Below are 72,089 nucleotides of genomic sequence, written 5' to 3' on the forward strand. Positions count from 1 at the left end.
GGACATTTGACTTTCAAAATCTAATTCAGGTATTGGGGTAAAAATCCACGGTCTCAGTTTAGACTGTATATAACACAATCCAATCTCTGGATGATTTCTTGTTTTGCAATTTCCCATTCAAGTTCATTTTTAAAGTTTTGTTTTCTAAGAACAAGCAAAATGAGGTCAGTGATAAAATGTCAAAGGAGGTTAAAATGTTCTGCCACAGGCTTGTATGTTTTTCCAGTATTTATGTCAGATCAGTGTTCATGTGTAGGAATCACCCTTTCTGTCTAATACAGACATCAGGGGGCACTGTTAGCAGGTAGTGACATAGGATGTTGGTAGAGGTGCAGCTAAATGAATGTTGGATATTATAATCCATGTGATTTGGTCCAGTAATGATGTGCTCTTCATTGATGAGAGGCACAGCTGGTGTCTGAGTCCAGAGAAAGGTCACATGCCTTGGTGAGAATAGGAACTAAGTAGTCTGTTGTTGGATGATAGTTGGTGACAACTACATTTATCCCCACCAACAGTCCTGCCTCTCTTTAATTTAGCTTCTAAATCTACATATATACTAAAGTTCCAATTTTCCATTGCATAACGTTACTTACTTAGCCCTATTGATCTTGAAGCCTACAGGACTACTTGCATAGGATAACAATGGGGAAGCAAGGAACCCGGTGTCTCCTATATGCCAAAAATGGCAACCAAAAAAGTTAGATTACTGAACGCTGCGTGATCATAAAGACTATATATATTTGTGTGTAAGCTTGGTTCTGTGGAGAAGATATCTTGATGGCCCTATCATTTCTCTACACCAACCCCACTGTGCAGAAAAGAACATATAGCAGTTCTTTAAGGAGGTAAAAGTGAGGGAGAGGACTGATAATGTATTTAATTTGCAATAATAACTCCAATAATGGAATCTGTAAGTGTTCCCACATTATCAGCTAATTTGGATAAATCAGAACTTGATTTTCCAGAGTCTCCACCTCGTGGAACATTAATAATTGATTAAGGTGTTTACAGATAACCTTTCTTTACACATAAAAACAGGACAGGAACATTCTTACTTTTCTCTGAATAAATAAATAAATAGCATTACAAATTAAATCGATAATACTTTCCTGCATTTATGCTAAGGCATACATGGAGATGTCTGTGTATGTTATGTGCATATATATATATATATATATATATATATATATACACAATGCCTCTAAGTATGTCTTAATGTACAGTTTTACTTCCTTTGGTATTCTTTACCTAATTACCACTTTTTCCTGAGGTAATAAGTGGACCATGATGACCTCACACTATAGCTTTTCTCCTCTGTAAAAATGAAGTTGTTGATGGAAAGGGGAAGACTCATAACCATAGGAGACAGAATGTTCACAGAAGCTGGACTAAAACTATAGATCTTGTGCCAGATGAAATAAGAATGAACATCACCCTTGTCACATTCAGAACTCACTGTAAAACCTGTTTACCCAATTTAGTTTTGTTATAATAATCCTCTGGAAACCTTCAGCATCTTCACACTTTATTTATTCATGTGTGAATTTAAAATGATCCAATAACGTTATGCTTGTTCATGTCCTTAGGATGGAAAAGAGAGAGAGTCTGTGTGTAATTTCTCTAGAAGGCAGTTGAGTAGCATAATGCTGGGTGCTTCATACAAAAACAGAAAAAATACCATGTTTGCTCGAATATAAAACAACCCTACAATAATTAGATTCTATATATGGTAAATGTATAAATTTGATATAGATTTCCAGGTATAGAATCTAATTATTGGAGGTTTGTCTTGATTTTGTCAACCTCCCATTGCTATAGCAGGGAAAATAAATCTGGGGTGTCAGGTTACCCCTTTGCCATCTGCCCACTCCACACAACTTTTTCCCATGAGAGGCCTTTCCCCCTCTCCTTGCTGTTCTCCTCGAGCATATGGAAGTGAGGAAGAAATCTGAAAAAACTGACTTGAAAGCGTCATAGCCGTAGTAGTCTACATATAGTACCCAAAGAAATAGTTCATCCAGGATTGATGCATTTTACCTTTTTTATAGTAACTGCAAGTTTTCGCACAGATACTCCAGAAATCCACAGAAGTAGCATTTTATCACCTATTTAGAGGGCATGTCTATGTGGGCATCAATGCTGTGTAATTATGGCATATTAAGTTTAGTGCCTGTAATAACAGGTACTATTTTAATGTACTGTAATTGGTGCAACTGTGCAATAGCACCAGTGCACATCCTTTATATGATGCTAATGCACAGTAGACTAATTCTACCGCACATAAGTACATTAGCACAGATTTCACCATGACGTCCTAATGCACAGTAGAATTCATCTACACTTTACTGAGCTTTTAGCATTTCATGTAGATGCATCCAGAGAGAATACAAACTATACATGATATTAGTCCAAAGCCAAAAAGCTCATGATTGACAATATAGTTCATTGATCTGGGCCCCAGCAGAGACAATAGCATTTCAAGTCATGGTGACCCCACAGCTCAGCACTGGTCAGTATTTTCATGTACTCTGGAGCCCCCACAAAGGATTCATGTGCTAATTAGCCCTCACTAATGATTGGAACTAGGTGTGGGAATGTCCCACACATGACACTCTTGTCATGACACTCTTGACATGAGTCCCGGGATCCTTCAAAAATGTATGTGTAGATGAGGCACAGGGCAACCTACACCAGCTTCACCTCATGGAGGGTGTGGCCACACTAATCATATGCAACAGGCTGAGATGGGGGCCAACAGAGGGATTCTGCATAAACTGTTTGGGGCCCCATTTGGCGATGTTTGTCAGACATTTATTGCTGGTAAAGAAAAAGGAATGATTGGAAATGGGAAATAAAGGTGCAGCTCAGCTATGGGAGTGAAGAGGAAGTTGCAATGTATGCAATATATGGCTCATCATGACTTGAAAAGAGTTGGTGCTGAGGGGAACTGTGCTGAATGGGTTTATGTCTTATTCAGATGGGTGGCCCTTACTTTTCCCTGTGTTATCTTCTCTGCTCACTTGATAGAATTCAGAACTGATTTAGCTAATTTTGCCTGAAACACAAATTAAAAAAAAAAATCCTGTGGTGGCTTCTTATCAGCCTGAGGGGAAAAAATCCAGCTGAAGAGAAAGCCTTGGGAAACCCAAACAAGGGGCACTTGCCGCAGCTACAGAGAGAAGTCTGGCTAGAGCAGGGAGTGCAAGCTGCATTTCTGCAGTTTGTGCAGATCAGGGAAGGGAGCACGTATTTCCAGGCCTGGAGAGGGGCAACCAGAGAAAGACCATGGCCAGCAGGCCAAAGAGATGCTGGCTACCTTCCAAGCTGACAGTGTCCCACAGTCAACCATGGATGAAGAAAGAGGACCACTGACAGACCCCTAGACACTCCATGCTAGGGAACCAGTCCAGGACAGACAGGCAGAGACTAAAGTGGTGGAGACAGAGGCCAGACGCCAGTAGAAAGAGGGAAACTGAGAAAGCTGCCACTGTGAGTGGTTCTATGAGTTTTCCAGGGGCACTGCCACTTTGCTTTTCACTCTCTTCTTTGTTGTTGTTGGTTTTGGGGGCGGGGATTGTGCTCCCCACTCACTGTATCAGGGAAAGTGGCAGGAAGGAGAGCTCCCCCCCCTTGAGAACATCCATTGGTCCTGACTCTGAGGATGCAAGGCAGGGTAGGAAACCCAGTGGGATTGATTTAAGTTGATTGACCCTGGAACCTGGGATGAATTGTTTTCATGTGATTACCTGATGGATCCTTAATGGACTGATCCAGACTGATTAACCCAGAAATCTTGGATTAATTGATTTAAGTTCATTGTCCTATAGACTTTAGACAGACTTATCCTAATTGATGGACCTATGAACTATTTAAGGATGGCCTTAGGGAACTCAAATGAATAGGGTTAAACTCCTATACATTTATTTGGTAAGCCAGTGATTAAACTGCTAATGGCATGGTTGGTTGATACAAAATCCAGGCCCAGACTTGTGTCATCCAAGAAGTGGTAAGGGTAGAGTATGAGAGGAAGTGGAGACCCACAAAGAGAACCCTCTGAGAGGACTAGCCAGGACCTCCGCTAGCCTACATATCCAGCTCCCAATATTTTAAAATAATCAAGGCATGGCAGGAAAGAATAGATTACTGGAGATTGGTGGTGGCAGTACTGTGCTGTACCCTGACAACTTATTCCAGTAAGATGTTGGGTAGGTGCTGGCCATGCCCAATTGCACCTACCTCTAGCAATCAGCAACTTAGTCTTTCTGGCTAAGATCATACGTAGCATTTTTGGTACCATGGGGAGGGTGTCAGGACTGGCTCTTGCCCTCTGGTACTGGCCTGGTATTGCAGTACCTTCAGGCCTGGAGCCAGTTCCCTGCAGAGAGAACACCTGCCCTTTTGTTTAAGGGACACACAGACACAGACACAGACACAGTTCCTATAAGCGTTTTGGCACCAGGGGTGGGTGTCAGAGCTTCTTCCAGCCTCTCCCAGTGCCAGCCTGGAACTGCAGTGCCTTCAGACCCGGTATTCATTCTGTCCTGAAGAGCAACTGCCCCATTTTTTTAAGGATCACACCTGCACAAAGAAGGGGATCCCATCAGCATATTTGCCCTATCTGGGCCACACATTTTATAAATATGCTCAGGGTTGGCTGCATTTAATCAACTTCATAGTTGGTTTCCATTACTGAGCATATGGCTCTTTTAGCAGAAGTTCAAAGATAGGCAATTAATTTAATGCAGGTTCCTTGTATGCAAATGTAAGACAAGGGTTTTTAGCCACACATGCTAATTGAGGGAAAACCTCATCTTGTATTTGAGTAAATACAGCATATACATTTGTTTTAAAATGTTGCTACTTCTCTCTGACCTGCATATTTTTTTCCATTTTTTCCTATTCAATATTTTTTCAGTATAATTTCTTAGTATATATCATTAATTATAATTACCTGTCATTAACTTTCAAGAAAATTAGTATCCCGCTCAGTCTATTAGGCAAGGGATTAATTTAAATGATTTATTGCTTCATTAAAAATGCTATCTAACTTCACATACATTTAAAATAAATGATAAATACCTTTATTCAGTTGGACTCTTCACTAGGTACAGATGTTACACGTATCACGCATTAAGCAGGCAGAAAGTGCTCTAAAGCCTTCACTGAACAGATGTTTAAACTCTTAGAGCTCTTAGTGCAGTCTAAGGACATTTATACACATACCTTTTCACTCTGTAATGCACTGGAGATCCAACACGTAGGAGCAGACTAATTAATTGAGTCTGCTCCACAAGCAAGCTGATGCATACTGCGCCATGTTGCATGCAGTTGTATAAGCAGCGAAATGTGCATCAGCATGCAGAAAATGGTGGCAGCACACTTTTGAACTAAAACACCTTTGATGCGTTTTAATTCAAAAGTGCACCACTGCCATTATCTCTGCACTGACACACATTTCATCGTTTAAAAGCACCCAGCACTGAAGCACAAGCAGGTGTACAAATGCCGGAAGTTAACTCTCGATGAATGTGTGCTAACTTAAAGCACTTTTGTTATAGTGCTTTATCAAATATCTATGCCAAATCTCATCAAGTTAGAGGGCAATTGCTGCCATCCCAGGCAGCATTGTGCAGGGCTGCACTCTAGCCTTGGGTAGAGCTTGTTAGCTCTGCCTGAGCCTGGGCCAGCCGCTTGGCTGTTATGCACCCTAGTCAGTAACAGCCTCTGATTCCAGCCTGGTATGAGCCTTGCTGGGAGGCAGAAGGGGTAGGGAGAGGGAAGGGCTCTAGGGTCTCTCCCCTAGTATATCCTGGGTCAGGCAGCCATGTGCCACTGTTTGGTGGGAGCACAGGCCTGTGGAGGAAGTTCTCCAGGGTCTCTTCCCACAGCTGTCCCTACTGGGCCGCACTTTTGAGAAGCCCAGGTGTGGGGGAGAGGGGGAGGAGGAGGATGCAGGGTCTCCCACCCTCAGCTGCTGCTGACAGTAGTTAGTGGGGTGGGGAGGAACGGGGAGAAGGCCCTATTGGAGAGACTCCTGGGAGGCATGCAGGAGCACCCCCAGCAGCCAGTATGGGCTGGCTCTGAACCCTCTCCACCAAACAGCGAACATCTGTTCAGTTCACTCACCGTCTAACATGCAGCACTTTAAATAAAGTATGATAGTTAAAGTGCTTCCACCAGGGTCTTTTTGAATGTCTATACTTAGTCTACATGTTTATCTCCCATATTCTGGTATCTTTATATTCAGAAGTCTTGGGTAACTTTACCCTATTAATTACAGAAGTGTAAATATATTAATTAATTGATCACTTAAAAGCTTTTTACAAGTGGACCCCATTATACTGTAGTCCCTTAAGTTTGCAGGCCATATTAGTCTTTCAGTAAAAGTAAGTAAAACAAGAAATTTATAATGAAGAAGTTTTTTATTGAAAAATATATTATTTAGAAGGCATTTTTCAATATTCAGACCACTTCTTATCAAAATAATTGCCCAAGTTTAACATGAAAGAATGTCAACAGAATCTCTATGTTGCTTGCAACTTTTGAGCTGGAACTGTAGTGATCAGCTTTGCTGAGACCAAATGAAGCGAACAGGAAATGTGTTCACCTGTCCCCACTTTGTTCACCATTATACAAACTCCAGAGACTGGAAATACTTAAAAAGGAACAGTTCATAAAATTTCTTGTAACAAATATATAGAAAGCAAGATAAAAGAAAGCAGCACAAAAATCCCGACAGAAAACAATATAAAGGCATAACCAGAACCAAAAAAAGAAGCAAACAATACCAATACAAAGTGTGGAAAAAATAAATCAAGCATAAAGCTTACCTTATCTTCATTCTCAGTCTGTGAGGATAAAGAGAAGTGATTAGCCAAGTTACTCTGAAGTTGGACAGGAAGCAGGGCAAGGTGGCACCTTAGAGATTAACTGTTTCAGAGAGGTATAAACTTTCATAGGTGACAACCTACTGCATCAGCTGCTTCTTTAAGGATAAAGTAATTACTAAATGATAGCAAAAACAGGAAATTTCCATCTGTTGGCTGAAATTAAAATATATAGTCTTGAAATGTGATGATAATGTCTACAGCATAAAGCCTAGACAGAAAATGGCAAGTTAAGTGACATTTCCAATGTGCTGGCAAACAAAATGCCTGAAAGAGAGAGACCTGAGGAAAAGCCCTTATTGTTGTCACTGCCCACTACTCTCCAAAAAAAAAAAGTTGTATATGAAATAGTGTCTTCAGACAAGCAAGATAAGAACTAGATGAGGCTTGGACCAATTGATCTCATCTGCTTCTTGTCTTGTCTCATTTTTTTATGACATATTACACCAATTACAACTACTCATGAGTTTGCTGATTCAGCCAGCAGGACAGAGGCCTAAAACTGATATATTTTTGGGCATTGGGCAAGTTATGGAAGTGCCAAAAGTACAAACAGTGAGCACGGAAAATAAAATATAACTTGTGCTTCATAAATGAACAATTCTTAGCAGACCAAATATGAGATAAGATTAGATTCTATACCTGACAAAGCTTTACTGGGTTATACATAACCCTGGGAATACTCGGTTTCCTAAAATTTGGAAAGGAGATGTCATAAATGTGGAAAGAAAAAAAAAAAAGCTTGTCATTGTATAGTGCTATCACAGCAGTTGGCATTTGGACAAAAGAAATACATTGACTGAGTATAAGAACTCAACCTTATTCAGGCAATGGTTACAGAATAAATTATGGCATCAGAGTAAGTTAAACACACCTACATGATTGGAGGTGAGCTAGGAGCCTGTTAGAGGTGCACTGGATGGAATGCAGAAATATGAGAGAGATGCTAGTGCAAAAGAAGAGTATGGGAAAAATGTGCCATAAAGAAGAAATTTAAGTTGTAGTGAAAAAACTGGAGCACACTAATTCAAAGAGAATGACGAGGATACGTTTGAAATGCGTATCTTCTTAACAAGATAAAGTGCTTGAAAAAGATTTAAAGAACAAAATGAGTTTGTCTAATAAAAGAGATCAGATTCACCCAAAAAACCTGGTCTGCCTAAGAACAAAATGATGCATTTATAAAGGCATTAAAACACACACCAGGAGTCAGAGTCCAAATGGAGATTCAGGGGAAATCATAAATTAAAAGGAGAAAAAAAACCCTGCTTTTGGAGAAACACTGTGTGAGCGTGTGCCTTCTCAGTACCTGCCATTCTTGCTACTGTCTTCCTCGCTCACCCACCATGCTTTGTTAGGAGAAAGATAACATAGAAAGGAAGATGACAGCTACTAGTGTGGTGATGGAAGGTTTGTGCTCAGGCCACTGCTGCAGGGCTCTGCCTCCCTTACCCCCTTCCCAGTCCCAACTAGTATCCAATTAGAGTTGCCCCTTTTAATCAATCCTCTCTTCCTCACGTGCAGGAGTCATTAGCCCTGCTTGTTCTCTCAGTGGACATACCTCTCTTTGCACTCTCCAACAAACCTCAGTTCATCTAGGCTGGGCTTCTCTTCCTCTCACCTTCACAGGTAAAAGGGAACACCCTTACCAGGGCCTCCCATTTCTATAATTGTCCAAGTTTGAGGGCCTGTATCCCCCCCCAGGTCCCCATTCTAATAGTTCGACTGGGAAAGACCAGGTCCTAGTCAATCCAGGATCTTAGGGAAGTCTATTGGCCCTCTAGCCTCTTCCATCTGATCCACCAGGTGTCCCATAGTCCCTTTTTTTACAGTGACTCTTGATCACCAGCTGATTAGCTTACCCCATCACCACTCCCAGGGTTCTCTGTCCCTGGATGACTCACCTCAGCCACAAGTCGGTCAGGGTTCATCTGGACCTCACTCACTCAGCTGACATCTCCCTTAGCCACTATTAATCCTCCATGCCTCTACACAGACTCTCAACTGCCTACTTATACTACTTCACTCTCCCCTCACCAGGCAAGACTCACTGTCAGCTGTCCTTCTGGATTGGTAGCCAATCAGCTCTGATGGCATGCTTCTGCATTGTTGGGATTTCCCTTGGCATCTGACATTACCAGGCACAAGAGAAGTGGAACAGGTTCACCCCAGGTGAGTACTCCTCCATTCTCTTCTAACCGTTGGAACGGGGGTCACAAGCATTCCCCTGTTACACACTGACTACACTGACAATAACACTAGAAAAAACAAATGCTAAATATGTCCTTTCATCCATTCTGAGTCATTAAAAACCACCGGAGAAGAAAACAAATATTTTCAGATGTGTGACTACTAGGTTTTGCACTCTGAGCAAGACCCCGTGGAGGGAGCAGTACTGAGTCCTGGAGAGCAGGAGGCTGGGTTGGAGGGCAGTGAGACCTGCCGCAGGGATTCAGAGTTCCTGGCTGCTGCTTGGCATGAAGTTGGCTTTCTGCCATTCCAATTGTTGCTGCTGTTGCTGCTGCTATAGTCTTGGCACTGGGCTGCTACAGGACTGCCTCAGAAGATGGCATTCTGGTGTCCAGGGCTGTCATCTTGCTAGCTCATCCCAAGTTATGCTACTGAGTATTATATGGTAAAGAAAGTTAATGAAAACCACAGAACTTCTAAAAGGCCAGAGCAGTTGTTTAGAGGGCTTTGAAAGGCAGACCAACTGTCTTGTTGTCATTGCAGGTAAAAGAAAACTAGTAAGACGAAGGTGAAAAAGAAGTCTCTATAGTTGTTAAACAAACTTTATTTTTACAATAAGAGACCAAAGACTTCCCCAGGAGGTGGTCTTTTCTGAAAAGTCGTTCTCCTAGGTCCTGGTGTTCTCCCTTGATATATTTGTAAGGTGCTATCAAGTCACCTCTCAGCCTTCTTTTGCTTAGGCTGAACAAACCCAGATCCTGAAGTCTCTCTTCATAGGGCATGTCCCCCAGACTCTTGATCAGGTGGGTGGCCCTTCTCTGCACCCTTTTGAGTTTGTCCACATCCTTCTTGAAGTGCGGTGCCCAGCATTGGACACAGTACTCCAGCTGTGGCCTCACCAATGCTGAATACAGGGGGAAGAGCACCTCTCTGGATCTGTTGGTGACACACCTGCTGATGAACGCCAGAGTTCTTTTTGCTCTGGTGGTGACTTCATTACACTTGTGGCTCATATTCATCCTCTGGTCAATTGACACCCCCAGGTCCCTTTCAGATGCAGTGCCAGCCAGTAGATCACCACCCATTGTATAGATAGGGTGAGGGTTCTTCCTACCCAGATGAAGGACCTGGCATTTGTCCCTGTTGACATTGAGATGATGTTTTCAGAGAACTATCTACAGTGACTAAAGTCTTTTTCCTCAATCATAATGGCTAAAAATGTAAATGCAAATAATATAGAGATCCAGCTGGTAGGAAGAACTTCAGCAAAAGCGGATGTAAGGACTGTGGCATTGGTGATACAAGAAGGAAAATGGAACCCAGCTGTGGCCATTCACTACCCCACCTCTTGCACCCCACAACTGTCTGGGAACCATTTTTACCTTGGGAGAACAAGCACACAGTTTGTTTTCTCTCTCCTTTTACCATGATTATAAGACCTTGGTGGGGAATATACAGAGGAACTAGCCAGAGACTCCAGCTGGTAGAAGCAGCTGGATTAGCAGGCAATGCAGGGAACTTTCTGCAGGTTTTTTTGCCCTGTCCTGTCACACTGGCTGCTTGCTTCAACCCTCTTCCTCCCCACTTTTTTTTTTCAATTCAGCTTCACTCCACACTTGTGCGTCTTACCTTCTTTGCCCCTTCCCTTGGCCCCCTCACCCACCTTCTTTTTTTTTCCCATTTAACTTATCCCTCCCCAACAAAACCCATTTCTACCACTCAAAAACTGTGGGGCTAGCATGATGTTTACTAGTGTCTTACAGTTGATTTTGTTTATGAATTGTTCTTTGTTCTCACCACCCTGCATCTGGGTTACTTAGTTAGACTGTAAGCTCTTGAAAGTAGGGACTGCCAAATACTCTGTGTTGATCTATTGCCTAACCTATTCTTGGTTGGTCATTGGCCAGTCGCACTAAATATGAGTCATAACACTTCCGATGGTGGCAGGCTGCAAATATATCCTTTTTGATACATATTAACTCACTCTTTTAATTCTCACAGTTCTGAAAGCTGACTGACAAGTAAAGTTTATAGGTAAAATTACCCTCTGTAATGTACACTGCAACATTGCATATACTGTAATAAACTGTTTTGTTAATTAGGCTTGAGCAGTACCATTAAGTTGAATTATTCCATGGTTGTAACTAAGAGCATAATTTGGTCCCTTGGGTACAGAATATACAATTAAAACTACACATTGTAGATTAGGCAGAAGAATTTTGCCCTTCAGGTTGAGTTGTCAAATAAATTGTAGGTCATTCCATTTATTCTCTCAAGCCTTAGAAAATCCTATTAGTGAAGATGTGTTATTTCCAATTCTGTGGAGCTTGGCAGTGCAGATATTGTTTATGCCTCATCTTCTGCTTCTGTCCATGAAAGTGATGAGGGTAATTAAAACCCCTGGACTCTAACTTTTGCACAGGAAGTAATAGAGTGAAAGCTGAATAAACAAGATGGGTGAATTTGCAACAGCTGGACATGTACGCTATATAAATTGACGTTGTGGTTCAGAACTAGGCCCAGACAGAGAATGCAAGAGGCTTGGAATCAAGCAGTTAGGGAATTTTTGTTGCTTGCTTAACATAATGCCATAGCAACAATCTGTTCTGTTACAGAAAATAATTAAAACAAAGAACTGTAGGCGGATTACAATGATAAGAGTGAATTAGTTTTTCATCCCAAATGGTGTAAGAGAAAGCAAACTGTTGGCAGTGAGTGTTATTAAGCTTTATGGACTGTATGAAAACTACTTAAAAAATTTGACAGGCCCTAATCTGCTATTTGAGAAAAAATATATATTTAGATCACAATAATGTTAAAGGACTACTTCTATCTTGTACCTCTTATTTCCATGGCAAGCTGATGAAGGACATGGACCCAGTCTGAAATGTTCATGCCCAAAGGTGGACTCAATCAAATTTGCATATTTTCTAGGCCTCTGTGAAACAGCACCGTTTCATTTCAACTTCCATTTTGCCATTTCAATGAGACAGTGTTTCATTTTGAGTTTTGTTTAGTTTCGAAAGTACTGTTCTATTTCACTTTGTTGAAACTGTTTTGACGTTTTGCCCATAGGCTATAATGGGGAAACATGAAACTGCCTATAACTTTGTCATTTTTTAGCAGATTTGGATGAAAACAATAGGGATGGTATCCCCTTCTGAGGGCATGAAGCCTGCCAAGTTTCAAGGAGATAGGTTTAGGAGTTTCTGGGAAACTGCACCTCAGGCTGCTGACAAGCAAAACTTGTGATATGTGACTGTTAAGGCATGCCCTCACTGGTGCTGGGGCCTCTACATGACATGGTCGTATGCCCCAATGAGGTCTCCTCCTCCCCTACACCCTCATCCCAATCCACCACTTTAAACGACAACAGGTAATAATAACTCGGTGAGCAGCACAGTAGCACCAGCAGCATCTCAGGCAGCCACACTGTGACAGAGCCTTTCTTTCCTCTCCTGCAGGAGCTTCTTCTCCAGCAGCTGCCAGAGAAGTCTCCTTGCCAGCCCCAGCCCTGCGGCTTAGATGTGCCCAGGGCCCTGTGCTTTTCCGGTCGTGTGGTAGGTGTGTTAATCTAAGGACATGGCACTGGCAGAAAAGATTCTTTGGGTCAATCTAATCTGGTATCTTTTAGCAGACCAACTGAATAGTTACAGAAATATATCTTAGCAAGGTTTTGGGTTGAAAAACCCTTTGTCAGGCTGAGGAAACATCTGCAGTTGGTCTGCATGTGTGCTGTTCCTGGATGGAAGAAATAGTAAAGAAGCCAGAGGCTTGCATGCAATGTAGGCAAGAAAGCTAGTCAGTGAAAATGGAAACTGAGGTGTCAGGGGGTGAGGGACAGGCTGGCGGGGTGAGGGGGGGAGGAGGATGTAGCAGCACAGGTGAAAGTGGAGAGGTACCTGGGGAGTCAGATGTCCAGTAGGTTGTAGTGTGCCAGAATTCCATTGTCTAAAATGAGTTCATCAGTTTCTGTCCAAATCACTGAATCTCTCTGGATCTCTCCAAATCTATTCAAAGGGTTCCGATTTGATCTGGAGAGATTAAAGAGTCCTCTGATTTGATTTGGATTCAGAGATTCAGCCACTGAATCTAGCTGCATCTCTGAAAAATCGAATCAGGGACCAAAGCTTTGCACAGACTCATAAGCTTCACACAGAACTTGACACAAGCATTTTCACTAGCTGTTTGAGTTCTCATAGCTTAAGCCAGTATTCTTGTTCTGCACAGGGAAGCCAGTTATATTAGCTAGGTAGACATCATTGACAAGAGACACTTAGGAGTAGACTAATTACTAAGGCTGTGCAAAACAGCACCATTTCGTTTCTACTTCCACTTCACCATTTCGACAGGACAGTGTTTTGTTTTGAGTTCTGCTTTGTTTTGAAACTGCTGTTCCATTTCATTTAGTCAAAACTGTTTTTTGACTGCCTTCATTTTGTTTCAAGGCTGTTTTGAAGCCCTTCATTTCATCTCAATGTCACTGTTTCGAACTCAAAATGAGTCAAAACAGTGTTGAAACGAAACAGCCAGTGAAATTTCAAAGAGACCTACTGATTAGCTATACAGTAAATGTATCACATCTAACTGTGCAGCCCTATTAGCCTGCGGGAAACTAATAAACACCACTGTAAATTAGTATTTGTAAACACAAGTACTATCCTATGGTGAAGTTTTTTTACTCTGCAGCAGCACACGCATAGACACTGATGGACCTGGCTGAAGCATGAGGGTACTTCAGTGGTGGGGCTTCCTGTCTTCAATCAGGGCAGTCCCGGCCTGGCAGGCTGACTCCTTGGCCCTTTGACAGCTCCAGCCCAGCTCAACATGCTGCAGTCCTAGGTGCATGTTCAAATCATGTGCCTGGGAGCATGTGCCTCCAGCAAAAGTATGTGCTGGCATTTATTGCTGCATGGTAATAGCATGTGTAGATCTGCTTGCAGAGTGCATTCTAGTAGAAGTACATTGCTTCTAATACTCAATCTAACCCCTTCAGAAATAAATATCTCTTATGGCATTCTATCATCCTGTGCAGACATAGCCTATACTTCTGGGTTTCAGAAAATGAAAAGAAAACAGTATTGCTCTACAGTCTTGGTTTTGGGCATCAATGCTCTCAAAATTACATAAATGGCTCCAGTATTTGAGGAATCAGCTTCCTACTCCCTTATCATCCTTCTCCATGTGGAGGTACTAAAGTAATCTTTTACCTTCATTTTCTTACCTTGGTCTCTTTCCTCAGAAGGTCAACTCTTTTTCCGCTGCTTCCATAATTTGCATTAAAATACAGCATTCTTGGTAATCAGAGTCTCACATGTTGCTTGCATGCAGGTACTGCTCCAACAGATGGCTTTGTTTATTAATCATACCTTTGTCCTTGCTATGGCTCTCTCTCTAAACAGACTACCAACAGAGGGGTTATACTATACTTTGAGTAATAATATGAAAGGATTCCTTGTTTGTAATGCTAAATGTGCTCTTTATCTTTTTAAGAGAACTATGTACACAAATAGTTAGGAAATAATAGGAAACATCAGATAGTATTATAGCCATATGCAAGGACTGACTTCCTTGAATTTCCTCTAAATTCTTCCATTCTGTGCTCTTCCCTCCAAGCTCTATGCAGTTACTCTTAGTTTCCTAAACACACAAGAAATGTGACCTGTTTCTTTTGAACCACTCTTTTCATGGCAGCTTGAAGTGCCAGCCAAGGACCCCATCACAGTCTAGCTACTTTGTCTCTTGAAGGAGGACCATTTTTTCAAGGGTTATATAATAGAACTAGACTTCTTCCATGGCAATGATTTTTCGTCTATAGTGGAAACTATGAATAAAGATTAAGGACAGACTGCAGAAGTATGTTTTTAAAGAATATTGGGATGCCACCAGCAAAATTTAAATAATATACGCCTACATCCATAATGTGATGGATTAACGCCTGAAAGCACGCAACAGACTTCTGGGGGAAGATAATTACTTGTTTAGAAAGAAAGAACTAATTTACAAGGTACTGAAAGAAAAAAAGAGGCATTATTGCACAAAATTATCTCAGGAAGTAGACAGAGCTTTTATTGAAAAGATTCCACTTATGAGCAGGAAAGAAGGGCACAAGCAGATGAGGAGGTCTTTACAGAAGGCAAAAAAAAAGGAGGGGGGGAGATGGGGGAGAAGGGGGGGGGGAGGGAAAAGGGCAAAAACCAAGAATGTAAATGTCCTGGGTTTTTAATGGGCGTAGAGGAAAATACCAACTGCAAAATCAGAAACAGATCTAGAGGAAAAGAAAAGCCCTATAATACTATCTGATTTTTAAAACCTAGAACAGCAGACTCTTCAAGATCCCATCCTTTTCTAAGGTAAAATATGACTGATACTTAACATATGATTCATTCAGGGAACATCCAAAGACCCAAATGAGACTGGGGAAATCTTTCCTTTGTTTTCATGTAAAAAATATTTCTGTGGGATGAGGTTAATTTCATACCCAGTGCCCAGACTTTCAGGTCTGGAAAACTAGATTTTGCCTGGCCTCTAAAATGTTGTGTGACCAGCAAGGAAGTATTTGTTAATAGCTGAACTCCTACTGGCATAGCTCACATTTAAGTCCCACAGGCACTCACCCCCATAGTAAGGGATCTCATATGCATTTTCTTATATTATTTTTTTTCCTATCTGAAAATGGCTAAGTTTCAGATAGGAAAAATGCTAGAGGTGAAGACTTTTAGGGCAGTATCTTTTATTGAATCAACTACATGGGTGGGATAAAGTTAGGCAAGTTTTATTAAACCCTAAATAATTATGCAAATAATTTAATTGACTAATAGGTGGACACAGTTTACTTTATAAAATTATTTTCAGTGGGTACATCTACATGTGCATTTACACGTGACTAAATTTAATGCACATTAAGCTAATATGCATTAAGCAAAATTTGGCAGGTATCTATATGTGCAGAGACTTGGCACTAAATTTGGTGCCAAGTCCCTGCAGCCCTGCCATGTGCCCCTAGTGGCTGGGCGGACCCAGCACTACAGCTAGTGCTGGGTTGCATCTACACATGCCTTAATGTGCTTTAATTAATCATGCCTACATTTGAAGGTATCAAATGTAGGCACAATTAGCCTAATTTTGCCATTTCAATGCACATTAAGGGTGTGCACGTGTAAATGTGCACCCATAATGCACATTAAATGAAGCTAATGGTCATTAACACATCACATGTAGACGCACCCAGTATAAATAAAAAATAAGAGAAATGATTGTTTAGAGCATTCATAAGACTTTTAGCTATGTTTAAACTAATTGTGGAAAATTTCTACAGTGAATTTCAAGAAATAAATGATTCTATTCACTCTTTTATTGTGGCACAGATTTCCTAAGGCATTTGATACAAGACTAGACGAACTAAGATCTGAGAACAAATTATCATTGATGAGATTTGGCATTTATTTGACCCTTAGAAAATAAATTATTGAGAACAGTTTTGCATGGCAGAATGAATTAAGAAGCTCCAACTTATTATGACTAGGGACTTACTGAATTTGGGGCAGCTGCCCCTGATTTCATGACAGAATTCGGGACCCAGCAGCCATTTCATGGGCAGAGCATGGCAGGCTCCCCCATGCCTTGGTGGCCCTGCCTGTCACCAACAATTGGTGGTACATGGGCAGAGCCACATGGCAGGCAGCCCTGGCAGCCAATTAGCAATGAGAGGCGGGGCCAGCAGCTATCTTGTGAGCAATCCTTCAAGTGGGCAGATCCTCTTCCCTGCCCTGGAAACTGCTAGCTCTTTCTAGGGAGCCAGCATTTTCTTTTCAATAAGTTCTTTTTTTCCCATGAATTTCACAGGCATTGCCCAATTTTGCAGCCAATGCCAGATTTCACAAATCTTTTCTAAAATCTAGTGTTGTTATCCTGTGCCAAGTCTTCAGTGTTTATTGTAATGCTGGCCATTTTTGTTTTGATTCATGATATATACATAATTGTTGTAGATTATATGTCCTCTTGCCAAGAGAAATGCCACACACTTCTCATCTTCTTTTCCCAAGGACCAATATTTAGTACTAAAATTCAGGGTTTTACCTTTTATAAGTTTTAGCTAGGCACAATATTTTCTGAAGGTTTTCAGCTGTTAGAGTGTATTTCAAACTCTAAACATTACAAAACAAAGAAACTACTTTCTACATCTTGAGAAACCCTTAAACAATTTTAAAATAAGTGTTGCACCTCATATTTTCAAGTTACTGGCAGAAACAGTAATCTTCTACAGCTCAGTACACTCTATTAAATATGAGTAATAAACATATTGATCATAATGGTTCTCTTAGCTGATGAAGCATCTCTTGTGGATGAAACCGCAGTGCCATATGGCTTTAATGTACTCAATATAGTCTTCTTAATAATCACTATAAAATGCATCTTAAAATTATGCAGGACAGCAATAGAAAGTTTCAACCTACTTTTCCAAATTGCCAATAATATACTGTGACTGTAGATAAGAAATTGACTAAACAAAGGACAAAATATTTAAATGATTAACAGTTAACATATCTGTTTAATAACTGTGGTTTACGACATTGTGAATTACACTAATTTTAACTTTAATGCCCCATGATGAAATGTGTGAGTAATGCATCTAGCTAATTGAAATTGATACAGAAAACAAAATGCACCATTCTTCTAGCAGTGTAACTAATGTAACGCAATAGAGTTTCCACAGAGAGAATGAGATCCAGCATCTTATTAGAATTTTAAATGTACATTTTAAATGGAAACATTCTTTTAAATATGAAATAAGTTTACTGCCTAAATCTGGCAGAGAATGATGTAATAAATAGCTGAGTTTAAATTTAGAGCAAAGTTAAAGTTATGTTAAATTATGCCAAGATTATATTATGTTCCTTTTTTTTCTTCAAATGTTTATTTGTCAACAAATTACATTATTACATCAAATCAATCCGAATCCTAATCTGGAGAAAAGCAATGAAATAAAGCATTTTACCTGCTAAAAATTAATAGGAGTAGAGTTGGTTCTGACACAACCAAATTGGCAAAAACAATCAAGGTCTTTTTTAAATATAAGCCTGAAGGGAATAGTGTAGAGGACTAAGTTTTAGGTTTAACACAGACTTAATTCCTGGAAGCATTGATTTTGGCCCTTTATTTTTTTTAAATTAAGATAACTGAATGCTATCCAGAATTTGAAAATGGAAGTTGTCTTTGCTTTGCCTGGAGATTAAATGTTCCAGGGCACTTTTCTGTAGGTAGGTGGTTGTCATTCTATTCTTGCCAAATTTCTCTTCCATTTGCAGTACGCTTTGTGTTGGTTGACAGCCTAGCTACACCCTGTTTCTTATACACTACTGTATTTCAGGCCTCGCCTGAAAGCAAGAAACCTGTTTGGGGAAAGAAACTGAGATTTTGGCATTTGCTTTCATTATGCAATGGAATGATTAAAAAAAAAATGTGAGTGAAATAGAGACCACCTCGGAATAGCTAATAAGCTAATGGTTTGCCCAGTTTGGAGCAGGCATTTAAACCTCAGCCCCTCATTTCAGATGGGTGCTATAAAAACCACTAAGCTATACAGTCAGCCTCTCTCAACTTCTTCTGTTAGAGTTGTTTCATTTTTAAAACATAAATATTCATGTAACTGCAAGAACCCCCGCCCCGTACTTATGAATAATATTTAAAAGTATTCTAATTTCTTCTTGAACTGTATTCTGAACACACCCCGCCAATTAACCTCTGCTGAAATCACATTAGGAGTCAACATTAAAGGAACCCTCTTCTTTTATGTCAGTTTGTCAATGTATGCCTCCCTGGTACTAACAGTTCCAGGAGCATTATGAGAATGTAGAGCTCGAGAAGCAGACAGTACTATGTCTTTTCTCTTAATGCTTTAGCAACAGATGATTATTCATCCTTCTTCCTCAGTGGTATTAGTGGTGCTTCAAGTTAGAGGACTTTAATGGCAAACTTCTCAAAAATGGCAATATTTTGTACTTGTGAAATTTTGCTCGGGCAAATACTTGCATAAGAAATTTGAATACTTGCATACCTGTCATAAATATAATATGTGAACAGTATAAAATATACTCCTATGAACTTTCAGGTACTTGCAGGCTGAGGTATCATTGAAAACTTGCCTTTTTGTCTTTATTCATTCAACAATATTTTGCGGGTATTTTAATTCATTTTTCAGTATAGTAGGACCAGAGTGTCAACTCTCTTGCCCCTTGTTAACGGCCACATCATTGACTTCACTGCTTCTTTCCTAGAGTTGCCATGTTATAGAGGATTGTCATTAAGAACCTGACTGCATATTGCATTTTGTATTTGCATAGTTTAATGGAAAATTGAATCTGGTTCATTGATTTGAGGGGATATAAAAGATTCCTCTCTCCTATACACATATTGTCCCTAACATGACATAACCCTAACACATTTCTTTTACTTTTCTGGCTTTTTCTCACGATTATTATTTAAAACATTAGATAATGTTTTGGACATGCATATGTTTTGGACATTCATGCATATATGTTTTTCATGGCGGAATTACACTGGAATATAGAAATACTATGCTAAAAATAAATTATCCTTATTCTACATATGGTCACAATCAGTATCCACAAACTTTGCCCTCTCTAATGTTACAGTACTTGTTGTAGCATGGAATTTAAAGTAAGTTTATAGTATATAAATGTTATGCATTTGATACTAGTTTTCTGTGATTTGGACTAGTTACCCTGGTGTATAGTTTACTGTAACTCCCTCTTGATATATCAAAGAGATTGTGAAAGTTTTGAAATGCTTAGGACTTGTTTGGCAGACCTCTGGAAATTGTATGTTTTACTAGTTTAATGGTGTACAGACCTCTGTCTCCTCAACAAAAAGGACAATATTTTACAGTATCCAGAATTCATGAGATCACACATGTTTTCCCAATTGATGATGAATTACAGGTTACCTCCTTAAGTTGGAGACTAAAAGTGAGGAGGAAAATTAAATCAAACATCCTAAAAGGTAACAAGCTAGAAATGTTGATAGTTATTACATGTAGATAGGTCTAACAGTTGAGTGGGCCTCGTGTAAGTGGGGTGGGTTAGGAGGAATTGCAGAAAAACTCAGACATCATTATCATAATATTTGAGGGGGTTAATAAACAGATGTGAGGAGCTAAAAGTACATTTCTAGAGAAACAGAGAAGGAAATATATAAAATACTGATCTGGGACATTTTGGTTGGAAGTTCCCCACTGCTATTTGCCCACTATGAAAAATGTATGTCACACTTGATCAGCAATGTCATCATTAGAGCCCACTTACATTTCTTTTCAATGACATCCCCATGCCTTTTTCTATTCTGCTCCCCCTCCTTGCAATTATATTAGAATCCCTTTTGTGTATGCATGGGGTTCTTGTCCTGCAGAGATCAGGTAGGGAAGAACCGGAGAACCATCTTTATTAACAAATGTCTCCTTTACACTCATGCAGATCAGCAAACAGCAATACAAGATCACACAGTTCAGTCAGCACCCTCCACTGATGGAGTATAGAACATACACGCAGACATACTCAATACAGAACACCCCTCCTCCCTAGCTAATGTAGTCCTATAAGTATTTGGCCCAGATAATGATCTGTCTTGTGAGGCCCACTTCAGAGGTAATGGACTTTTCATGGAAACAGCTGTCGCAGGGCACCTCGGTGCTCTGCTCCTAGAGAGGGGAAACTGCGGGGGGAAAAGAGCCCTAGCAGGGAATAAGAGCCCACCTGCGGGTTGCCAGGGCAACTGGAGGCAGCGAATGACCCACACCTGAGAGTGGTCAGCAGGCTGTAAGGGGCAAGGCCTGGCCCTTATAAAGCCCAGGGCTGAGGCCAGGCTGGCAGTTCCCTGCCAGCAGCCAGAGAGGCAGGAGCTCCTGGAGTAGGGATGCGAGAAGCAGTGAGAACCGCAGGTACTGCCTAAGCCAGATAACAGAAGGCAGCTCTAAGATGTCAGAGCCATGTGGTTATAGCCAGGTGGCTTACAGTTATGTTGCAGCCCAGGGGCTTGTGTTTTGTTTTGTTTATCACGCTGGTGGTTTGGGCGAGGCTATTAGGGGTTGGAGAAGGCCTTGTAGGGACCCACAAGGGTGTGGGGCCCTAGTGCCGGTGAGGGTGCAGTATCCTTAAAGGGGCCTCACAGCGGAGTGTGAGGACCCCGGCGCCCAGGAGGGCGCAGCATATGGGGTGTATAGACCCCAGCCCTAGAGATGGGCACTTTTTGAGAAGCCCTAGCGTGAGTGTAGCAAGCCCCAGAGAAGGGGGCACTATTGGGAAGCCCTAGTGTGGGCGTGGCAAGCCCCAGAAGGGGGGTTGCCCTACTGAGAAGCCCAAGTTGGGCACGGCGAGCCCTAGAAGGGGGGGATCGCACTTCTGAGCAGCCCCAGCGCGGGCATGGTGAGCCCCAGAAAGGGGGCGACATTATTAGAAAAGCCCAAGTGTGGCACGGTGAGTCCCGGAGAGGGGAGCGCCTTATTGAGAAGCCCAGTGCGGGCGTGACGAGCCTCAGGAAGGGGGGCAACTTTGAGAAGCCCAGGTGTGGATGCAGAGAGCCCCAGGAAGGGGGCAATATTTGAGAAGCCCAAGTGTGGGCATGACGAGCCCCAGAGAGGGGGCACTATTGAGAAGGGCCCAAGAGAGGGTGACAGCGCAGAGAAGGCCTGGAGTGGGCGAGGAGAGCCCCAGGAGGGGGCGGCAGTGTACATAGAAAGAGAGACAGACAGACAGACCAACGTCGATTCCGTCTGCGAGGCTTGGGGCGTGGTATCAGGGGGTGGTTGGAGCCACGCATAGCCCATAAGGCTAGGGTGCCCCAAAGCACCTATTTGCAGGAGAAAACCCACGAGGAGTCTGGGAAAACCACGGGGTCTGTGTCAACATAGAGACGTGTCCAAGAGGGCGTAAGGCAGCCTCCCAACCTTATCTAACAGCAAAGACGTGGCGGACGAGAAACAGAGGGTGCCCTTGGGCCAACTAGGCACGGAGAGGGGGCCTTAAGGAGATCACGGCCCTCCTGCAGGACCCCTCCGTGCCACAGCAATAGGCTCTTTTGGTTCTTCTAGAGTATTCAGCTACTGCAGAAGTGTTGATGGAGCTCAAACTGCAGCTGATGGACTCATTGGAGCCTGGTGTTTTAGAGGTCACATTGTCTGAGATTTGGCCTCACATCTGATCAATATGCCTGTAAAATGTTTTTTTTTCTATCTGGAGTTTGGATCTTACATGATACTGGCCCTGTAGCTTGAAGGACAGACACAGGGACCCACTGTAGCCCAGTTGCATCGTTTCAAATGTACACAAGCTCATCTGATTCAAAGGTTCTTACAGATGAAACATCTGGATTGCTTGCCTGTCTGGTATTTGGCTATCATTTCTGGATGCAGCTGATCCAACCCATTAGTTTTCAGCTAGTGGTTCATTAGTAGTTCTGCAGGACCGTGACCTGTAGTAGTGCATGGAGTTACCTGCTGTTGTAAAAAAAATAGCTAATTATTTCCATTCACCATTAATGCATCAGTTCAATGTATCTTTAGTAGTTTAGACCATCCGCTCAGCTTGGTCATTTGATGATGGATGGAATGGTGCAGATGTGATGTGACAGATACAATTCTTCCCTATAAACTTTTTAAATTTTTGAAATGGAATTGTGCAGCATTGTCAGGTACAATGATATCTGGAAGACCATGTATTGTGAACAGCTGCTGTAAAACTCAGATTACAGTGTGTGAAGTCATTGATGCAGTGGAAAAAAACTTCCATCCACTTTGAAAAAGGTTCAATGACGATAAAGAGCATTTAGCCTTGGAAAGGGCCAGCAAAACCTTTGTGTTCCTGAATCCATGGTGTCCTGGTCACTTCCCACAAATGGATTGGAGACTTAGCTGGTATAAGGCATGTATGTTGGTATTGTTCCCACCACTTTGCTGTTTGCTTGATGCCAGCATCTATCTTTGGCTACTAGATGTAATATCTGGCAAGCACTTTCATGCAACCAATCCCCAGATGCCCCACATAGGGAACATCAGGAACTTGTGTTCAACTTGCATTGGGAAGGTTATCCAATAGAAGGCATCCCCTAAGGGCATAAAGTCCATATTGATATATAATGAAAATGGCTTAAATTCATCTGTGACCCTTGCTGAAGGCCACCCTCTCCTCAGTTTAGTACTTGAGCTAACACTGGATCCTTAAAAAGCAAAAAAAGCAGTCAGATGCCTGGAGAGGAGGATTGAAAGAGGATTCTAGCATCAGAACTTTGGAGAGAAGAGGAACAGTGAATTTAGGACAGGATAGCAGCAAATGACTCAGTGGATCTGAATTTGCTATCATTTTCCCAGGGCAGTGTTGAAATTCATACTCATATGCATTTAAAAGTAAGAACCAACAAAACATATATGGTAAAATGATTGGAGGCATTGGTCCATTCTTAGTAAATAATCCAAGCAATGGTTTATGATTGGTCACAATTGTGAATTTGTGGCCATATACATAGTCATGACATTTCTTAACTCCGGTGAGAACTGCAAGAATTTCCTTATCAATTTGGGCATAATTATTGCAGTCTTAATCATAGTTAATGAGCAGTAGGCAATAGGAACTTCATGTCCATCATTCTGCTGGTGACTGATGGTAGACTCCACTCCACACAGTGAAGCATCACAAGTAAGCAGAAGTTGCTTCTCCTTGTCATAATGGACTAGCACAGTCAGATGATGACAATCACTTCACATCACTGAAAGCCTTGTCATTCAGTTTAGTTACTTTACAGGTCATATCCTTATCCAGTATACTATTCAGAGGCTCAGCAACTCTAGGCTTGTCTGTTAAGAAAGAATGGTAGAAAATAAGTAGACCTGGGCATGCTTTCAATGCCAGTTTATTCTTAAGTGTTTGGGGCCTTATGAATAACCCCTACCTTTTCATTCATTGGATGAATTCCAGTGGCATCAACTTGGAACCCCAGGAATTCCACACAGTTCTCTTTCATGAGTTTCAGGCCAGCATTGCAGATGCAGCATAACACTTCTCACAGTCAGACATCTAATTCTGGCATGGACCCTGCTCTGATGAGGATATCATTAAAATTGGGTATGACTCCCCAAAAACCTGCAAGTCATGTATAACCTTTTAGAAAACACCTGGTTCAATGCTCACGCTAAATATTAGGTGCTGGCTCAGAAGTCTCCCTTATGGGTGATGATTATCTGTGCATCAGCCATTTGATCATCCACAGAGAGTTGCAGATATCTTTGGGCCAAGTCTAATTTTTAGCAAAAAATATCTCTCCAGCAGGAGTGGCAAGGATCTGGTTTACTGTTTGAATCTGATATGGGTGCCTTAATAATGGTATACTTGTAGTCAGCACATAATCAAATATCACTGTTTGGCTTTATGATGGATAAAAGTGGTCCATGTTGGATTCAAATTTGCTTCAAGAACACCTTGTTCCATGAACCAATCAATCTCTGCGTCAATTTTTGGATGAAGGGTAAAGGCAATATGATAAGGCTTCACTGAAATTGGAGCCACAGTCAGTTCCAATGCAAATGACATAGGCTGGCCCTTATAGGCACCAAGCTGTTGGTTGAAGACTTTACTGAAATTTTTGTAAGGTGTCCATCATAAGGCTGTGCACTTCTGTTAATTTGATACCCAATGGCTCAAACTATTCTCCTCCCAGTAAACTTGCTTTCTGACTCTTGGCAATTATTAGGCGGAGGACACCTCAGTTCTGCTTATAGTGGATGTTGTCATTACATGCACCCTTCAAATATATTATTTGATTGTTATAATCTACAAGGTTTGATTCACATGGCACAATAGGTGGACAATTTCTAGGCTATGGTGAGTTGTACATCTCTTCCGAAATTAAGGTAAATTCAGATCCTGAGTCTACCTCCATAGCTCAAGAAGCACCTTAGATAATCACTGTTGTATGGGTCTTTTTCTGTGGGGTTGGTTTTTTCACATTGGTAGCAAATACAGTAATGTAGACATCAGGAGACAACTTGTGCTTGAATTTTATTGGGATGAATAACAGTATTAATGGTAACTGCAGGTGCACTCCTCTTGGTTACCTTCTTCCTGAAAAAAGTCTTGGACTTCTGATGCCACACATGGTATCACTTTTCTGTGATGGCAGTTGGCATCAGAAAAATAGCATGCATCATATCTGTGATTTCCCCTACAGCTATAGCAGTTTCTCTGGGAAGATGGATTTGTGCATGGGTGGTGGCTTTCTTCAAGATTTTTCCTTGAATGCACTTGGCATGTTTTGGCCAATGTCAGTTTTATTGATGATGCTTGTGATTTCTCTTGAATGGAGTGAGGCAGCTTCATATGCAAGAGCTGCTTCTTGAGCCATGGAAAATATTATGTTATGCTATGCAAGACATTTGTGTTGTAGGGTTTCATCTCAATGCCCCCCCCCCCCACACACACACAGACAGACAGACAGACAGACAGACAATCCCTAAGAGAATCAAGACTGGTGCTGAAATTACAGTTCTTAGACAATCAACAAAAGCTGATTATGTCTGCACTGGCAACTGACTTTGTTGGTTGATATGGAACCAGCAAATGGTTGGCACAAAGTGATTTTTTTTTTTTTAGCAATTTGAGGATCTCATGGTATGACTTATTATGGACTTTGGCTGGAAATACAAGTGATCTCAAATAATCTCAAAAGTTTTTGACCTATTACACTCAATAGCACTGCACATTTCTGGTTATCATCAGCAACCTTATTAGCTTCCAGATAGAAGTCTAGCCAGTTAGTGTAGAAGTTCCAGGTGGATGGACTAGCCACATAAAATTCCTTAATGTGGGCCAAAGTAGCCATATTAGATAGAGAGCAACTGCACAGGCTAACACATGGGAGGAACAGGGCCTCAGTCTCTTCTCACTTGCATCATGGATCACTGTAAGTTTTTTCATTTGTACTTTTTTGACTGAAGCACTAGTAATATTGCTACTCATTGGGATCCCACATTTGTCACCGTCTTTGTGTATCTGTGGGGTTCTTGTCCAGAGAGATACCACAAGGAAGAACAGGGGAACCATCTATATTAATAACAACTAGCTACTCCTTAAACAATAAAGCAGAACAACAAACAACAAGCAATAACACATGATAATGCAGTTTGGGTACTGCCCTCTGATGCAGTAAAGAACATGCAGACAGAAACACAATACACAAAGATCCCATTTCTCAGATACCACCCTCATTCAACTACTCCTAAAAAATTCACTTTTTTCTCAGTGCCAACAGCTGTTGGCACTGGTAAGCATTATTAAACATTCAACATGCAATAAAATCTTTTTCTGGGTCTCCAAGCTTCTAAATCTGTCCTGCCTCTTCTATAACTGTCTTATAGATGTATGTTTTTTGCAGAAAACTGTCTTTAGTCTTGTGTGCTATATGGTGCTGAGAGCCTTGATAAGGCTAAGTGGAGATTAAAATAAATATTAATGGTGTAAAAATAAATAAGACTAATGATGAATCGAACTGTATTATTTGTATAGCGTTCATATAAAATATTCAAAAGGATCTTCTACCTTTTTCTCTAGACAGGCTGTTCTTGTACTTCCTTTCCCACCTTATATACCATTCCTTGCCTCTGGTCTACATAAACAGAGTTCACTAATCTAATCTGCTCAAAATGCTTTCGCACTTTGCACTAAAAATATGGAGTGTCCTTCTTTCTCAGCTCCCATGCCATGGGAATCAATTACTTGAAGTTTTCAGAACAATGGGTACAGCTTATCTGCTTTTCTTGGCATTAACACCATGCTGTAAGGTTTTAACTATTTTTTATGTTTGACTTTTTTTTTGTATTTGTACAAGTTTCACAGGCTTATACCAGGAGGTAGTCTGATTTCTATTATGACATAAACAATAAAAAGTCATACTGAGTAATGCTAGGAACATACTAATTTTAACTATCAATTGATATTAACTGCATAAAGGTAGAGCAAGCTTTAAAAGACCCAGTGGGTGCATCTACACAAGATGTTTAACTGTGCAATAGAATAGTTCACTGTGCAGTAAACGTGTGTGTCTACATGTATGCACACTTACAGCTCAGTATAAACCCCTAATTGCAAATAAATTTGATACCTGCAAATGCAGTTATCAAATGTACTTGCAATTAGTTACTTTGCAGTAATGCACATGTAGACATGACGTCAGGCTAGCCCCATGGCTCTGGGCTGGAAGCGTCTCCTGCCCCAGGGCTGGGCTGCCTCTATGGCAGACTCTGCCTCAGGTCATTAAAAGTCTGTGGGCAGTTTGAGCTCTGGGGCACACCAGCAGGCAGCCTGAGGCAACTTCAGGCCCTGTGTCTTCCTGGGCAGGCTGCAGATTAGCCTCATCAGCCTGCCTGTACCTCAGCACTACTGCCTGGTGCCATAGTGCTACGTGCCTTCCAGGACCATGTCATCCAGGCTTGCAGGCTGCAACAGGCTTGATCCAGGCCTGCCAGCCCCCAAGCCCTGCTGCAGGCAGCTTCTGGTTACTGGGACCAGCTCCACATGCCTACAGCCCTCCTCCAGCAGCCTCCCCTAATCATGCAGATGCTTCCAGGAACTGCCTCAGCCATGTACCTCTCAGACCTACACCAGACCCCAGTGTTGGGCACTGCAGGCAGCTCTCCAGGCTCAGCAGCACAGGGACAGCTGTAAAGAGACTCAGAGAGCTGGCATGGGACCCACAACGGCCTCATCATTGCCAACCTTCCCTGCACCAGTTCTACACTGGGGGGAGGGCCCTCCCTGCCCTGGCCCCTATCCCTAACCCCTGCTCCTGCTCCCTCTCCCCACCCAGCCCACCTGCACTCCTCTGGCCCTGGGCTCCACCCCGCCCCCCCCACAGCACTCAAGGAGGGGGGAGACAGTGCAAAACTTTATTGAGCTCCCCATGCCACTGCAACTAAGTAGGCATAGTTCTCTTGCATTCTGAGGAATATGCCAATGCCAGCGGTGTTATCCTCCTCACTAGGAGAGGGCAGGGATATGTAGCACAGCCACAGGTAGCCCAACAGATGGCAGCAGAGGTTTTGGGGCAGCCTGGGCTTGATTTGCCCACTATCATAGCTCAGAGTACCATACCAAGTGCAAAGGTTCACATGTACAGCAGCAGGGTGTAGGGGATCAGGCACCCCTCAGTCCATGCAAACAGCTCCTCATGCACCACCTGGAGCAGATACAACAGGAGCACACTCAAGGCACAGTGGCAGCATGTGGGGGGTGCAGCCCTAGGGCACTTTCCTGGAGAAGACCCCTGCAGGTAGGGCAGGGGAGCAGGCAGCTCTTCATCTCAGTTATCCAGAAGCCCCATGACCTCCAAGCCCAGGTGCCTTGGGATAGTTATCAGCACAGAAGAGTAGTTGGCCTTCAGGGGCAGGTGGGGAGCAGCTGCCAATAACCTGGCCTGTCCTACCCTGGGAATGGGGCGGGGCAACCAGTCTGCCTGTGGCCAGTACCCAGCAGCCTACTGGCCCCAGGGGAGCTAGCAGGGATGTGGGACTTGGCCATAGGCCACTTGGGCCCAGGCCTGGCTACCCAACTTAACATGGTCCCTGGGAACCCATGCATGCCCGAGCCCTGACCTGAGGCAACATATTGCCCCTGGTACAGAGTATATTATCTCTGAAATGTTGCAAAGTCACATAAATAACTTCTTTTTCATGACTTTGCAGGGCCTGCAGCTGCACATGGGGGAGAGGCCACATTTGGCAGCCAGGTCACTGGTGCACACATCTGGGGCCCTGCAGATGTACCAGCTCTGCCAGAGGAGGACCCTGGACATGACCCTCCTCCTGGACCACCTGGTCATGGCATCAGAGGACCAGCTGACAGAAACTCAGGTATCGGTTGGAGGATGTAGCCCTCCAGGACAGATGGTACATGGAAGATGTGGGATACCAGGACATGTGGCAGGCAGAGGATGTGGCCTGGGAGGATGTGTGGGACTTGTGTGAGGAGGCATGGGACCAGGTAGATCAGGAGTTCCAGGCACGGTTCCTATCCCTGGAGTGCAAGCGGATGGAGGCAATGTGAAAGCAGACCATGGTCCTCTGCAGGCCACAGTCCAGTGCAGGCCCTGGACAATGAATTCCAGGTGCTAGAAACTGTTCTGATCCCAGCAGCCCCTTCATGCCACCCACTTCCCTCTTCCTGAACCTAGTCTTGACTGTCCCCTGGCAGCCACCTGCTGCCCAGCAGCAGGCCCCTGCCTGAGCTTGGGAGAAGGTCCTGCACCACCTCCAGCATCCAGGAATCTCTATAAGTGCTGCCTGAGCATTGGTATGATGGTGTAACAGGGAACCCCTTCCCCTCTTACTAGGAAGTGGTGGGAGTGTAGCCAGAGGCAGGTTACAGGGAACCTGGGAGCAAAGTGGCAGCAGGTGGGAGTTGCCCAGGTGAACTCAGCCAGAGGCTAGAGAAGGGCAGGATGCTAATAGAAGAATTGACAGCACCTGGACCCTGGGTTCAGGAAACAGGGTCACGTGACTAGAAGGGGACTGGGCGTGGGGTGTATAGGCTAGGGACATACATTCAAAAAACCTGAATTGATTAAACCTTTGCAGGTTAGTCTAAGCTGGCTAGGCTGAACTGGTTTCCAACCATACAGACAGTCCCTCTGGACTGAGGAAATTCAGGCACATGCCTGCAGTGGCTTAGGCTGGAAATCACAGTGCACTAGAGCAGCCCTCCCTGGCCATGCAGAGCTGAGCCGAGGGGGACGTAGTCAGGTTCCAGCAGGGCTCAGGGCTCTGATTATGGAGGGGTGTAAACCCCCACCATGCCTACAGTCCCAGGCTTTTTCCCGCTTGCTGTGCAAAGGGTGGGAGTATTGTCAGCCCCCAGCCAGCACTGAGACAAAGGTGGGATGTGCAGTGCATGCATCTGTTGATGATACAGAGCTTTTCACTCTCCCTCCCTGCTTCTGTATACTGCCTGCAGCAAACTGACAGGCAAGTAAGCCGGGGTTGAGGGGGCTGATAACCATGTTTAATACCTTTCTCTCAGTGTTTATCACCCCATTAATACTGTTGATTCTACCTGTTGATTCAGCAGGGACCGTAGCCAGCATGTGGTCTGTTAGCTGATACACAAACACCTCCTCAGCAAGGCAGAGGGGAAGGTGGAATTCCTGCTTAGCAGGGAGTGGGGAGGAGGGGGAAGGGGGGAGGAAACAGGTCTTAAACAGTGTTTCCAAGGAAAGACATTAAGCTACCTGTTAATTAGCTCCAAAAAGTCTTTCTGACTCTGTCCTCTCCCACAGCATGGACTATAGCCAGCAGGTGGTCTGCTAGCTAATGCTAAGATGTCTGTGCGGGATGGGGGAATGCCTGCTTAGCACAGAGTGGGGAGGAGAGGTGGGGAGCAGAAGCCAGGCAGATGCTGCAGAGACTGTGGAACTGTAGCCAGGGGGCATAGGGGAGGGGCAAGACCTGCTGTGGCGCAGAAAGCCCCTCCCGGCCAGAGAGCATGCCGGGATACTGAGGGTGTCTGGTTTATCTCAAACCAGCAAAGAGTCTGGGACAGACATTGTATAAACTGGTTTGACCCAAATCACTTAAGTCTGATACTATATTCAAACAGATTTATCTCAAACCGGTTTCAGCCATTTCCAAACTGGTTTATGTACACTAAACATCTGTTCTGTTACAGGTTTAAAACAGTTTCTGATCATTTAAACCAGTTTATGTGTAATGTCTGTCCCTAGCCATAAACCCAGCCTTTAGCTATAGAGGTTTGTCTTCAGCTGCTGTAGGATACTGAGCTCCTAGTAGAGCTCGCTGCAGTTTGGAGCCAAGCCAAACCAGGAGAAGTGCCTGGAGACATGGAGTGTTTTGTATTTGGGTTAGATTGTGATTTTTATTTGAGTTTGACTAGAGGACCAAACTGTGGCTATTGGGAAGGAGGAGACCATGGGTCGGGTGCCTAGGAGTCCATTGTTCATGGGTGCCTCCTGTCCATTATCAGGGATAGGAGCTAGGCCAAAGGAGAGGAGCCTGAGCCTGGCAAGTGAAACTGGAACCCTACAAGGAGCTTTAGCCATGGCAGGGCTTGGCCGAGGAGCTGAGATGTCAGACAGTGGACAAAGGCTAAGGGCTTGGCCAAAGGAAAAGGAGCTAAGGCTGGGATGGCAGAAGCCTGACAGGTGCTTTGAAGCCTGAGGGGGTGCTCCCTTATGGGGGAGGTGCCCCAAGGTGAGTACAGACCCCCAGGTGTGAGTTGGACCTAGCAGCAAAGATGGAGCTGGCCAGCAAAACAACCAGAGGAGTTACTCCTGACCTCAAGAACAAAATAACTAATGGGAATTGAAATCACGTTTATCGTAGAGAGTTCTATTTGATTTTTTCTTATTCTGAGGTCCCATTTAACTTCTCCATATTATTCAGTGCTATTTGTAGGAACCCGCCCCCCCAACAAAACAAAAAACCAACCCCACCAAAACCCAACGCCCCTTCTCCCCCTCCAAAAAAAAAAAAAACCCAAACAAACCCCAAATGATAGTGATTTTGTCTTTGTATATTTTTATTTTTATGTATATTTTTTAGGTTTTTTAAATGATTTGGGATGGGCTAAGGTGGTGTTTCTGTTTTCTAAGGAAGCTTAAGCTCTTTCAGGAAATATTAGAAAAGGTTAACTATTTTAGCTTAAAGAAAGCTGTTCAAACACATATTTCTTGAGCCTCTGAAGAAGGTGGAAAGAAGGTGGGCTGTCAGTGATTTTTGTGTTTCAGAAAGAGGGTCTGTGGCACAAGAACATGCTCACATGTGTAATTCTATTTTTTCTCATGAAGTCCTGTACACAACTATTTTATATTGGAAAATTCTCTTGCTCCTTAAAATCCACTATGATGTTAATGGTGAATAGTAAAGCTCATTGCACTGCACTTTGTATGCCAATCAGTTTCTGTATTCACTTATTTCATGCCCTGTGTGTACATTGTGACTTGGCTGGGATGAGAAATTGTAGCTGGCAACACTTACTCTGATTTTTCCTATACTGCTCAAATAGCTGCACAGGTTTGACAGAAGTTTTATAAACCATAATGTAATAAAACCATCATAGGCTGAACTGAGTGAAGAAGGTGTGCTCTGAAAATAATAATAATAAACATTTGATCAAAAGCATACAAAAATGCCCATCTATGTAGTGAACTGCCCATGTGCAGTTCAGTACATCAAATCTTTGTCAAGTCAGTTCGTGGATACTAAAAGATGCTGATCTGAAGGTTAAGAACAGAAATATATTAACCATTGTGGAATCCATACTGAGAATTGAACACTAATAGAGAAAAATTTGTTAGGTATTATTGATTTTACCATTTTCCACCGAATAGCTAGAAGACTGCTACTTAACTGTTCATTGGCTTTGCTTGTTTGCTTTACATTTAAAATGCTATATGTAGACCTGTATGAGTAACAATACTAAATGGAAAGTTTATGAGCTAAGGGATCAGATGGTGAAATAAGTGCTAAATTATCATATTAACCTGAAGGGACTTCAAATATGGATTAATTCTGGAGGGAAAATTAATTTAAGCATTTTCCAGTCTTATCTTCAATAAGTTTTCATCTACATTACAAACCAAACACAAATCATTAGAACCAGACATACATATGGAGTTAAAAAGCAGACATCGACAAACTGGGTACCTACCGGGTAGGTAAGGTTCAAGTGGATGGAATCCTAAGGAGAAAGGGAGTTCAGGAGAGAGAGCACTTTCTAAAAGAGGCAATAGTAAAAACACGAAAGCAAGCTACCCTACAGCAGAGAAGATTGAAAGAATAGTAAAGGGATCAATTTGGTTGAAACAGGAGCTATTTAGTAACCTAAAAATCAAAAGCAATGATGCAAACAGTGGAAACAAAGACACATTGCTAAGCATGAGTAAAAGAGTAGCATAGTACATAGCAACAAAAGGTGCAGGTACAACATGAACTGTAACCATCAAGGGACATAAAACACAATAAGAAAAGGTTCTATAAGTATGTTAGAATTAAGAGAAAGATGAAGAAAAGTATAGGTCCATTAGTTAACAGGAAAAGTAAGCAAATAATAGATGATACAAAGAAGGCTGAAATATTTATTGCCTTTTTACTTTAGTCTTTAAAAAAAAAAAAGCTTAAACATTAACAAGTGATTGTAATGCGATTAATATCAACCACAAGGGATAGGAACACAAGACACAGTAGAGAAATAATAAGTAAAAGAATATTTATATAAGTTAGATGTATTCAAATTAACAGAATGTGGGGAAATCCACTGTAGAGTACCTCAGCTAGTAACTGAAACAGTCTCTAAACCATTGGGCTAAGGGTCAGAAATTACACGTAAAGTGGTATAAGTGATCAGAAACCAGTTCAAATGTGTAACACAACAGAAGTTCAGTGCACATAAACCACTATCAAAATGAACAAAACCAGTTTAAGATAAACCTGAATGGATGTAGTACCAAACTTCAGTGGTTTAGGTTAAATCAGCTTATTGAATTTCTGTCCTAGATCCCCTCCAGATTCAAGTTAAGTGACAGGCTAAGTATAGACGGTCAAAAAGCCTGAGGCTGAATTGATTCAATCTTTGCAGGTTAGTCTAAGCTGCAAAGATTGAATCAATAAGCAAATGAACAGATTTAATAGATTTTTAGGGTTGGAAGGGACCTTGGTAGGTCATCTAGTCTGACCCCCTGCCCTGGGCAGGAAAGAGTTCTGGGGTCAGATGACTCCAGCCAGGTGCTTGTCCAGTCTTCTCTTAAAGACCTCCAGGGTAGGGGAGAACACCACCTCCCTTGAAGCCCATTCCAGATTCTGGTAACCTTTACCGTAAAGAAGTTCTTTCTGATGTCCAAACTAAATCTGCTCTCTGTCAGTTTGTGGCCGTTATTTCTAGTTATCCCAAGGAGCGCCCTGGTAAACAGAGTATCTTGTGGTTGTCTACTCCATGTGTGCCCCCCCCGATGAACTTGTAGACAGCCACAAGATCACTTCTCAGTCTTCTCTTGCGAAGGCTGAAGAGATTCAGATCACTCAGTCTCCCTTGTAGAGACTTACCTGCAGGCCCCTAACCATATAAGTAGCTCTCCTCTGGACCCTCCCAAGGTTATCCACATCCTTCTTGAAGTGCAGCACCCAAAACTGGATGCAGTACTCCAGCTGTGGCCTGACCAATGCTGCATAGAGGGGAAGTAGCACCTCCTTAGACCTGTTTGTGTTGCACCTGCTAATGCATGATAGAGTGTGGTTAGCTTTGCTTATCACTTCATTATATTGACAACTAATGTTCATTTTGGAGTCCACCATGACTCCATAATCCCTTTCGACTGCTGTGCTACTTAGAAGGTAATCTCCCAATCTGTATCTGCGTTAGTAATTCTTTTTCCCCAGGTGCAGCACCTTGCACTTATCTTTGTTAAACTGCATCCAGTTCTGTACTGCCCACTTTTCCAACCTGTCCAAATCTGCCTGAATCTGTTCCCTGCCTACCCACATGTTTACTTTGCCCCATAATTTGGTGTCATCCACAAATTTGGACAAAGTGCTCTCCACACCCGTATCCAAGTCAGTGATGAAGATATTTAACAGCACTAGTCCAAGGACCGAACCTTAGGGGGACCCACTGCCTACATCTTTCCAGGTCAATATCAACCTGTCCACCACTCTCTGAGTGTGTCCCATAAGCCAATTTGCCACCCACCTGACTGTGTAATCATCTACGTTACAGCTACTTAGTTTACTTATAAGAATGAGATGAGACACCGTGTTGAAGGCCTTTTTAAAATCCAAGTAAATGACATCTACCTCAGCTCCAGCATCTCAGCATTTTGTGACGTGGTCACAAAAAGAAACAAGATTAGTCATGCAGGATCTACCTACTATGAATCCATGCTGGTTGCCCTTCAGCATTATTTTTGCTGCTGGACTCCCACAAATATCATTCTTAATAATTTTTTCTAAGGGTTTCCCAAGGATGGAAGTAGGTCTAACTGGCCTATAGTTACCTAGATCCCTCCTCTCTTTCTTGAAAATAGGAAACACAATTGGTCCTTTTCGAGTCATCTGGGACCTGTTCTGAATGCCACAAGTGCTCAAACAGTTTTGCCAATGATTCTGCTATGACACTGGCTAATTCCCTCAGCATCCCTGGATGAAGATTGTCTGGGCCTGCTGACTTAAGCACCTCCAGCCCCTTCAAGTGTCCTTTCACTAGGTCAGTGCTAACTGTTGGTGGGCCAGTGTCCCTCTTGTGCCTGTCTGTAATCCAACTGGGAGATATGTCTTTATGTGTGTTCAGGAATATGGATGCGAAAAACTCATTGAAGAGCTCAGCTTTGTCACTCCTTTCTGTCACCAATTGCCCTAGTCTGTCCTGTAGGGGTATTATGTTGCTATGCGCCTTGTTTTTGCTCCCTATATACCTGAAGAAGGACTTTTTACCGTCTTTAATTTTTTATGCCAGCTTGAATTCCATTGCTGCTTTGGCTTTTCTAACTGACTCCCCGCAAGTATAAGCCAAGTAGGTATACTCCTCCTTGGTGGTCTTGATAGTCACGTTTGATGTTCACTTGATATTCACTTTTGATTCAGGAAATGCAGCCACATGTTTATAGTGGCTCAAACCAGAAGCCAGGAGACACTAGAACATAGCTCTCTGGCAAGTAGCCAGAATGGGCTGTGTGTTTGCTTCCTTTTCCTGCTGCCCCTGATGTCTCTGGGATTTACAGTCCATAATCACAAAAGTAGGACTCTGCAAGTTTGTTCATCACTTCCTCTTCCTACTTCCAGTTGCCTCTGGGATTTGTAGTCCACAGTCACGGCCAGCACTAAGCAAGCCAGCAGAGCAAGGTAACTCTGTACTCAGGCGAAGGTGAGTTTAATCCCCCTCCCTGGCTTCAGACCTCAGCTGGGGTTTGTCTGGGGTGGGGCAGTCAGCCAGCCCTCACTGCTCCAGCTAGGGAGCAGAAGGGTGAGGCCAGCCCTACTCTCTGAAGCAGACAGCATGGCCCAGGACTCTGATTTAACTTGAATTAGGAAAGGGTCTGGGACAGAAGTTTCATAAACCAGTTTGGCCTAAATCAGTTAAGTCTGACACTACATTCAACCAGGTTTATTTTAAACCAGTTTCAGCCATTTTGAAACTGGTTTATGTGCACTGAACTTCTGTTCTGCTACAGTTTTAAACCAGTTTCTGATCCCTTAAACCAGTTTATGTGTAACTTCTGTCCCTAGCCCCTGTCCCTTGGCAGCCCTCCCACTCTTGTAGGGTGGGCAGGCTAGACGTGGCCCAAGCTATCTGCTCTAACCAACTAGGGAGGCATTCTCTAGTGTCCCCTGGTTTCTGGCCTGGGCTTGGGCCTGGGCAGGCATGTGGGTACATTTCTGGAATAAAAAATGAATGTCTGTTCACTAGCTTATCAGTTCAATCTATGCATTTTAGACTAACCTGTGAAGACTGAATTGATTGAACTTGGGCTTTCTGACTGTCTCTATTTAGCCCTAGTGCTTATCTTCAAGAACTCATAGAGCATAGGAGAGGGCACAGAAAACTAACAATGGGAAAACCTAGTGTTTATTTATCATTTAAGAGGAAAAGGGAATCAAGCAATTATAGACTAATCAAGCTGCCTTCAGTATCCAGAACAAATTATTCAACTATCAGGTTTGTGGATTCACAACTAATTGGAAAAATACTCATTGAACAACTAGTTTACTATCAAATTAGTAGGATATTGTAACTGAAGTCCAGTTAGGGTCCATTCCAGACCTGGTTCTATTCACTATTTTCATTAACAACATGGGCAGTGGAATACAAAGTATAGGTCAGATTTGATTCCACTTATTAGGAATGTAAGTGGATTTAGGAACCTAAGTGTGTTTATATTCCACTGCTCAAATCCATGTGAAACAGTTAATACAACAACTGTATGTATCCTCCTCCTCACTGCTTTTTTTGTGATTCAGTCTTCATGGTGAGATGATGGTGTGTTACAAAAGTAGATGTATTAATGGATTTTCAGGACTTGAATAAGGTGAAATAGGATTAAAGTTAGGTGCCTAAGTCCACTTAGACACCTAATAGATGGAATCTGGCCCTATGCTCATAAAATATGTGGATGACACAAAGCTGGGATGGATTATACATACATTGGAGGTTAGGATTAGAATTCAAAATGATCTTGAGCTGTTACCCATCTGACTTTGCCTGCTTAGACACACAGGTGTTTGGACCTGTCGTCAAAATCCACAACGTTGTGGGTAACCACCATATGGAATATCTTTAAAAGACTGTGAGTAATAACAGCCAAACCAAATTGTTAATCATAATGTTATAAATTATAATGCCATGAAATTCAAATAAATTGCAGGAGTTTTGCTTTGAAAACTGAACTCATATTGGAGTTACACTATAAAATGAACAGAAAATTCATTCTTCAATATATTCATTGTGAATTGCTTGGTCTTGATCCAGTGCCAGACTTCTTCCTTAAAGTTAAAGTTGATGACTACAAACTTATCATCATCTGAAGAAAATAATTCAAAGATTCTGACACTCAGATTTACATAATGAGGCCCAATATCCACACACTTTTTGCAGGAACATTTGTGTGCTTACTTTGGCATACTGTTATCACTGTTACACACATTTCTACTTTGTGGTTTGAAGTTATATTTGTTAAAAACATTATTATTATGGGTCCACTTCTCCTCATACATTGTTTTTATATCTGCATATCTCCTCTTATTTTGGAGAGTTAGCCCTTATTTGCAGGGGTGGATCCCTTTTGGATTGGACTGCACCCCAGGAGCTTCCAGGGACTTTAAAATCCCTTTAAAAGAAGGTAAAATTACTTCATGTCTTCTGTTTTCCCACCTCTCCTGCCTGATACATTTAGTTTTTCCACTGTCCCAGGGTTGGGACATGAGAGCTGTTCCTGCCCACCCCAGCCAGACTCTATATGGGTTGGACTCAGCTGAAGATGGGGAAAACAGCAGTGGGGATGGGTGGAGGTATTCCTTTTTCCTGTACCTGCTTCTAGGTCTCCTACCCTGCTGTTGCTGCTATCTCTGTCCCCAGATGCGCCCATTCCCAGTGCAATGTAGCTGGAGTGAGAAGGAGAAGCTCCAGTGCTTCCCATGTCCCTGGAACAGCAGGAAAAGCAACAGGTTGGGTAATAGGGAGAAGGGAAGGGTTTTCACCTGCTTTAGAAAAACGTCCCATGGGTGGTCGGGGCAGAAGAGGCTGAGCTAGGGTTGCAGCCACCCCTGCAGTGCCAGTTGCTGTTCCAGTAACGACTTTTTGGGAAATCCTGGATCTGCCCCTGCTTATTTCAGCTCACGTGTGGAAAAAAAAGCCATTAACATCTGTATTTGTTCTGCAATTATTCTCTTCTCACTCCTCTCAAAATATTTGATGCCTACAGCTTTAGCGATTTTAAACCTTTTCTTAGTGCTTGTTTGTTATATCTCATTCTATACTAATATTCACTATAGATGAAATCCATTGACCAGCTCAATAAGTTTATAGTACTGTAAGTAAATGTAATATGTGTAACAGCAGGAGGAACCAGGGGGCAGTCTGCAGAACTGTGCTGACTGTTCATATGGATTGCAGTTCCCAGATACCCCCCCATAGGTTGGGTGGGGGGCAAGCGAAAAAGGAAGAAGCTTGAGTCTGGAGTAAAGGGAAGAAAGAGCAGGGTGCACGTGGAAACTGGTCATCCCTACACAGAGGAGTGCACAGGGGAGCTGGAGCTCTCACTGGGTCTGGCAGCCAGGACTGTGGACTGAAGGAGCTGGCCTCAGACTTGGGACTGTGGACTGAAGGAGCTGGACAGACTTTAAGCTGTCTAGGAACTAAAGGCTTGTTTGGGGATACCTCTGGAGGTATGTGGAGTAAATTAAGGTGCTGAATGTCTGTTACTGCAGTGTTGATGTTTCTTTACCTGTTACCTTCCTTTGGGCCATTAACCGCTATGATTTTCTACATAAAAGTGGGAACTTCCCCTTGCTTCTTGAGCAAGCTGTTGCTGCAGGGTCGGCACAGTATATTGTGTTGTATGCAGAAGACCTGGAGTTATACGCAACCTGAAGACTATAGGTGAATAGACCAAGGTGAATATTCATCTGAGTTCTGAAATATCTGGAGCTTTCTCTTTTAATCTTTGGTTTATCTTACTTAACTATATGCCTATATTAAAAAAAACCAAAAAAAACTTCCTATTACCTATATCAACTGCTCCTATATTCACATCCAAGTTCATTTTCCATCTTATTTCTTAATTGCTACTACTCAAGGGCTCAACTGATCTATCTGTGGTTTGCCACTATCTGCAGAGCTTGAGAACTAGTGACTCTCTCTTTCACAAAGCCTTTATTATGTCCACAAATTGGTATGGCATGTAGGTCAAAATAAGAGCCTAAAAGTGAAGTGTTACTACATGGGGACACAAGAAACACTTCCACCTGTACCAGTCAGTGTCAGTACCTGAAGGAATGGCTTTGAAGATGATAAAGGGAGATATTGGTAATGAAAGAACTGCTTGGTATAGCTGGAATTGTCTCTTAGTAGAAAGAAAGAAAATGTGATAAACAGTTGAAAGAAGAGGATAGATTTTCAGGGAACTCCTGGGAAAGCATGTTTTAATATAGTGAGGGAACTGTAAAAGACATCTAAGCCAGGAAAAGCAGTATCTAACCTGAATGTGGAAATGGTTAACAGGGGCTGTGAGGATTTTTTGAATCAGCCTTTAAATCAAGTCAAGAGTAAAAAGAAAAAAAGCAGATGATCAGGCTGAAATCTAGAGGAGAGTTAAGTTGGCAAAGTGAGGAGGTGGGGAAGATTTACAAAGATGAAAAGTAGGAAGGCAGAAGTAGAAAAAAAAGGATGCTATGGAACACTTTCAGTAGATTGATTATTTGATATTTTTGCCCTGAATGTTATGAATTGATTGAAAAGTATTTTACAAATCACAACTACATGGGATTGGCCTAAGTATGTACAAATATGGCTGGAGGAATGTAACACGGTATGTATTCTGCTATGGGGCTTTAGGAAGTCTTTAAGGTTGATTCGAACGAGCCATGTCAGTATAGTATAGTATGCTCATCTTGAACATTAAAGTTTTGTAGTTTGCTGACTGAAACTTACTTGATTGTTGTTGACCTACCTGAGTTTCTGTAGAGAAAGTACAAGTATGAAGATTTGATATAACTTCATTTTTAATATATAACTACACAATTTGAAGAATATTCACATACAAACCTATGCCAGTTTTATGACTTCAGTTTGTTGTTGCCAGCATGCAAAATGTGCAATAAAAATGATACATAGAAGTTAAACAAAAAAATTCTAAAGTTCAGATAAACCTTTGGGAGAAGTTCAAACTGAACCTAAAATAAATAAAATGACCTACTGGGACTATATAGACAGGCAAACTTTACCTGCCAGTGATTTTAGGCAGATGTAGGTTCAGCTGACTTGGCTGCAGCATGATGTGAGTGGAACACAAGCTTATCTAGTTTTTATGGTTGGAGTTTCCTGAGTGCAGCTGCTCCATGAACATATTGTTAAATAAAAAACTTGTTTGTCAAAACTTGAACTTCTTTATCTTGCAACGGTGATCTTCAGGACTGTTTTTTTGGACGTATTTGAAGATAGTTGTGGTAGATATTGTATGCTGGGACCAGTAAAAACTACATCAAATGTAAAGGGCTATTGTAAACAAGAAAACAAAAGATGAGAAGTGAGAGAGAAAATATAGGAAACTGGAAATTTGGAAACAAGAACTCTAGAGAATGCATTACTAGGGAACCAGGAATACTACAAAGAAACTTCTTACACAGAAGCTGAATGTGAGAAGATATTAACAAGATATTTTTTAGAGCAGTAATAGTAAGTATACATTCTCCTCTGGTTTCTCTTCACCTTTATTTCATTTTTGGAGAAATTCAGTGGTTGGTCTTCCTGAAAGATTTGACAATTGAGGATTGTTAATAATTATGTATTTAACTTTTCTTTTCTGCAGTATTACCCAATGAGAGGGGCTGCATTTGTTTTGCTCTTGCCTGTCCAAATTTAAAAACTGTACTGAGAAAATTTGAATCATTACTTGAAACTTGATCTTGCTGAGAAGTCCTGTCTGTTCTGCTGCAGCAGTAAGCTCCATGCTGCTGGACATTGTAGGTGTTTGCCATGGTATTCTGATAGATTGAGAAATTTATAGCCATATACAAGGGTGGATCCAGTTTTTCCCAAAAGGAGATGTAGGACCAGCAACCTGCACTTCAGGGGTGGCTGTACCCCTAGCTCCTTGTCTTTTCTGCCCCCACTGATGCAACCAGACCACATTTGAGAGCCTCTATGGACTTTGTAGAGTTCCTAAAGCAGGCAAAAGTCCCCCTTCCTTCCCTCCTCCCTACCCCACGTCCCTGCCATAGTTGCTTTCCCCTCTGTTCCAGGGGTGGGGGAAGCACCAGAGCTGCCCACCCCATCCGGACTGCATGTGGGTAGGGTGCATCTGGGGGATGGGGGCAGTGGCAAAAGCAGGGCAGGAGACTAATTTCCCCCTTCACTTCCCCATCACCTAAAAGCAGGCTTAGGGAAGGGGATCTCTGCCCCCCCCCCATCCCCACTGCTGCTTTCCCCATCCCCAACTAAACTTCACCCACATATAGGCCTAGCTGGAGCAGACAGGCAAAGCCATGATGCTTCCTTTGCCCCTGGGACAGCAGGGAAAGCAACAGCAACAGGTGTGGGGAAGGGGAAAAGGAGAGGAGGTGGGGTTTTAACCTACTTTAGGGTCTTAAAGTCCCTGGAAACTCCTGTGGTATAGTCCAATCCAAAAGAGGGTGTAGCCTTGCAACTGCACCTCCTCTGGATCTGCCCCTTGGCCATGTATATAAAATATTAAAAGATTATTGACCATATATATATACTACTGAACATATAGTAGGCAACCATTGATCCTTCTAGATCATGGTGTGTGTGTGAGAGGACACCAGGTCCTTCAACACATTCACAGGACTATGGAGGAGCAGAGGCTGTCCAGGCCGTCCACCCCCTCTTTAGACCATTGAAACAGAATCCAAAGGCAGACATCTAATGCTTCAAGGTAGTTATATGCATATCCAGGAATCAAGCCCAGGTCTTCCTCATAGTAGGAAAGGATTCTACCACTGAACCACAACAGCAGGTCACTGAACATACACACACACAAAAACCAAACCGTGAACAGCTATTCATTCAATGAACACAGGCTGCCTTGTGCAAAGAACAAGCTAGAACCATGTGGGAAACATAGCATGTCATCATTGAATTCCAAAATATTAATTTAGGTTGCATAGAAAACCTTTTACATTTCCAAACTTTAATTGTTTAACTTTTCAATTGTGATATTCTTTTTGTCTTGTCTCCTCTTTCACATGGGAGGCACCCTGACTCTCTCGTTTATGTTGGGCCACTGGCAGCTAATACTGCAGGAGTCGAGACAGAAAGGAGAACAAGGAAAGAGGCTCGTTCTGGAGCCTAGTGGTTAGGTCATTCAACTGGGAGACAGAAGACTGGTGTTTTGGCTTGTGCTTCGTGGGTTATTTCTGGGTTTCTTAATCAATGACTGTCAAATATATAGGAGCAGAAAGACATAGCTAGCTGTGTTAGTCTGAAGTTGCTCAGGTTAGATATGCACCTTTACAGATTAATTAATGATATACACAGCAAAGAAAGCAGAGGTTTTCATGATCCCAAGATCAGTTCACCAAATGCTGTGAAAGGACTTCATCAGATGCTATGAAAGGACAGCATAGAGCTGTCTTTTCACAACATCTGATGAAGTCCTTTCACAGTATCTTTTGAAGTGAACTTGGATTCACAAAAGCTTGTGGTCTGTCTGTCTATCATCTTGTTTAGTTAGTCTATAAAAGGGCATGCCCACCCTGCCTTCTAATAAATTTCATATATAACAATCAATCTGTTTCAGGCTGGAAATATCAATTAAATGATTCCTAAAATCCTAAATGATTTCCTAAGGTGCAAATTTAGGATAGCTTGCAGCAAGAAGCAGGTAATCATGCATTAAGTTCTAACCCAGCTACATGTTCAACCAAATAATGGAGTGATTAAACAAGCTATAAGCTACAAAGTTATTCCACAAAAAATGTGTAATAATGTTGTAGTTTGTTCAATTCACATCATTAATTGAATTTGTGGCCAGGTGCTCCCTTGTCTGAGGGACTCCCAGCTACAGGGGGTGCATTACCCACTTCTAGCCCTGCAGGTGACAAGGCTTGCGATGGGGACTTGTCAGCTGTGGGACTTGCAGTGGGGGAACGCTGCCCCCCTTCCCCTGCCCCCACAAGTGTCATTGGCTGTGGGGCTCACAGCAGGGGCAGCATTCCCTTCATTGACACCACTGTGAGCCCCAGAGTTGGCATGGGCTGTGGGGCTCACAGCAGGGAAAGCATTCCCTGTAGCCCATATCAGCTACGGAGCTTGCGGCAGAGGAACACTGCCCCTGTGGGAAGCCCCACCAACCCTGTCAGCTGTGGGACTCGCAGCCACAAGAGCCAGTGTAGGGAGAGCTTGCGATCATGACCCCAGGCTCCCCCTCCTCTGGAGGCAAGGCCAGATGGGCTCTAATGTGCCATCACACAATCACACCTCCTGCCATGGCAGGAGGTGTGATTGTGTGGCTTGTGCATTAGATCCCATTCACCTCTACCTGCACATGTAGAGGGACCCTTATGCACAGTTTGTGATCCTATTCCACATGCAGTGTGGATGTGCAAGTGTCCATAAGGAAATGTGCAGTTCGCTGTGCTCTGGCTGGGCAGATACATGATAGGCAGGTACATGACTTTATAAATGCATACTTTGAGAACATAACTCCCAAGATTAGGCAAAAACTAATATTCTTCTTGAATCTGGTTTAATAGGTAGTCAAAGAGAGGGAGATGTATAGAACAGTGAGTGTGTGTGACTTAGTGAGATGTCTACTACAGGCAACCCCCTCTTAGCACTCTTAATTGGTTCCTGAAAACCTGAGCATAAAGTGAAACTAGCGTTAAGCAAAATTGAAAGTATTTGAAGACCCACGATGGTGACCGCAATTGTTTTTAATGACCCAAGATAGCAACCATGAGTGTTATAATGAAACTCGCTAAGCACTAAGTGAAATCAGGTATCAATTTCAAATGAGCATTATAGCGAAATAGCGCTAAGTGAAACAGCGTTAAGCAGGGGTTGCCTGTACTTGGATGGGAGGCGAACCTAGGTTCTAGCCTGGACCTCTCCCCCATCTGCTGACTCTCTACTTATTTTAGCAAATGAATAGTAAATGTAAGGTATAATGGCTCAGTTTCAAGAGGAGGGCAGAACAACTTGTGGCCTGGTTGTTGGACCACTGTTCAATTCCCCTCTTGGTGAGGGGGCCCTCCTACTGGCTTCGAAAATTCCCTAACCACTAAACTATTGGACTAACAAATGAGAAGGCCTTCCCCTCCTCCTAACACTTGCTGGTCATGGGGTTTTGCTCAGCTATAGTTTTGGGATTTATGTTTGTCCAGGTACATGCATATGGCTGGGGGGAAAGCCTTGACTGGCATTTCCTTACACAGCATCAATTCACAGCTGTTAGTAGCTGAAGAGTTGGAATTACCTTTACTATTTTAATTCTTTCTAAACAATTTGGTTTTCCTTTTGCCCCAACTGCTGTTTCCCTCTTTGATGTGTGTACAAAGTTGTAGAGAAACTTCAACCATGTTCATTTGAATATGCAATAGTTTCAAAACAGCAGTGCTGAGATATTCTTGGATGTTTCCCCACAGCACCTGGAATTGCAAGGAAAAAAGAAACTATTTGACAAAGGATCTGAAACATGAAGGATCTGAAATAGCATTTTACTGAATATTAAGTTCTGATAATAAAGGATAACAATGATGTTAATCGAACTAGATCTGAGGTCACATATTTCTTTTAGGAGTTTACAAGATGTATTACAGGTAATTCATTTAGACCAGTAGTGCACAACCTTTTGACCCTGTAGGCTGGCTGAAGGGCATAAGGCTAGTCCATTAGCTGGATGAGGCCCTATGCGCTAGGGTCAGGCCCTGTTCTACTGCCACATGGCCCCCTGCACTGGAACCGGGGATCAGGCCTGTGTGTACAAATTAGGTATTTGAGCAAGCATATATACAAGTAGTCATCTACATTTACTCATCCAAGTTAAATTTTGCACACTACGGGCAAGTCTACATGTCACTGTAGAGCGACGTTGCTTTGGCACCATGCTTTAGTACTTCCTTTTGTCAGTACTAAAGCACAGCACAGCACAGGTGGTTACTGCACCGTGCGTGCAGCTGCTGGTTAGATTTTTTTGCTACGTTGCTGTAGCAGCGCGCTATAACGCTATGGTGTATCAGTATGGTGAGGTGGCTGGCGATCACCTGTAGACCTGCGTGATCACTAGATTGGTGTAGTGTGCCATACAGTGATGTAGTACATTGCTATGTCATCATAGGGCGACATGTGGATGTGCCCAATGTTAGGTGCATAGAGATGTATGTGTACAATTACATATGCTTATCTTGGATATATTAATCCTAATGGGACATTGATATTAAATTCCTCCTTTCCACATAGTTATGTTCATGAACTTCAAGGGAAATGCAGATACTATAACCAGTATATCCTTGGCAACATGCAATTCATATTTTACCTTTTCATTCAGCAAGTGCAATGCTGCTGTACTTGGTTTGTTTTTCTTTACTTTTTCATGGTTTTTAAATAACAACATTTTACTCGAGATCAACATTTACCTGGCAGTTAATATTGTGTATACTGCCAATTGTTGCCCCCCTCATTAGTTATTTTGACTATTTAATATAATAATGATTATACTATTTTCAGTAGAGAATAGTAATCTCATTAGTCATGGTTGATTTTACATACAAAATTAAACTATTGTTACGGGTCAAACTAAACTTCACTGAAGTGAATTGAGAGAGTTGTGTAGCAGCTATCCTGCCTTTATGATAGCTGTAAGAAGTAGTTAATTTGCTTTATGAAACTGTCTTTCAGGGAAAAAAAGGGCAGAAGTGTTTTCACTAGCTATTGTTTTGTGAAGTTTCATGTGTATGTAGAACAGAGGCCAAATAGGGCAGAAAAGCAGAGAGAGAGAGAAAAAAGTTTGCACGAAAGAAGCTATCATGGATGAGAGCCTTTTGTGGGGGGGGGAAAAGGTGTTCTGAGAAAATCTTGAACTAAGAATTGGCTTAAAGATGCTTGGAATTGTAAGCTAAGCAACTGTGTCATGTGATTTGATTCCTTCCATAACCAGGAAAAGAGAAATTTGTGAATTCTTTGGAAAATAAAAAGCAGGTTGGTATCAAAGAAGCCCTTGATTTCATCACCAATTTTGTCTCATAATGGAAACAATTTGCAAAACTTTGAATTTTTAGTTAGTTGCTTGGGTATCTCAATCTTTATATAGCAGTATTCTGCTTCACTTCTCATATTGTGTAATGTACCTGTACCATGTGTTCAGGGGTAAATCTTTTTTGAGGCAGAAATTTCTTTATGAAGAAATTTATTCTTTATCTTACATTAGATCACTGGTTTCATTTTGCCTGGCTCAATGCAAAGCCAAGATTTTTTTTCCCCTCCTTTTAAGGAAGAAGACATTACATGGAATTCTAGAGGCAAAACAAAGATATATTTATGGAGCCTTCCTTAAAATTAGGGTGAGTGTATTTAAATTTCTCTCTCATTTGTAAGACCCTGACAACAGCTCTTTTAGTAAAAATGTTTAGTTTTTTGTAATTCAACTTAATGTTTCAGAATAGGCACTAAAATTTAGCTGTGACATTAGTCATTAGCAACTGTGTATCATTTAGCAATCACAATATGGTAAAACTATAGATGTTTCTCTTATTATTATTGGCTAATGGCCAAAGGCAAGATTAGAGCATGAGACTGAACTGTAAAACCATGAGATGGTCTTGTACTGTACTTCATGCCATTTTAAAATGTAGGGATTTCACCCAAAGACAGTATCGACAGATATTTTGATTCAGTTCTGGAGCAATCTGTTTAAATATATCTGATTTCATCTCTTCTGTTTGTAGTTCATTGCCACTGTACCTAATAGCAGAGCCCTGTCATTTGGACTAGTACAAAAAAAAAGTGTGTGTGTGGGGGGTAGTCTTTCCATGGGAAATTTTAAGGGGGTTGGAGCCTGATGCAGCCTCTGTGGCAGCTGGAGATAAGGGTTGCTCAGGTTTGAGAAACTCTAGGAAGGAGTAATATGATCATTTATATGACTCAGTGTGTGTCACACACTCACACACTCCATAATATGAATTTCTACCAACAATCTATATATCTATAGCTAGATATATTGCAATAGATATTTGGCTAAAATTTAAAATATTTTTATTTGACATTTCTTTCAGGGTTCCTCAGTTGTACTGCAGGTGTCTCATGCTCTCATTCCTTTACAGGATGAGTAGCCTAGTCAGACTATGCTTTCTCTGATATCCCACACAGAGGAGGAAGGGGGTGTACCTGGGTGTCCCTGGACATCATGAATCATGTGGCCCAAAGCTAGGAGTCCAATTTATGAAAGACAATGAGAACAAAAGGAAACCAAACTACAACTCCTATGATGGGAGCAGGATCTCATCATCCCACAGCATGATTTCCCTTACAAAAGATTTTGATTTTAAGGTATTCACTATTTCAGTGAAAAGCCAGCATTTTCTGTGGAAAACAGACACTTCCAGCAAACAATTTCATTTGGTCAAAATTCTGCTTTTCTGTCAAAATTGTTGCAACGAGGAATGTTCATTTACTCTTAACTGCTAACTCTTGTACCACCAGGTAGTTTGTTAGGGCTTTATACAGCAGCTCCCCAGTGAAAGAAAAATTACTGATACAGACTGAATATATTCTTAGTGCAATTAATTTGTTTTAAATGCATGCTCCAAACCCAGGTGATATGTTGTTGCATTGAAAAGTCAAGGTAATTGTGTCTTTAATGCTCACTGGTTCTTTTGAAAAACTTACCTTTTTACTTGTTGAGGTGTCAGTTTTCTCATTTATGAAATGAAGTAATAGTATGTATTTGTTTTCTAGTGCTGTTGTGAGGCATAACTGCATGACATTTATTAAGCAAATTGTAAATAGAAAAATCACAGCTGTGGAAAGACATTTCGGGAATCATTCCAGTTTCCTGATTATAATCCTAATCCAGAAGATTCCAGGGAACATGCTCTAATCTTTGGCTCAGGCAAATTTAAATAAACCACCCATGACAGGTCATGAAACATTTGTTATTTATACATGCAACGAGGCTTTTCTCATTAAATGTGTTCTGCATCAGGGTGGTCCAACCTGGGGCCTGAGGGCTGCATGCAATCCACAAGCACTACCATGTAGCCCACAGGCCCCTAAAGCCATCTCTTCCACTGCTGCCTGGCAGCGCGGGGCATGAAGGGCTGCTGCTGGTGCAGTCTGTGTGGCAGATGGGGACAAATATTGCTCAGGCTTGAGGAACTCTAGGAAGGAGGAAGGCGGTTATTTCAGGGGGAGTCTGGTATATGGCCAATTTGTCTGTAATACACCTTTTATAAAAACATGGGCCTGGTCTACTTATTTCATGGTTGTCTGCGTTACCTTGAAAGAAATCCTGTCCAATGGCTTAAGGAGTACCTATCTTAATATGACCAGGCTGTCATAAATTCCACTGAGGAAAGTAGATGGACAGGGCCAGAGATCTTGAGACATTATAAATAGGAGGAAATTTCATGACCATGATTCATGGAGTTGCTTTCCATGAATATGGGAAAACTCATTCAAAGACAACTCTGGTCCTGTCATCCATAAAAGAATATGTGGTTTTCATGGGGGTTTTGCTAGTTACAAAAGTATATATATAGAAGGAGGGAAAATCATGAGATATTATACATACCTAAAGACTTTTGATTAAATATATTTTTTTTTAATATTAGTTTGGTTTCTTTTAGAATTCAATAATCATCAGATACTGTGACACACGGAATTATAAAAAAAAAAAAGATCTATGCAAGGTAAATCAATATAACATTTGGAAGCACAGAAACAAATGGGATTGAATGATTGCATCTCTCTGCATTGAACTGAAACTACATTCTTCAGCCTTCTAAAAATGCGTCCCTGAAGTGTCTGAGAGAGAGAACACCTGGTGGAAGCTCCGATTGGTGTATTTTTTTTCTAATTTTTTTAGAATTTCAACTCAGAAGGGTCTTTCAGTGCTAATTAACACCATTTGACATAATTATATGTATAAACACTTCATAAGCACTGGGTAACAATGTTGAAAAAGTGTTGTACTCAATCACTTCTTACAGCACATGCCAAAATATTAGCATGACACTTGAACAACCCTGCAGTCTGCTTGGGCAAACTAATCACATATAAAAGAAACAACCTAAGGGGGATTTCATGAAAGCAAATGGAATGACTGGTGTTCTCACGTGTTTATTTGATTTACTTTAATAACTCAGCATATAAATAATTCAGAATTTTTCCCCAGCTGCTCAGATTTCATATCCAGCTACAGTAGCAGTTCAAATTTTGCTCTCTTTTACTTAAACAAACACTGCTGAGCACACGTTCCGAGTGTACATTTCTTCTTCCTTCAGTGCTTCTTCAATAACATTTCAAATTATAAATACAAATTAGGTTACCATCAGTACTTACTATGCATGATGTGAGATGTGGTTATAAAGTCAGGGAAGGGTTCTATGTTTAATGAGCTTATATCATATTTGCTCATGCTTACCAGTAAGAAGATATTTTTTCTGTCATCCCTGAAAAGTAACCCTGGAAACCAATAATCAAACTCTTCTATTCTACCCACATTCATTTCTTTATATGAGGCTGAACAGTGGTTTCTGAGTACCTACCTTCCTGTAATACATAAAGTAATATGATTAACATCTGTTGCATGGTTATTCTCTCCACCTCTCCATGTGGGGAAAGCATACACAGTGCAGTGTCTTGTTGTGCTAATTGGCTATATTTGCTCTTTTTATTTATTTGGCAGAGGACAGGAGGGGGGAAATAACATTTTGTATTCTTATTGTGGTTATTCAGTCTTTTCCCTGATTTTCAGGGATCCAGGTTTTCCGTTTGCCATGGGAAAATGTGATTTTTCTCCCTTTAAAGGGAAAAAACATGAATTTGCAAGAAACCATGGGTTTCCCTTGACAGGCTGCCAGTGTTCCAGCCTGCAAGGGTCCGCAGAGGGCCGGGGGTGGGAGCAGGGGGCAGGGAGTGCCACATGCACATGTGGTGTGCAGCAGCTCCTGCAGCTACCTCCAGGTAAGTCTATGCGGGTGGGGAGGGCACAGGCAATGTGGTAGACGGGTGGAGGGGGCACATGCCCCCCAGATTTCTGTATCCACTCTGGGACATGGGGCTGTAGCCTGGCCAGACCAGCTCCAGGCAGAAGCCACATCTGCAGCCCAGCAGGCAGGACCTGGCATGGGAGGGAGCACTGCACCACCACAGCGACCAAAATGAAATACCCCCTGCTGTCCAGCAGCAGCGGGAGGCACAGCTCTTCACTGCCACCACTGCTGGGCCTTATCATGGCAGCCATACCGGGTCCCAACTGCTGGGCCACAGAGGTGGCTCCTACCCAGAGCTGCTTCAGCCAGGCTACAGCTCCGTGCCCTGTACCCCATTGTGGGTGCAGAAATCTGGGGGGGCACATGACCCCACCTTCCCATGAACCTGTATCCCTCCACCCCCTCCACATGTCACCTATGCCCACACCCCCTACCCCATACACTGGGGGGCTGGGGGTCAAGGAGTGAGGGGCACTGGCAGGGTCAGGGGGGTGTGGGTTGAGGCTGAGGGGCACTAGCATGGGTTGAGGGGCTGTGGGCAAGGAGCAAGGGGCACCAGCAGGGATGGGGGACTATGGGTTGGGAGCAAGGGGCATTAGCAGGGATGAGGGGCTGTAGGTCAGGAGTGAGGGGCACCAGCAGAGACAGGGACAGGGGTTGGAAGTGAAGGTTACTGGCAGGGATGGGGGGGCTGTGGGTTGAGTGTGAGGGGCAATGGCATGGGCAGGGGCAGGGCACCAGCCTATCAGGGCTTCTCAGCACCACAAAGCAATATGGGGGACAACCACAACGGGACCCGTGTCCTGGTTAGTGAAGGGGGCAGGGGAGGTCTGATTTTTGATGATAAAAGAACCAAAATCAAATACCAAAATATATAGGTATTTAGAATTTATTTTATTATGATGATTGAGGCACTTGTAGGCTTCCAAATTGCTTTAAAATTGAAAAAGTATCAATAAAACATTACTAATACCTATATATATATATATATAGAGAGAGAGAGAGAGAGAGAGAGAGAGGGGTGTTTCATTTTAATCATGGAAAAATGTGAATTTGGCGTTTTTTTAATCAGAGAATTTGGGATTTTTAAACAGAAGACCAGGACTCCCTCATTGGTAAACAGTAGCCCCACTAACTTAATAAGATGTATATAAACCAAAACCCAAACAAATATTTATACTTCCCTAAATTCTCTCTATCATGGAAAAATCTCTTTGCATTCATGCTAACTGTACCTTCAAAATGTTAAATTAGCTATCAGTGATTAGTACACAGTGATGCCATCATACAAAGCACTCTTCTTCTCACACGAGTTGTCAGAAAAAAAGATGCCAAATTTAAACATCAGGCTGGTATCATCTTACATCCTCTGGCATTCCCTGCATGGTGACACTGTCTTTGTGGCATATGCAGTTATGATTCTGCATATTTAAACAAAAGAAGGCAATCTATCTTGTATTTCTGTAACAGGGTTGTCCATTTTCCAAATGGCCGGGGATTATACCTTCTATAACTCCAGGTGGAGCCCTGGGTTGTGGGCTCCCTTGGCACCACAGGCTGCCCCCCCACAGCAGAAGCCAGAGGTGGGAGAGGGAGCCTGGAGCTTCTGGTACTGCTGCAGCTGGAGCCACAAGGGGAGCAGCAGCTTGGTAGGAGCCCGGGGACTGCAAATTAATCCTTTGTAGGCAACATGCAGCCCACAGATTGCCAGTTGGATAGCCCTATAATAGAAGACAGGTCTGTTTGGGAACTTAAAAAAAAAAAGAGAGATGCTGTGGTCCTTCTGTCATTGAGAATGTACCTTTGTGTTTTCCTTATTTTAATTTAAAGGGATTTAGATTGAAATCAAATGTTTTCCTTCAGTGTGTATGTTTGTGTGCATGTGTACCTGTGTGTATATATTATTACTGTGTGTTATATTTTCCTTTGGATGCACATTTCATATTAAGTCAGAGGTTTCATACAGGGTAGAAAAAAGAGAGGTGTGGATTTTGTTTGAAGCTCCAGCTGGTTCTATGATTTCCCCCGTTTATTCTTTCTTTCCTTCTTTCTCTCCAAGGGACCTGAAGGTGACCAGGGTCAGCACTACAGACTGAAAACTGATTGAAGCTCCAGAGGAAGCAATAAGATATTTTCAGTCTTCACTCATTTAATCCTTAGCTGACTGAAAAACTAGCTGTAACTAGCAAAAGTGGATTACTGCTCTGCAATCTGGAATTGTCCACTTCTACAGTATACACTTAAACTCCTTCCACATGACTAGAAGGTTAGTTGGGTGGAGGTTGAGTTGCAGTAAAAACTAGGTCATTAGGTTAATGGAGAATAAGAAGCAGTCAATTAATTCATTAAGAGATGAAAATGATACGGGATAGATTTTTAAACATGGAGGGATATAGAAGCTGATGTTTTCCTTTGTGGGGGAGGGGGCTGGAGGGGGGGTTCAAAGAGAATATATTTTTGTTTCTCTTAGTTAAGGGGAATTTCCCCCCCTTAAATAGTAGTAATGCACTTTACTAGGCAAGGCTGTCCTTTCTTTCCTTTGTGCATATGTGCTTCACTTTTAGTGTCATTTATGAGTACACACACAGAATCTGTTATTATGAAAATGAGCAAGTATTTGTGGGCATGAAATGTGTTATCAGTCACAACTGCAATTTTCTGCCATGCGATAATGAATGCAGTTTTTGTACATGGATATTTTAATCACATTTAAATTGAACTGCTCCCTTTACCTAGACCTATAAATCAGCCAGAGATCACTTGAAATTGGGCCTAGGTTTGCTCAATGGATTCATGAACACTTGTGAGCTATTAGGCTGAGCTTTCAAGTTTAAAACCCATGAAGTAGGTGAGTTTTATTATAAGCATTTTATGATGCAACAAAACCCACCTAATTCTATTGGTAATTTTATACTTTTAACCAGTTGCTTGTCTAAGACCAGGTTGACAGAAGTTTTCATGATATTAAAAATACATAGGAATACATGAAAAGAGAATATGAAGTGCTACAAACAATGCAGTACACGTGCAGACTGTGCTAATAATTACTTATACTTTAGTAAAACTGCATATGTTTCTCTCTGTCTCTCTCAAAATAAACAATACTTTGTCCTAATAGTAGAATAAATATAAAATGGTGGCAAAATACATGCAGCTATGGTAAACAGACAAAGCTATAACAATCACTTTTCATGCCTCTCCCTTCCCTGTTCTCTTCCCAAAATGCTCAGGCTTAATAGCAGATGGAGATAAAGATGCTTTCACAGACAAAAGAAATTACTTCAAGATGGACCACATTGGTCGTTAAAAGAGAGGTAGTGAATAAATAACACAATAAATTATGTTCTGCATTAATCCAGAATGTTAAAGTATTATGTAGTAATCATCAGCTAGTTCCTTGAAAAATATTAGAAATCTGTTCCATTTTAAAGTAAGTTAATGTGACCAAACTTTACTACTTTGGTGTCTGCTGTATTAGTGGTAAAAAATTAGATATAAAGCCTGATCTACTTTAATAGACCCGTTCTGAACCGGTATAACTTGAATTGATGTAGTTACACTAGGGTAAAACTGATGCAGCAAAGAAAGAAGTACATACTGTGAGGGGTCCTCCTGAAATTCTCCTTTGACAAACAGTCTGTGAAATTCCAGTATTTTAAGAGTTAATATTTTGGTATCCAATATTTTAATTGGGAATAAAGATTGTGTATAAGTTTTAAAAAAATGTTAATCTGTAGATTAATATTTCCTGTATTTTTATTACATGCTCCCCAGAAGCAAATGAGTGGTATAAAAATGTTTAATTAAAGTCAGTCATAGCCTGCTGGCAAGCAATGACCTTACTTTCAACTTAGCATACTGGTTAAAGAACTTCCAGTCTTTTTTAACAGAAGTTTTCAGCAATAACTGGGAAAAACAAGTATTTTTACATAGCGTGTGGAACGGTGACCTCTGTACTGATACAATAATACATGTTTCCTTTAAGTAAATGAGAAAGTATGCATGTATTAGAACTTAGAGAATGAAAAGCAGAAAACAGAAAGTTCAGCAGATTTTCTGAGTGTTAAGTTGAAACTTCTGTTAGGTTAGTTCTACCTGAAAGCAGCAAGTTAGCTAGTTCAGACCAATTTTACTGTGACCACTGCACTCGAACAAAGCCTGTAGTCATCACTAACTATTCCCTGAAGCATTTATTAGTTTAGACATTTCTTCCATAAATTATGCAAAGGGTATGATATTATGTTTGGGCACATCATCCTGATGCTACTGCATTTTAATGTATCTCTGTGGTACCCTGAGGGTTACTTTTTTCATTCCCATTTCCAAAGTGCCTGCTTTTTCTTGTTTCCTATGAAAACTTCCTTTCATGCTTGCAAGCTGGAAAGAAAGAAAATCTGTGCAACATTAAATGTTGATGTAATTAAACACTAGAGTTGGCTAGCACCAACGTGGGTTGGCTGCAACTTTGGAAGGTACCTGTAAAAAAAATATACATATATCGTTTGGCTATATCTGGAACGTGCCAATTATTTTTCTTCTGGTTTTATTTAAGCTTTAAAACTGATTCCACTATCTAACGATAGCCAAAGTAAAATAAATCAAGAGTTTCTTTGAATACATCTTGCAATCTTTATCAGCTCAATAAATGTACATAAGAAAACCAAAGAATTAATATTGGTCATCCTTAGCTGAAAAAAATGAAACAAAACCAGACATTTGGAGAGTTTATGAATATATGTAAAAAGATAATTTCCTGCAAACATCCCTAGTTGTAACTCAAAGATCAAAATGTTCTTACTGGGTTATTGTGTTAGTCACAAAATATGATATGCACGTTACATTTTGGAACTATAATCTACTTAACATTTACTGTTGCTGGAGCAAAAAAGAATAGCACATTCGTTGCTACCTTATGCAGTCTAAACTAAATTCTCTAGAAACTATCTTGCAGACGCGCAATGCTATAGTTGTATATTTCAATAAATATAATTTTGTTGCAGTATAAACTCTGCTGTAAACATGGAAAATGTTAAATATATTAATCACTAGGCCTGGGGAAAAATTATATTGAAATTACTTTTAGTGGTTATTTGGCTTTTAAATTAACTATTTTTGAGGAAACATTTCAATTTTAATTTTATGTGGGAACAACAAATCATTGTGTCCCCCATAAGTTCTACTGCAGTTGTCTCTTGAAGGCATGAGGCATGGGAGCCTTTCTTAATTAAAATATTCATCCAAATAATTTCAGTTTGGGAGTTTCTTTAAATAAAGTAAAAACATTAGAGAATTTAATTTAAACTTAAAAAAATCATCAAAATCTCCTCAGAAAAAATATACCATGTTATGATTACCTCTAATAATCAGTAACAAAGGAGAGGTTAATTAAGATGCACAATGGACTAGAACAACCATTTTCTTTGATGGACTACATGTAAAGGTATGTAGAAACTGAGACGGGAGAAGAAGGGAGGCAAAAGAGAACATAGGAATTTTCATATTGGATCAGACTTAAAGTCCATATAGCCAGGTATCCTGTATGGTAGCCAGTGGAAGAAAGTATAAAAACTTGTGGTAGGCAGATGTACAGTATCTATATCCATCCCTAACCTTTTTACTTATCCTGATTTCTAATGATGAAACACTCTCCCCCTTCCCACCTCCCCGCCCCCCCACACTCCCCCTTGGGACTTCTTGCTTCAGAAGTTATCATTAATTATAACTTTTTAAATTTTTGATATCCATATAAATATAAATGCATAATCACCTTCTTATTTTTGCCCTCAATGACTTTCTGTGGCAATGCATTCCAAAGGCTACACTGTATGGAACAGTGTTTCTTGTTATGTCTTTTCCTGTGATTTCCCCATCTTTTAATTGAATAGAATATCCTCTTGCTCTTGCCTTACAATGTGAAAAATAAAATATCCTGTACTGTTTATATCATCTTTCCATTTCTCCTTTTATTTGTTTACTTCTCAAAGTGAAGTATCTGAGTCTTTTCAATCATGCGCGCACACACATACACACACACACACATGTGCATGAGTGCCTATGTTCTTTTCCAGGACCTTGATTAATCTTATCACCATTCTCTAAATCCTTTTTTAGGTAAGTGACCCTGCATTCAAGATGCATCTGGGGCTTTTCTGTCCCATACTTCCACTGTAGCTCTCTGCTCTGTATTGGGGGTCTCCATGCCACCTGCCGCACAGCTCAGCTGGCACTCTCTGCCCCGTCTCTGGGGCTCCTCCAGCATGTGCAGCTCTGCCACATGGCTCTGCTGCCATGAACTGCCTGGATTCTTGGGCTTGTCCCCCATGCACCATAATGCCATGCCACTCTTCCCAGCACCGTTCCACCAGTGAATGGTGATCTTCTCCGTTTTGATTTTCAGGGCAATGCTGAAACGATCCTCAATCCTCAGGGTGCTCCTGAAGCAGCACACCAGAGCCCATTCACCACCAGCATTTGCTGCCTCGGAGACAGGGGAGACTGTGGCAGGCTGCCTGTCCCCCCTTCACATATAGGATTACCATCATTACTATAAAGAAATCTTCCAAAATGTTGCTATGTTTTCAGTTACATGCATTTTGATGGACTGTGTAGTGTTCTAGAAGAAAATCTTACCCTTGCCATTATGGAAGGATAATAGGAGCCTATACTTCAGTCTTATTTTGAGAAAAAAAAAATCACCTGATTTGAAAACTTTAAAGGGTTAGGTTCAGGTTAAAGTAATTTCTGTTATTATTTGGTCTCAATATCATTTTTAATGTATAAAACATCCTGGTAAATTTTATTCAGTACTCTATCACTCTCAGGTAGCCAAAGTACAGTGTTGTCTAGGCAGCATACATCTCACTTCAATTACTCCTACTGGGCACTTATATTTTCACTTTCATGTCTCAATGCCCTGAATCCAATAGGGATGCTTATGAATCTAGTAGTCCTATTATCAGCTTATTTTGAAAGAGACCAGATTCCCAATTATAAGCAGGCCAGGATCCTTATTGTACATTTTTCCTAAATGGTTAGGAAAAAAGAAAATCGGTGTCCATAAGTCACTTGCATGCTAAATATCATAAAGTTCTGTTTAGTTCTGACAAATGAAATAATTTTAAAATACATTTATTGGGCCATTTAAAGGTGTGTGTGTGTGTGTGTGTGTGTGTGTGTTATGGTTATAACCTACCTATTCAGGTTATGCGTATGGTCTACAATTAACCCTAAGAACGTAGTGCTAAATCGGTGAGGAAGGGTTGTTGTTGTTGTTCACATTTACATACCACCCTCCTCTGAAAGGGTCAGGGTAGACATCCACTATCCATACTAGTGGAGTAGCTACAAAACCACTCCTGGTCAACCTCAGTTCCATCTGTGAAATACTCAGTGATGTTATCACATGCTCTCCCTTTGAGCAGGGGAGGATAGAGAAGCCAAATAGAAGCAAACCTTCTGCTCACACCCACTTCTATAGTCCCTTTTGATGACCTCTTTGCCACCTTGAACTAGTGTGCATGTAATAGGCTCAATTCTGAATGTAAATATGCATGACTCTCATGCTCCTGTCACTTTCAGCCACTCCTGCAGCTGTATGAAGGATGGGTACAAAGTACAAGGTTATATGTAAAGGATGAATATCAAGAAGCTGTTCTATGAGCTGAGAGCTCGTCACTGGAAAACAACTGAGAAAAGCATGGACATGGCAGATCTAGTTCATGACAGATGTGATGCAGCTCTGAAAATGAGATCTTTGGATGTGTTAGGCAGGATATATTCCAAAAGAGACAGAAACATATTAGTGTATGAGGCACCAGTGAGACCTCTAGAGCACTCTAAACATTTCTGGTCCCCTAGGTTGAAGATAGATTGATTCAGACTCTAACAGGTACAGAGAAGAGCTAATGAGATGATCGAGGGAATGGAGACCTTAAAAGAACTTACCTTGTTTAGCCTAGATTAAGGAAGGTTGAGAAGGGATGTGATTGTTCTCAGGGAAAACATCAAATATATTAAAGGAGTAAATATGACAGACAGTAAAGGACTATTTAAGCTAAAGAACAATATTTTCACAAGAACAAGTAGGTATGAACCAGGAATAAATTTAGCCAGGAATAAATTTAAGCTGCAAATGAGACTTTGAAATTTATATCCCATATATACCATGTCAGTACACTAAGCATGGGGCTATCATCAATTCTGGGGTATCTTTCTCTTTCTACATACATAAATACATGATTATTTGAAATTCCATCCTGGTACTTTTTCTTTTTTAATCAAAGCTTTATTTAAATTGGTGAAATTCCATGAAAAGCTATTCTTTCATTGATTGGCATTTTAAAATGGAAAAAAATAAAATTCTGTCAAAAAAGTCTTGACTATTTATACTGACTACTCAGTTCACTTGTATAGGGTATAATAGATTGATATTATAGGCTGTAATAGACAAAGGTAGTTAATTAAAACTTCCTAAATAAACTAACCAAATCAAAATTCTTGTTTTCATTTCTGTATTAAAATTCTAGCTGTAAAATTCATATCTGCATGTGGGTTCAGATTCTGAGTAAAATTCAGAGAGATACATATGTATATTTTTAATAATCTTAGCTTGCAAACTGTTCAGCAATTCACATTTTTCTAGCAATTAATGTGAATAATTCCAGTGAATTAGTAATATATTTATTAAATTTGATCCAAGATAAATGTAATGTTTTTGCTCAATTAATGTTTTATAAGGAAACAAAAAACATGGAAAATCTTAGAATTGTAGATTTTTAGACATTTTAGGGGAAGCAAGAACATACCAGTTTTAGAGAAACAAAAATGTTTATCCCTTGCACTGAAAAAGAACTGATGTGAACTTAAAATATTTTAAATATATGAAAACAAGCAAGAATAGATGCATATCCTGCTGGCAAAAAGCTTTTTGATTTGTCTCTACACACAATCATTTTTAATTCTAGAAGATATAACATTTTGTTTTCTGATGTTTCCAGAGAATGATTACAGTGTGCATGACTACCAGATTGGAACTGTACTCAGTGATACAACTGTGAGTACACCTTCATTTTGGCTTAATCCAGAACTGTCCAATTTGAGGCCTGCAGTTCACATATGGTCCCTGAGAGGTTAATATTTTGGCCCCTGGGATGCTGGTCCAGACGCCCACTCCCTCCTTTACTTTCTAGCTACTATCGCTAGAATCTCCAGTTCCCCCAGTTCTCCCCTGCCCATGCTTCCGCTACTTGCCGCTGTCCCTGGGGGCAGGAGGAGTGTCATGTTGGCTTGTAGAAGCCCATGGCTGGGGAGTTTGGGTGTACACAGGGACCCCTGCAGTACAGAAGTACAAGGGCAGTGCAGCAGAAGGTGGGGGCCAGGGGGCAGGCTGTGCCTCTATATGATGCAGGGAGAGCCAAGTGGCTTGGGAGACTTGCATGGTGTGGAGGGGGCTGAGGGAGCACAAATTGTGCATCAAGGAACCATGCAGTATAACAAGCCTGGAAGTGGGGAGCACATGGTGGCTTGGGGGCCTGCGATCCCCAACCAATCAGAAGTTGGACAGCCTTGCTTAAGCTAATACATGGGGAAGCCAACAAGAATCTTTCCATTTGCTTTGATGAATACATTTCCAAATGGACCATATTTTATAGGCTACTGTATGACTCCTGATATAAAACACACAGTGTAAATTACCCTATGAAAGTCCAGAAACATCCTCACTATGAAGTGGGTATTAGGGGGAGTGAGTTTAACCCTTTCATTAAACCATACCTTTGACAAAGCTTTGCTAAGGCTACCGTACCCAAACACTTAAAAGGTTTCAGGCAGAATGATAGGAAGATGTGGGCAGCTACTTGTTCTACCGCTTATGCAGAAAATGTTGCAGAGGTATCATGAAATTTTAAATATAGACTGGTAGTTTCCAAATACTGAAGTCCTTGAGGCTTTCAAAAATGAAAAGTTTTTGTATATATATTTGCAAGTATTTATTAGAAGGATTTGTTATGACGAACAAATGTGAGATGTGAGTGTACTTAATACTGATGAAAATCAGTATTTCTAAGAATGCTACCGAAATATTCTCTTATAAAACAGCTTTTGAATGTAATGCAACCACTGTTCGTGAGTTGCAGTACTAAGCAAATATTTCATGTTATTAAACCGTCTCTATTCATAATGTCCACCAAAAGGTGCTTATTCAGAATTTCAAATTAGAGTCATTATATGTGTTTATAAAGTATATAGCTCTTTACCACCCAAACCTCTGAATAAAGCCTTGAGGAACTATTTCACTGCCAATAAATATAACAATAATAATTTGAGATCACAAATGGGGAAAAAAAATGTGCATGTGATATTTTTCCCTTCCTCACTAGATTGCAGATCTAATGGTAGCTGTAGCATCATAATGCCAAAAACCCAATAAAAATTGATGGCATCTAGCAATCATATTATCTCTGTGCCCAAAAGAAAAAAAAATATATCGAAATTAAAATATTTGTTTGGAGATTTTGTTTTTTCTTCTGGGTAACTTCTAGCTTCCTTCAAGTAAATGAAAACCACCCACCATTGTCACAGGGGTGTTGTTATTAGTAGCATATTATGTCTGAGACCAGGGAACCTCATCTGAAATTGCAATCAGTGTTTACTTTTAGAGCTTTTTTCATTAGCATACTGTAGCTGGAAGAGGCAGGCAGGCTGGTACCTTGAAAACTGAGCTTCATTAAAACTATCACAATTCCTCTCCAATTAGCCACAATAGATGAATATCCACACTGATTCTCTGTCCTTTTCTTTTCTGGGGCATCAGAAACCACTCTGTCAGCAACACAATCAATTGGCTCATAAAATAAGTTGAATTAATAAAAAAAATACACCTCAGCTGAGGTTTTCTGCCTGGTACACTTTTTTTTTCCTCACAGTGTTTCTCTTTAGCAGCTAGTCTGACAAAGGATGTCTGACCCCTGCTACCATAATAGCTGTTAATGGAAACTTCACCTCATGCAAAGATAAGATGGATTTTTGGCAGCTGTGGGAGATTATGAATACTAAGAACAATCTTAGCTGGAATCAGAAGAAAAGAAGGCATTTGTATCATGAGAACCACTCAGCTGGTTTTCATTACACACCAAGCCTATATTTATTACAAAGAGGCTAGCCAAGAGACAGAAACTGATAGGTCTCTGCACTTGGAGTAAGGAGGCCAGTATTGGTTTGATAAATTATTTCTTCCTTCTTAGTTGTTGAGGTAGAAGTGAGCAGGGCTGTGCAGAATTGCCAGGATCTGTCTGATCTGTCTTTCTCTAGAAGAACTTATCACCCTCATCTTCATCCTCCTGTTCAGCCAGTGATAGTTCTTTTGCTAGTTCTCCTTCTCATACCCCAAAATAAAGACAAAAGAAAGGTTAGTTTCTTCTTTTTCTATGTGGTAATGTTGCTGATATCAAATTCATCCATTTCCACTTAAAGTCTTTAACATCTCCAAACCCTGTTTCCTAAGTATATAGTTATAACTGTAATTCACAGTTTCTAAGTAAAGGACAACCAAAAATCTATTCAGTGATCTGAATTGCACCATCAGGAGTGAAAAATAGAGTTGATCGGACATTTTCTTTTGAAAAGAGCCTTCAGTGAAAAGTGAGCGCAAAAAATGTTTGAACTTTTTTTCCTCCTGTTTTGTGCCCAAGTCTAGAAATCACTCAGATTGAGCTGATCTGTCACTAGAGTTTAGTAGAAAGCAGCTGTCAACCATGAATCACGTTTCTCCCTTTTCTGACCTGTTGAATATGCAATAACAGGTAGTGAAAAAAGAAACAAATTAATTCAGTTAAAAAATGCCCCATGCCCCAAACCTCGTGCTAAGTTTCACCAGATTAGAAATGGAGTGACACTGATATAAATGAGCGAGGAATTTGGCCAAGTATCCTTTAAATATGTGTGGAATCAGTTGAATTAAAATCACAGAAGACATCTTGGAGAGCACTTCCTTTTATTGAAATGGCACCTGCATAAGAAAAATGGTGGGAAATATATGTCACTTCCCTTTTATAGACCAGATTATGTGCTAAGGGTGCAGGAGTGGGGGGATCTAGAAGGATCCTTCTCTTCATTTGTGTGGCTTACACAATTGAACATGGGGTTGTCTAGCACTTTAAAGAGGCTTTTATTCTGTACCCCCTACATATTACCCTATTAAGTGGGCCTACCACATAAAACCGAGCAGACTTCTTTTCCTAAAGTAAAGCACAGATTGTACTGTCCTGTGTGTATAGTCAGCCAGAAAGGATTTTTCTCTCCGGAAAGAGGAAGTGACCTGAATTAGACTATTCTGGATTTAAAAAGATGTTCACTTATCTATAAGGCATGCATCATCTGAGGACAGGCCTGTTTAGTTACAGCTGTAGTTATATGTCCCTTTTTGTTCTGTTTTTCTATAACAGAAAGACCCTGTTGACCAACAATATTGGCTTTTGGAAATGCAGAATCTTGGTGGGGGAGGGATGTAAATCCTTTTAATCTTTTAATGTTTTAGGGACAGTTAGATGGGGTATGGGTACCTAATGCCATTTTTGCCTTCCTATTAAATCCCCTTCAGAACCCTGGATCATGACTTACACACTTAGCCATTTTGCACACTTGGCACTTCAACACTTTTGGTTGTGCAAGCAAAGACTTTCACTTCTGCACATCTTCACCTCTGCTGCATGCACCTGAGCACACAGGGCTCCTCATGGCTGTAGTGCAATCCTAAAGCACCTCTGACCATGCTGCACTTTGCCAAAGAGCCACAAAAGCTAGAAAATAGCTAGAACTGTTTAGAGAACACCCATCAAGACTACGCAGTTTGCAACAGATTCCCATGCTTCTTAGTTTATCAGTTTACCCACTGTCAATGCCTATTTTGTCCACTGCTACATAATGCATCACTCTGCATGCAAATAACAGGTTTGTACCAGGCAGAGGTGCACTAGGACTGCCTGTTGCATCTGATATACTAATGGCCTTGTTACACATTACAGCTTGAGTCATACAAATGTTGATTGGTGCTAGTGCTAGCTCAAGTTTGGAGCAGTTGTACTTCAGGCCAGCAGGGGTCTGGAGGACTGAAAGGTAAGAATCCCCACCCCAACTCTCCATCCTATTCTGGGCTTCCCCTCTGCTCCCTGCCCCTTGTCCCCTAGGCCTGCCCTAGTTCTTGCTACCCCCAGAGTTCCCCTCCACACTTGCTTGTCTCTGCCTGTCCCTGCCACCCCTGTCACTGTTAGGCTGCTCTTCTCTAGCCAGGCCCACAGGGGAGTGGAGTGGCTGGTGTGTTTACACTAAAAGTGGCTACACCTTAGTGTAACATGAGTTGGGTAACATGGATCAGAGATAATCCTGTTCTGGAGTGGCATAACTTTGAGCCACCTAATGAGTGCTTAAAACTAGTTTTAGGTGTTAATGTGCTGGCAATCCAGGTGTTAAGAGCTCCAGAAGCTGCCCAAAATTCCCATGTAACACGGCCATAAGGCAGAGGTCAGCAGCCTATGCCTTGTTGACAGGACCTGGCTTGAAGAGCCATTGGATCTAGCTCTGGTGGCAGAGGACTTCTTCTATGCCATGCTGCAGCCAGGGAGCTGGAAGAAGTGGTGGCCAGGAGAAATGGGCAGCAGTAGTGGCAGCCGAATCTTAGTGCTGATCTGTGGGCCTGTGTGAAGTGGCAAGTATTCAATTCAGATTTGGGCAATTTGGAGGGGCAGTGATTCAATTGGGTGGTTTGAGTCATTGTCCCAATTTGATTCAGTTGAATCGGATTTGAAGATTCGGCGCCGATTCGGAGATTTGGCTATCGACTAAACAGGCAGCAGTCTTCGCCCACACTGGACACAGCTGCCTCCAGCTGATAAGTATGTTGTGGTGGGTGGAGGGGGGAGGGAAGGGGCATCAGGGGTGCAGATCAATGCCCCTACAGTGAGGGAGGGATTAGGGCTGGGCCAAGCTGCCCAGCCAGGGCAGGGGGGCGCAGGACAGGGGAAGGAGGGCTCCTGCCACTGCATGCCGCTGCACACCGCTGGTCCATGAGGGCATGGGAGTGGTCATGTGCCCCCGGATCTGTGTGGGGCAGGCTGGGCCGGGCTGTGTTCTGGACAGATGGTGGAAGGTGCTACGAGCGGGGACTCTGACCTGCTGCCGCTTGTCCAGCCAGGGTGGAGGGGCACAGGATATGGGTGCAGCAGTGCTGGGAGCAGGGGCTATGCCCCATTGTTGCTTGCCCAGCTGGGGGAGGGGGCACGCAATGCAGGTGTTTGCTCCGGGTGGAAGGTGCTGGGAGTGGGGGCTATGCCCTTCCGCTGCTTGCCCAGCCAGGACAGGGAGGTGCAGGACGGTGATGCTGCATTGCCTTAGAAAAGTGATGCACAGCAGTGGAAGCCACTCCAGCCTCCTCACACCTCCCGGACAAGCCACGGCTTTGCCCCACTGTGTCCTGGCTGGATGAGCAGTGGCAAGTCATGGGGGTCGGTGCATGCATCCAGATTGGGCAGGGGCCAGTGGCATGGGCTATGGGGAATTATAGGGTGGCTGCAGCCCCCCCATGCCCCCACTCCACTGCACTTTGTGGGGCATGAGTAGCTAGGGGTGTGCTCCGGGCTGCAGCTAGGGCTAGCTGCCCAGAGTGCAGCCCTAGCTTCTCCTTTCCCACAGAGCTCAGTCTGGTGGCGGGTGGCTGGGGCTAGCCTCCTGGAGTGCAGCCCAGCCCAGCCCAGCCTGCCCTGCACAGATCTGGGACACATGCCTGCTCCCAAGCCCTCCCAGACTGGCAGCGTGCAGCAGTGCGCAGTGGCAGAAGCCCCATTCCCTGAGTTCCATGCCCCCTTTCCCCAGCTGGGCAGCTCGTCCCATCCCCAACCCCAATCCCTCCCTTGCTGTGAGGGTGTTGATCTGTCCCCCACACCCCTTCCCTTATCCGTCCACCCACCACAACAGACTTACCAGCTGGAGGCAGCTGTGTCCAGCGTGGTCGAGGACTGCTGCCTGTTTAGTCTATGGCTGAATCTCTGAATCAGTGCTGAATCTCTCTGAATCATTTCGGAACATTTAATGTCTCCCCCAATTCAATTTGGGTTTGGAGATTCAGCCACCAAATTGAGCCGAATCTCCTCTAAATCGAATTTGCTACTGAAGCTTCACGCAGTGCTACTGATCTGCTTCAGACCTGAGTTAGGCTGTTTCAGCCCACTGCTGAAAAACATTGCCAAACTGTGACTAAGGTACAGGAGGGAAAGCTTCCAAAGTGTGGATGGGTGATGCCTAGTGACCAGTCTCTAGTACGCTATCTAGAGTTGCCTGCAGTTGCTCTTCCTGATTGTGAGTGTCCCTGGAAATGTTTCTGCTGACATGCGGATGCCTTTTTGTGTCACTTGTACCAGCTTCCTCTCTGCTTGTAACCCCTCCCACCACTGCCTCTGGTGGCTACTGAGGTTAGAAGTGCTGGACCCAGTCCTCATAGTCCCTGTCCATGCCTGAGGGTTGTAGTCTCCAACCTTGGTACCCACCTGTGCAATTCAAATGGGTGCTGCATCTCTGGGAGTGCTATTGCTGTTGATGTCCTTGTGGACTATGTATTACAATTTCAGGGGCATGTGGTTAAGAGCAGGAAACTCTTCAAAGTCAGTAAAGACTAGTTTTCCAAATGGATCTGTATTTTGATCTCCACCCTGTTAAATTGCATCTGGAATTTAAAGGGAGAACTTTTGCTATCTAGTCTATGGAAGCAGTTAAAGTATTTTTAGAAGACAAGATAAAAAAAGAAATTCTTTATTAGGAAACTTAAAGAATTAAGTCATAATGGAGTAGTAGTAGTCATATATTTACAGCTTGGGCTAAAACAATACAATAAAATTGGTATTTAAATTGTCATATTATAACAGATCAAAACTGTAAATACTGCCTTGCAATTGGACTCCAATGCATTTAGGGCATGGTCATTAGTCAAGAGATGAAGTAAACTTTCCTTCTAGCATCACAGTCACTATTTTATGTTACTGTACATCCCTAATTGATTCTTTCAGTATCAGATCTTAGCCACAGGTTACTTTTGAAGTTCTGTATATATCCTTATAGCATGACAAAAGTGAGTATGCACACATTCAGGCATTCAGATTGTTTATATCACAAAAAAAAGTTCATAGAATCATAGAAAATTAGGATCAGAAGGGACCTCAAGAGGTCATCTAGTCCAATCTCCTGCTTAAAGCAGAACCATTCCCAACCAGATCATGCCAGCCAAGGAACAGGAACTTCTTTGTAGCACTACATGTAGCATATGCCCAGCTACATAAAACACTATCAAGCTCTCTTAGATTCCCATCATCCCACAGTGCTAAGGGGCAGGGAGGGAGAGGAGATGGCTCCTTGGTAGCCTGTGGCAAGCAGATCTACAGTTCTGCTTACTGTGGTGGCTGTCCTCCTACATGTCCCTGCCAAACAGCTGTTTGGCCTAGCAGGGTATCGACAGTTTTGTAATGGCAGTGGGAACGGGGGGTTAGGGAGATAAGTAGTGTGTCTCATTCACTGACAGGAAGATGGGACCTGTGGCTGTCTTGCACAACCTTTGGTAACTGTGAGGGTTACAGGAAGTTTTGGAGAAAAGGATCATTTTGCTGCCCATCATGCCTGTGGCCAGTAAAATGATCCTTCTGCCACTATAGGTCTCTTTGCCAGTGTTGACATCAGCTGAAGGCATACTCTCTTCTGTGGCTGCTTTCATCTGATGTTGGTTTCAATTTCAGATGGCCTCTTTACCCTGGGTGCAGGGGAACAAAAGAGCTCCTTCTGCACCCTCCTATTATCACGGAGACTGAAGAGCATACCTTTGAAACAGATTTGACCTGCTGCAGTCAAGGGGCTGTGCACACATGCCTGCCCCGGCTGCACTGTATTTTAGTAGTGGAACATATGAACATGTATGCCTTACTGCATGCACGGTGAACTTGCTTACAAATTACATGTTGAATTGTATTATAAAAAACTGGTATAAATAATGATACATGAGAGAGAAATTCCTTCTGCAAAGAGGGGCCAGCACAAGGTAAGCACAACACTTAAATCCATCTTTACTGGACAAACGTTGAGGTTTTATGTGGGATTGAATTATCCTGACTTCAGAGAGCCACTTTTCCTTTAGTTACATACTTACATTCACAGGGGGATTCACGTTTCCTTTTTGTGGTACCACAAGTGGGACAGAGTGACTGCAAAAATCTTTAATTTTTGCCTCCAAAGAATGCCATGATGCATTAGGTTCTCTGAGGAAAATTCTGAGTATTCCTGCCATCCTTGGTATAGCTGATATTTTGGAACTAGGAGGGGAAATGAGTAAAGATCTTGCAGTAGTCTATAAAACTACTCGAGCTTGTGCAAAGGGCCTCATTAGCCCCTAGTAGCCTATGAACAGGAGGTACATGGTGTTTCAAGAGCTCCTACATGGGCCTTTGTATTAGTTCAGGAATGAATATGGCCACATTTTCTTCTTCATGGTTTATTTGAACTGCTATGTTTAAGGGCTCTAAAGTGCTAAAGCCCTTGGGATGTTTGAAGAGCTGTACTTGAGCTATGGGTAAGAGACCTAACTTTTGTTAACGAGCTAGCTTTAGCATGTGGATTCTTTTTAAGCCTGATAATTGACACTGTCTCTTGGACAATTATGAAGCTGTCTATTAGTAGCAATATTTCAACTTGGAATTTTTTCTTGGCTTGAAAGTAAATACTGCTCTTTCTCTACGTTTTGTTTACTTAGTAGAGCCCTAATTTTACTTGGGATGATCTTTAGGAATATCCCGTTTATATTTTATGTGCTTCTTTCATGATGTTTGTTAGAGAGAGAATTTCTATACCCTTACATAGCTCTAATATGCTTCATTAAAGTATTCTGTTTGTAGCTTCCATTTGTTTCTCTTGTGAAGTTCTTTTAACTGAATGGTGCCCAGCTAGCCAGATTTGCATTTTATTTATTGTTTATAACTATATAATTTGTAGTCCAAATGGATCTGCTGTTTTTACCTATACACTTTCCCTTGACAACTCTGTCCAGGTAGGATTTCTACTCTTACCAGTCTTAAAGATAGTTGAGGATATTGTCATGACCCAAAGGCATGATTTTGTGTGTGCTTCGGCACCAGAATTATCCCCGCCAAGTTGCAGCTTCATTGCACGGGAGAGTTTCCTGCTGCAGAGGAAAACCCCAGTGCAGGGACGAGTTTCCTGCCTTTTCTGCAACTTCTTTTGCAGAGTGCATTGCTCATGTTGCAAGAGGAATGCAAGGTGCAAAAGAGTTCCCGCCACCGGTATGCAAATTCGTTCCCCGCTATTGGCTAGTTTTAAATTATTCCCACGTGGTGGCTAGCGATTGGCCTGTTAGCCGTATAAGAGGCTTGAGCGGTTTCCGCCCAAGCCAAAGAGGACTCCACATCCATCTCGTGAGGACTCTGGATACACGGCAGGGTAATAGAAACCCTGTGTGAGATTCAGAGGAGCATGGCGGCCTGATCCACCGCCCACCTCCTCCCGTCTTCGAGCGCGACTTTTATAAGACATACCTACGATTCTGATTTTGGTGGCTCGTTCACCCAGAGCATCCTGTAGCTCTGTACCGTGGAGCCTAGCAAACTCCACGAGACTGTCTGTCTTGTCTGTCTGTAACCGCAACTCAAGCAAGTTTTCCAGCCTACACCACTGCCATCTCGGTGTAAGTAAACAATCTTTAAAACTACCGCTAAGCGTTTGTGCCTAATTCCAGCTCGACGGCTTTCCCTCTCCGACCCGGCGTGCCCGGGCTGCTGGCCACAGCCCGCGTGCAGCACGGAAAAGGGCTCAGGTCGCTCCCGGCCCGCACAGATATTAGTGAGTGGAAAGAGATACTTAAAAGAAATTCAGATCAGATGAGTAAATTTGATCAGAGGAAACAGCCATAATTGCACGGAAAATAGCGGTGTTCTGTTCTACAGACCTGCTTTTTCTTATACCAAGCCTGAACTTGGCTCACAGACTCCAGAGTCTTATGCACATATTGGACAATGTTGAAAACTGAAAGAGGTGTTTATAATACTTTTTTCTATCACTGAAGACTGAAGCAAGAACCTCCAGGGCTGACATCTAAGCTTCTATGGCTTGAGCTTGAACTGAAAACCTATATTTTTTTTCTCAGGAGCCAAAACAGGTTCATCATCTATAGGCACAAAAGAGGCTACGTAGCTAACACTGAACAGCACCTAGAAAACCAGGTATAACTCTGTTAATGCCAGCAGTATTCCATCATGTGTGTATTGAGCTCATAGAAGATTGTTGATGGATTTTCACATGTTTGTAAAAGGTCAATATTAGCCCATAGACTCCATGAGTTTGTTTTGTTTTGTTTTTTGCTTTTTTTTGGTAGTCTTCCTTCTTTTTCCCTGGCAGGAGTCAGAGAAAGCACAAACTAACTGCTGGTAATATTATACAGCAGGTCAAGGTAAATGTTTCTGTACGTTAAATTAAGTATAGTGCCAACCAATCAAAGTTATTCGCAGCACTGTCTAGCCAAGCTTATTTTCATACCTTTCTTTATTTTTATCATTTTCTCTGTTTCTGTAGAATTGCCAATAAATGATCCTTTTATTTATGACTGCACAAGTTCATCTTTAAACAAGGGCTTGGTGAATGTTGCCAAAGGGAAAAAAAATGCCATAAATATTCATTTGAGTTTTAACTTGGACTGTGTTCACACCCCTCTTTAGAGCTTACTTTCCAAGAATATGCTGAGGAATAACAGGAACTGTAAGGAATGGTCACCAGCTCCCTTATCCTGCAAGGACTTCTTCATGCACCTAAATGTAAGACCACAGATTGCTTCACTGAGTTTAACAGGACTATTAACATGCATAGTGATGTACACAACTAAGTATTCAAAGGGTCCCAAAAGGGGGCAAACAGTGCAAATATTATGTTATAGCTGCAGAATATTTGAAAGGAGCAAATGTTGTAAATGTATGATGAGCTTACATAGTAGTTTGGAAGAGTGTCACTCATGACGTCAAGAAAAAGAAATCTATCATGTGTATGCCCTGCCAAGAGACTTAGATTTAAAATATTTAATACATGCACTGACAAACTTGCAAATGAACTAAAATCCAAAACCTATTTTGGCAAATAATTAAAATGGTGTTTAAATTTGAGGAAGTAATACTGGTCTGGGACCAGTAGATTAACCAGCAGTAGATTTGGGAACTCTTGCTAAGACAGTGATTGAAAAGTTCCTTGAAGAGAGAAATAGAGCTTGGAATTCAGAGAAAGCAGAGGAAGAAGGTAATGCATTTAGTATAAAGATGCTGGCACAAAGGATATTGTAATATCCCTCTCCAAACAGGACCACAGAACACCTGGAAGGATTACTGCGGCTAACAAAAAGGCTAGTTCCAGATACAAACAATAATAAAAATAAGGTAAAAAAAAATAAAAATCAATCATTTCAGAAACTGAGATAAAATTTGGAGATGGTACTAACTCATAAAAATTGGTTCCTCTCTATTGGCTCCTCCTTTGATATGCGTAATTCACTTATTTTGGCAAATATCCTGTCAATTTCAGTATAAGATCATAGTGTTCACACATCTTTATGACAGGATAGTGACACAAACCTGTCCAACACACTGAAGGATGTCCAAAGCTCAGCAGATCTTTTTGGTAAGATACAACTACTAGAGGTGTGCAAAGTGGGTCCTGTACAACTTGGATTCAGCCCAAATCAGGGATAGTGATTCAATTAATTGATTTGGATCACTGTCCCTGATTCAGTTTGGCCGAATCAGAATCTGAAGATTTGATGCTGATTCAGAGAATCAGTGATTCAGACATAGACACAGCTTTCAATGTTTTTCTATATACCTCGAGGTACCAGGCATGGCTTGTGAATGCTGAGATGCTGGGGCACATGGAGCATCCCACAGCAGCGCAGGGGAGCCTCCATGTGCTCAGTGGTGGGGCTACCTGTGCCTCCCTGGCTCGGCAATCAGCCACAGGGGGACCCTGGGTGCCCCCCCAGACCCAAGAGGCACCAGTTGCTGATCTAAGGAGGTATGGGGTGGGAGGAAGCATGTTCCCTGGCAGACCTGGAAGTGGATTGGAAGTGTTTCTGGGCCACTTCTAGGTCTGCTGCTGAGTGCACTGGGGACCACCCTGTGCTCCTGTGGGATGCTCCATGTGCTCCAGCTTTGGAGCACTTACAAGCCGCCTGCTACCTTGAGGTATGTAGAAAAAACCTTTAAAGCTGTGTCTGTCTAAATCTCTCCAAATCAATTCAGAGGTTTCTAATTTGATTCAGAAAGATTAAAGGGCCCTCTGATTCAATTCAGATTTGGAGATGCAGCCACTGAATCAGGCTGAATCTCTGCCAAAGTGAATCAGGGACCAAAGCTTTGCACAGCCCTAACAACTACCAGAAGCTTTTTTATCAGCTACAAGTATCAGCTACTAGGCTTCTGTATTAGCTGCTAGTATGGAGAGAATGACCAACAGAAAAGGGATCAGTCCAGGGTTCTCTGTGCCCAGAACTT

At 41.9% G+C, this 72,089-nt stretch overlaps 1 long non-coding RNA gene across 1 annotated transcript; it reads left to right on the top strand.

The window, feature by feature from the left end:
* Window positions 1-20,823: 20,823 nt before the first annotated feature.
* Window positions 20,824-49,219, top strand: LOC102388246. The gene is made up of 4 exons (XR_323349.2): window positions 20,824-21,036; window positions 28,822-28,989; window positions 46,803-46,872; window positions 49,156-49,219. It is a non-coding gene; the product is annotated as an uncharacterized LOC102388246 (long non-coding RNA).
* Window positions 49,220-72,089: the final 22,870 nt, after the last annotated feature.

Source organism: Alligator sinensis, unplaced genomic scaffold, assembly GCF_000455745.1.
Source record: "Alligator sinensis unplaced genomic scaffold, ASM45574v1 scaffold544_1, whole genome shotgun sequence".
Lineage (NCBI taxonomy): Eukaryota > Metazoa > Chordata > Crocodylia > Alligatoridae > Alligator > Alligator sinensis.